The following is a 72,089-nucleotide window of genomic DNA, read 5'->3' as shown; positions in this document are numbered from 1 at the left end:
CTACAGTATATGGCTGCCCTGAAACTGCTCTCTTTTTGAAGTGCTGAGGGCCACACATATCTGACTTGACAAGGACATTGCATGTATGCTACAAACATCCATTATTACTCTATTGGTTTATGTTTAACACTTTTTAAACACATAGGCTATCATAAAAAGATTCAGTTTTTATAATCCCACTTCACTTTTCCTCCCAGAGCATCAATTGATGAAACAATCGATTGTCTCAGTGATGTTGTATCCTATTGTTTGGATGGAGATTGTCCGACAATATTTGATGACTTATTGAACAACATCCCTCAAGCAAGGTCTATTCTTCGGGTAAGACAGACGACTGGAATGTCCATTTTTGAAATTCCAACATTGATTTAGTATCTTTTCAAATGTTGTTTTTCACAATCTGGTGATAAGTTGGAAAGCTTTAATATAAATGTTGCCAAGTTGCTAATAGCAAACAAAAGGTCTTGAACAATTCGAAGTTATTGAATGATTTTAAACGAATTCGTCTTAGGTTGGTGTGATGGAAGCCTGTGGTTTGAAAACTTGAAACTAATTAAACAATTTCAATCGTTTCTGATGATAAGTTGAAACATTTTTCAGATGATTCAAAATTATGCCGGACGAGTAAATGACGTGGAATCATTCTTGGAGTTAATTCAAATCAGAAACCCAGAAACAGTGAAAGAAATAGCTTACGGTTTCATCTGTCCAAATCCTGGTTCTCCCTTACCCCCAGAACTGATGAGTTTTTTCGATCAAATTCCCTCATTCAATTATTTCTCCAATCCCGTGTGCGACAATTACGTCATTGATGACCTCATCAGTGTTGGCAAGGACGCCATTAAAACGTTTTTCGCTGCACGCTCCCACAGAGACATCTGCAGGTTTGATTGTTAAAGACAGTGCAGTTAACAAATGGAATCGATATGGTCATTTCGTCATATTTACGATAAACAGTTATAATGAGAATAATTTACAGTAACATTTCAAGGCAAAAGCATTTCTTGTTCCTGCATTGAAAAGTTACATGACATTGAAACAATTTTAAACTAATGTAAAATTTCAATAAATAAGTCTTTTCCATATGTAATACTGTTCTTCGGTGGAATTCTAGACCAGGGCTTTGACAAATTAAATGATTTTCTTCAATATTAAAAGAAGAGTTTAACATTTTAACATGCACAGATACTGATAATGGATATGATTTTATATTTAACTTTATAATTTTCAGTTTGTTCACTGACGTCACTTCTAAATTGCTTTACACTTGGAAGAATCGTTGCAACGTCACAGTATTGTTGGATGTTCTTAGTTCTGTAATACCTCGCGAGTTTAACAAATTCATCCCAAAATTAAGCTCAGCAATTGACATTGTAATTGACTTTGCTGTTGATCTGGAAGTGCCTAATTGTGTCATTGGTAAGTTAAGGTCAAAGCTTCTGAGATCTGGTATTGTAGCAATCACTGATGATTAAAATATACAAAAAGTTTTCAATATTAGCAATAAAATAAACTTCTAGAAAAGCAAATAAACAGCTGATTAAAGATTGTAAAAGTGACAAGGGAATTAACGAGTGAAGATTTGATTTTGTTCGCTTTCGATTAGAATTGGTCGAAGGGAGAAAGTATTATTGTGAAGTTGGAACAAGAAAGTTTGATGTGAGCAGAGTTTATGCCATTTCGAATGACGTCACGACAGTGTCATGTGACGTCGGAGACATATGTGGAATATATCGTTACGATGCCGTAACTAAAGATGGATTACAAAGTGAGTGCGAATGACATTTAATGTTGAGTGAAAGGTTTTACAGACAAACTTGTTAGCTTTGGGCTAACGTTAATGTTTAATGAAACAATCAGTTTCAATCAAGGATTGAATAATCTTGTATGTACTGTACACTATATGTGATTACAAGGTGATGGTAATAACTTCATGTCATGGACAAGATATAACGACATCAAGTACAACGACATGACTTTGTAGATAATGATGCTGATATGAACCACCAGATATCTTCATAATTATTTCTAGAAATTATAAACCACCTTGCATTTGTGTGTGATTCCTATATCTCCCTACAACACGACAATCGCAGCATTAAATTAGGAGCCCTAATATTAATAGAGTAGGTGGGTAACCTTTTGTTTTTCAGTTTACGTTGAGCATGGATTCTGTCTTGCATTTGATGACATATCTAATACCACGTGCAAGTATGCTCCACAGTCGTCTCCATTAGACAGTGTTTCCAATTGCATATTTGATTATTGCCAAGGTGACACATGCACTGAGTTCACTTATTATCCTGAGGATTGTGACTTTATCCCTGCTGGTGGTGAGTGACGTCATATTGTGTTACGAGTGTCGTCGAATTCTAATTCAATTGAAACTTGCAATGAATTCGACATCGTTTAAACGTAACTTGATGATTATTGTTCGTTCAGATCTGGCTGTCCTACCAAGTTGTACCCTTCGATCCAGCATAGACAAAGCGTTTGAATGCATCCAGCCTCATCTTGGAAGCATTCCTTTCTACGACAGATACCAGTGCAGGTAGTTTATCCATCTTACTTCTCTTGCACCAGATAACCACGTGATTGTTAGAGTGCACGTCATTGCGTTAAGACACTGAGGTTCAATTCTTTTAATGCTGTGCAAGTAACTATGTTGCTTAAAAAAGATTCTGTGAACAATGGCTACCTGATGTTTTGTTTCGGAATGGCATGCCACCTTAAGATCCAGATGTTGATATTTATTAAACTGCATTCCAATGTGATAACATTGCACCACTTATTGTCTAAAAAATGCTTCTAAAAAATTCTTTAAACAATATTAAAAGATGTTTGGAAATGCAAAATTTATATTTCACTCTTGATCTTTCTTCCCAGAGCATCAATTGATGAAACAATCGATTGTCTCAGTGATGTTGCATCCTATTGTTTGGATGGAGATTGTCCGACAATATTTGATGACTTATTGAACAACATCCCTCAAGCAAGGTCTATTCTTCGGGTAAGACAGACGACTGGAATGTCCATTTTTGAAATTCTAACATTGATTTAGTATCTTTTCAAATGTTGTTTTTCACAATCTGGTGATAAGTTGGAAAGCTTTAATATACATATTGCCAAGTTGCTAATAGCAAACAAAAGGTCTTGAACAATTCGAAGTTATTGAATGATTTTAAACGAGTTCGTCTTAGGTTGGTGTGATGGAAGCCTGTGGTTTGAAAACTTGAAAGTAATTAAAAAATTTCAATCGTTTCTGATGATAAGTTGAAACATTTTTCAGATGATTCGAAATCATGCCAGACGAGTAAATGATGTGGAATCATTCTTGGAGTTAATTCAAATCAGGAACCCAGAAACAGTGAAAGAAATAGCTTACAGTTTCATCTGTCCAAATCCTGGCTCTCCCTTACCCTCACAACTGATGAGTTTTTTCGATCAAATTCCCTCATTCAATTATTTCTCCAATCCCGTGTGCGACGATGACGTCATTGATAACCTCATCAGTGTTGGCAAGGACGCCATTAAAACGTTTTTCGCTGCACGCTCCCATAGAGACATCTGCAGGTTTGATTGTTAAAGACAATGCAGTTAACAAATAGAATGGATTTGGTTATTTCATCATAATTACCAGAAACGTTTACATTGAGAATAACCTAAAGTAACGTTTCAAGGCAAAGACATTTCTTGTTCCTGCATTGAAAAGTTACATTACTTGGATACGACATCAAACTATTGTAAAATTTTAGTGGAAAAGTGATTTACATGCGTCAATACCACATATAAGTGAAGTGTTAGATCAAGACATTTTCAAATGATTATCAATTGTCATATGAAACAAGCTCAACAGACAGATGTTGAACATGGATCCCACATTTCAATGTATATTTTTCAGTTTGTTCACTGACGTCACTTTTGAATTGCTTTACACTTGGAAGAATCGTTGCAACGTCACAGTATTATTGGATGTTCTTGGTTCTGTAATACCTCGCGAGTTTAACAAATTTATCCCAAAATTAAGCTCAGCAATTGGCATTGTGGTTGACTTTGCTGTTGATCTGGAAGTGCCTAATTGTGTCATTGGTAAGTTGAGGTATAAGCATCTGAGATCTGGTATTGTAGCAAACACTGATGATTAAAATATACAGAAATATTTCAGTGTAATGATAAAACCAACTTAACAAAATCTTGATAGCAGCTTAGTAGCCTGGTTTTCATAGTCGATTGGTGAGAGCCCCTTGAAGGTACTCAAAAGGGCGCTGGTTTGACACCGCTCAAGAGCATGCGGTTGTATCGTTAGCAGGACACTTAAAAGGCGTGCCTGAAGATGGTCACGAAGACTGGCTTTCTCGCATTCCTGTCGACTTCATCCAAACATTCAACCACCAGGCGCTCGCCTGTATGCGACTGCAAAGTTAACGATATGTCGATGACACTTTTCGTTTTTGAAGTTTTCGAAAACTGTTGTATATGCTGCAATCAGCTATGATATTTAAAATTCACACGCAAAAATGAAGATCCGAAATTTTTTGCATGAAGTGTAGCAACTGGAAACGACCAATTGGTAATCCAGCCTCTGTCATGAAAGCTAGCATCTAGTTACATATAAACTTTGGTCATGACACATGTACGCGTACGGTTCCTCTTCCTCACAAGCTTGGAATGCTATCTCGAAGATTGTACTCTAAGTTTTGTTAAAATAGATGAATAATCCTCTCAATCTCTGGATTACAATCCAGTTGATAACAATATTTGGGCCTGTTTGCAGAGAAAATTTACAGTGGACGAGTTACTGCTTTAAGAAAAAAAAAAACGAATAGATACAATGAACTCACACAATAAACTCGCAAAGAAGGAGAGAATATCTCAAGATGTTCACTTCACAGTTTTTTTAAAAAAAAGCGCATATTTACGAACAGTTTGCAGAGAACTCTGCGTTCACATCGATCATGTCTTCAATTAAATTTTTATAGACAACTTCCAATATTCAATATGACCTTGTTTACTCATTTTGTCTCCTAAAACATTTGAATTTCCAAAAAAGGTAGTTAAATAATCTGGTCACCACGTGTACCAACTTTCAAAACCACAGCTTTGATAGCTAAATGCATTATCCAAGAATCAAAAATGTTTATCATTTTTTGCATCACCCGATAAAAGCGACAACTGAATTGTCGAATACAGTACAAATCGTAACTTTTTTTTTACTTTCAATTAGAATTGATCGAAGGAAGAAATTATTCTTGCAAAGTTGGAACGAGAAAGTTTGACGTGAGTAAAGCTTATGCCATATCGGATGACGTCACGACAACGTCGTGTGATGTTGGTGACATATGTGGAATATACCGTTACGATGATGTAACTAAAGATGGATTACAGAGTAAGTAAAAATACAAAGAAAATGAAGGGGTGTACCAGCAAACATCTATAACAGGGATGCACAACCTTTTGCTATTGCCGGCCGCATTCAGATTAATTCTACAAAGTACGGCCGCTAGGGAGTTTTAAATGATTTTTTTTTAAATTTGCATTATTTAAGAAAATAATTTATTCGTTGATATCTACTAAACTTATCATAGGTCTACTTATACAGTACCTAATAGTGCCATGAAATATCGAACACTTCTGGAAATGAATTTATTCCGTCTGCGACATTGCAACTACAGCGACTCCCTTGATTTTGCATACGAGCAGATAAAATTGCTAAGTTGGTAACCTCGCGAGATACAGTCGTAGTTGAGACTCCAGGTTTGAGTCCAACAATCGCGTTTGGTAGGCTACTCGTTTTTCAGGTACTTCATTTGTGAAAAGGCAGCCTCGCACACGTAAGTGCTTTCGAAAAGAACAAGAGTGTTTCTCTTGCCAATTCTCGCAACATTGGATAATCAAGTGCACTTTTCCATATTTTCGACACAGATTTTCCTCGACTCACCTAATTTTGCGTAATTGTGTAACATATGACGACGAAAATGCTGCTTTGCTTTATCTCTTTTATCAGTTTTAATTACTTGACTGCATATTATACACATCATCAGTGACGATCGGTGAGGGAAAGCAAGGAAAGCAGTGCTTACCTGAGCGAAAACTATGCAAAATATAATGACTGAATTCTAGGTTTAACTTCTTATTATTTTTATCACGTCTATTTTAACTTGAAAATTACTGTATTCGTGACTAGAATTACTCGTAACGCTTATGAGTAGTCTAAGTCCTCACCAAACCGCATGTCTTGCCTATAAATGCCAATTAACGCAAACGCTTCTGTCAGAAACAACCACTGAAGCTCCAGGGAAGCAACTATCAAAGTTGCTTTCCCAGGTTCAAACATGTCAAAAAACGCCTTCGTTTTATCCAATCCTCACTCGTTTTGCAAAACGTCACCAGCTGCTTAGCCAATCAGATGTGTTATGGTTATGGTATGGGGAGACTTGCTTTCCCAGTGACGTCAATGCGTACATTCGCTAGAGCGGCTAGACTAACTCGTGAGAATGGTCTCTCGTCACGGTACACAGCATAGCATCATAATGCCAAAAAGCTTGTTGCTGTTTTTTGATGTCTCCTCGCCATGTACTTTAGCCTACTAGCTTTCATAGTCATGCCTTTGCCTTTTTTACAGCGTTGATATAACGTTACTTCTCCAATGAACGTTCAGGTGCGGATGCAATATTTAGTTCGTTAAGCTTCTATACGCAGGAGGCAAACTTATCCAGCTTTTTGTACAAATTGCTTGCGGTTGTAATGTTTAGGCCTAAGTGTTAGTTTTTGTAGTGTAGGCCTAACTGAATATCTGAGAATGAACATTCATGACGAATTAAACACTTAGACAACTATTATTCCATGTCTAACACAGGATTTTGGTCCTGCAACGTGAAAATTAAGATTGTTCATGACTTCTAAACATTAAATGGATGTATGATCACGACATAGGCGAAGCAAATTTTGACAGATTTTTATTCTTGATTTGTTTTGGAAATGCTCTCAGAGCGCACCAAATTGGAAGTGTTTTTAAAAAATTTCTGGGGGAGGTCCCCCAGACCCCCCGCTGGAAGTGTTGCATTCGGCAACACGCCTTCGGGCTTCGCCCGACGGTTACGCCCTTCGTGCCTACTACCTTGCTGCAGCATATTTCCAAGTTGCTTTCCAAACGGTTTAAGCCACCGAACGTCACTGCCCATCATAGTATACGCTGACGTCTCGATCACGAAATAATCCAACTCCCATTTGGAATTGAATACCCTTTTCTCCTCTGCTACTGTTTTTTTTTCGGACATAATGCAATGTAGGCTAATGTTACAATGAAATTGGGTTGAGGAAAAAGTTTTGTCTTTAAACGATTTTAATAATACAGCCTAGCCTACAAAAACTTACGATTAAAATGTTTTTTAAGCTCTAAAATTTGAAATATCATATAGGCCTATAATTACAAGGGTATCCAGTGGTTCCAGATATCCTTGTAGCCTATAATGTTAAAAAAGACATATTTAAAAGACATTATCTAAAAAGACACATTCTTTTGAACAATAATGTCTTTTTAGACATTACTTTTAAAGAAATAAAAAATAGTCAAAAGTCATGTAAATTTTAGTTTGTGTGAAGCTACATGTACTTGAGAGGTTACTGTTATTTTTTATTCACTAAGTAAAAATACACTGTAATATTTAGTGAAAGCTTTCACAGACAAACTTGCTAGTCTAGGATTAACAAAAACATCATTTCGTGGTAACTTTCTGCACACACGACATTCTACAATACTAACAGTAAATGTATGGGTTGGGAAACAATCGGCGTCGTCTCCTTGTATTGCCCGGGCAATGTACGCCATATGCATGAATCGTGGGTTTGCTTGTCGAGGTTTGCTGTCTTGCTTTGCGAATTATTTGTAGGTGTAGTATGAGAGTTCTGTTGCTATGTAATGGCATAGTTGATAGAAAGGCGATGTTTGAAGTAACTGTATGTTGTGCTGAGGCAATGATTCACCCTGAAATAGGACACAAGTTGTTTCTAAAACAGTAAGTAAGCTCTCAGTAAAAAAGCTGGTATGGTATACACGAGTTGGTGCAGCCTATGGTTGGGAATAAAAGTTGGACTTTTCCCAAAGAAATCCACAAAAAAATAAATGCTTGTCAACTTTGGTGTTACAAAAAAGTATTTCTACAAATATTCATGCAAATAACACTACGAAGAAATTAGAAACAGACTTAGAGTAACGACAGAGGGGCACATAATTTAACGAAACAAAGGATGAAATTTGCGGCCCTTTTGAGACAATTGCCACCGACTTTCGGCTAGAGCCGCTAGAAGATGGCGCGGCGTGTGAAAATGATGAAGAAGATAGTATATAAATACGTAAATAGGTACTGTATTCCCAAGTTAATAATCTTTGATTTTTCAGTTTACGTTGAGCATGGATTCTGTCTTGCTATTTATGATATATCCAACACCACGTGCGAATATACTCCACAGCCTTCTCCATTAGACGGTGTTTCCAATTGTATATTTGATTTTTGCCAAGGGGACAACTGCATTGGCTTCACGTATTATCCTAAAGCATGTGGCTTGATCCCTGTTGGTGGTGAGTAGAATTTTGATCTTCTGCAATGAACAATGTCATTGTAAGAACTTTTCTACCATGCTTTTGAACCTCATGACAATTATCCTTTGTTAACATTATATACAATCTTTAAAACCTGGGTTCAATTGTATGTCGTTTTCATCATATTTTTTTTCTATTTGTATCGGCTTATTGATCTGTTTCACATTGCAATCGGTAGTTGATATGTAGGCTATGCATTGTGATAACGACAAAATCAACTAAATGAAGAAAATGGTATCGCGAGCTCCAGTTTAATATCCTCAGGCCTAACGTAACTTCACAAACACACCTTTTAATTCGAAAGGATCCCATCTTGGAACGGTCATCCTCAAATAAGTTCTTGAAAAGTTTCATGTTTTTTTCAAAATGGGTTCATCGTCGCGGACGTGTGCTCGTGAATTAATATGATTTTTAAATAGCAAATCACAATCACTGTGAGTGTGAAACATGTCTTTTTCAGCTGATATAAAGAAAGCATCACAAAGTAGGATGAATAGTTGGAGTTGGAGTATTTATGAAAAGAGAGAGAGGAAGAGAGAGAAAGAGAAAGAAAGAGAGAGAAAGAGAGAAAAAGTGAGAAAAAGAGAGAAAGAGAGAGAAAGAGAGAAAGAAAGTGAAAGAGAGAGAGAGTGTAAGAGAGAGAAAGAGGACATGTAACCAAGTGCCCATCCCCCTAGAATCTTGTTGCATAAATTATGCAATCACCAAAACCATACTTTCAGCTTGCACACTTATCCGTCTTTTGTTTCAATCAGATATTCTGTTCCTTCCCAGCTGCACTTTACAGGAATCGTTAAACAAAGGACTAACCTGCATTGCCGGCTTCTTGGACAACTACCCTTACAGAGGATTTGGGCTGTGCAGGTTAGCTTAAGAGTATTTGTTTACAGCTATCCCCACAAGGCATGGTTGGAATAAAAGAAATATACTAGTCTACTAATTTTTACAGGAAGATTTTCCAATGTTTGCTTGGTACTGGACCCAACTTGTTTTCTTAACAGCTCTGGATAAGTGCAAAAGTTTAGATTGAGAAATAAACTATTAAATAATAACATCATGTAGCCTACTGAACAATAACATTGGTCTACAAAAAAAAAAAAAAATTCTGCGGTTTGGACTTTGACAACGGATTTCAAGTACTTTTGGGGTGTTGAGTCCGAATCTGAACTCGGATTTTTACTGTCACATCAAAGTTTTGAGATATGACAACACAAATATTTCTTTTGCCAAAAGTGAAAGATTTGGCGTTGCGTTTACTACCAACATATGCAGTGCTATAGCAAAAGGTTAGTGTTAGACAGGCCAAACCAGCTTAAACAAGGTTACTGGACAAGCATTGCCATAGGCCTGCTTAAATCTGTGTGGTTTCATGCAAAACATTGACGGGGGAAGGAGTCAGTTATACTTTTAGCCTCCCTTTTAGCTTGTTATTACAGCATGGTTAATAATGTTGCTTAGAAAACAAATTGGTATCAAAATTGTAGTTTCTGGGTGTATTTCAGCTACTTATGCACCACATGGCCTGGATTCCTGGATATAGCACAATGTGTATGTGTGATAAACGCAACATCAAATTGTTCACTTTTGACAAAAGTAACAATTTGTTGTTATCATATATCACAAACCTGACGTGATAGGATAAATCTGAGATCAGATTCGGATTCAGCACTCTAAAATTACTCTAAATCAGTTTTCAAAATTCATACGCAAAAATCGTGTAGATCAGTGTAATCTATGATAAAATTTAATCTGTTTAGAAACGGACTTGACAAAGCAGTAGCGTGCCTAGCTGAAGCTGTGGGTGATTGCGTCATAGGAAGATGTCCATCACTCTTCGACAATCCTCAAATAAAAGATTTGTACCAGGTAGTGACCTACGACTAACATGTCAATATTAATAGCTGCACTCCAACTTACAACGTCATGTTCTCCCGACTTAAATTATGTTTGATTGTTTCTTAGAAATCCTCTGAGGTGTCAGGCAGAATCAAGAGTTTTGGGGATTTTCTACGACTTCTAAAAACTCCTCCTCAATTCATACGATCCATGTATGATCTCTTCTGTCCAGTCTCTGCAAGACCATTACTCCAAAGAAGAAGAGAATTCGCGTCGACCTTAACCACATTGATCTCGACTGCAAACCCGACAAACACCTGCCTGGACAGCCTTATCGCAAGTCTAGCGCGCTATGGCCTGCCATTCATCATAGGATTTAGTGACGTCATTACCCACGATGACGTTTGCACGTAAGTGTGCTTTTGACTAAATTTTTTTTATTTTTATCATCTTTAAAGAGTGCAACTAGTGGAATTTTACTGGAACCTTATTATTGAAGTAGATTTTCTTGAAGAAGTTCTTTCAAGAGACCTTTGTAAAGAGTGTACCCTACTTTACTTTTTTCAGATCGTTTAATGGATTGAGGCCTCTTCTTGCAAATGCGGTAGAAAATAATTGCGGAAGCAGAGGCTTTGGGAATGCATTGGCGTCTCTTCTCCCTGGGAAATACAACACTTTTGTGTCAAGAATAACTTACGGCATATCACTTGTCGTGGATAGGATCAACACCTTTGAAATTGGGGATTGCTTCCAAGGTGGGTTTCAGTGTGGTAAACAAAAAAAACACAAGTGCTGCTAATGCGTTGTAATTAGTTTTCATAATCACAATTTGGTCTTTGACAAATTCTTCTATTGACAACAGCATACTAAGCAAACGTAATGTGTTCTACAGTTAGATAGTAGCTTGCTCAAATGGCACTGCGGTGCGCTACACTCTGATATCGAACTGTCAACCCTTGGTTGCTACATGTGACATATGGACAATTTGGACATCTTAGTTTGGTAAAGCTACCATTAAGACTTCTGTTCTCGTACGTATTGATCAGAGTGACGACATGCGTGGTAATGTGGTTGGTTCCTTCCAAGTCATGTTTATTTTAGTCGAAATAGATTACGACTTTGTTGCTAAGTGAGAAAGTGGTGTTGAAAAGATGGTATAAAATGGGAGTATGTTGCGATCGGCTGCATAGTGCATAGCCGAGTGGTGAGAGCCCTGGAACGGCAATCGAAAGGGCGCCGGTACGACACCGCTCAAGAGCATGCGGCTGTGTCTTTGGCAGGACACTTAACCCTACCTGTAGCGACACGGGGCTTTATGAGGACGCCCCACTCTAGTAGTGAAATATTTCACAGAAGGAAGTATGGTAGAAATGTGAAATTTCTTGACTTTTAGTTTTTGTTCTTTGCAAATTTTCTAAACCTTCACTGATAATTTTTCTACCTTCCTGTCCTTCACAATAAGCATTTTGTCTCAGGTGGCTAGACATTTTCGTGCAATGCTAGATTTATATAATTTAATGTAATTGCGATATACATGTTAGTGCAATTACTTTGAAATGTAAAAACGCCCAAAAATGCCTTATATTTATGAGCAAAAGTATTTTTTTGTTTAGGTTAGCATTAGTTTATGTTATAATTCAAAACTTTCAATTTTGAAGCTATTTTTGAGAACGTAGAATAAAAACCGACTTTCTGACGTCTTTTCATCTCAAACACTTTATTCCAATAAGTTTGATGAGTAAAAATTTAAATTCTATTTGCACAATACACATGGCTATTATCTTGTAAAGTATTTTAGCTTTGTGATTTTCATAGCTCCGGTTATTAACGATAAATTAACACGGGGCTAAGATAACCCGTGACTTGCTTTCTGCGTACAAAAACAGCTCGTATTAAGTTGGGTTAAAGGCATGCTTGAAGGTGGACATGAAGATTGCTTCCTTGCCTTCACGTCCACTTAATCTAAATCTTCAACCACCAGGTGTAAGCCTGGATATGACAAACAAAAAATAGCTGAAATCAACCGTTGTGTTGTGCTATCCCTCCACTCTGCCAACCTTCTGTGGAAACATTCATTTCAACGGGACAGTCGCCAAATGAAGATCTTTGTTTCATACTATAACGTGAATTGTTTTTTTATTGCGACTGCATACAGTAACTGTATCAACAATATATCAATGTATCAACAATCAATATTTCAGGAAAATGCGGTTTGAGACCATGTGGAAGCGGAGGAATATGCTTCGCTATTCAGAAGGAACCATTTTATGAATGCAGCTGCTTTTCGGGTTTCCAAGGACTCAATTGTAGCTGTAAGTGACTTAGCTTCAAGGGTCTGGAAAGATTGAAGTCCAGAACAAGTTAAACACATAAACTAAGCAACACAACCTATTTTAACATAATATTAATAACAATAACAATAATATCAAGCAGATAATAAAAATAAATCACTTAAAGATAAGATGGTTTCTCTGGATAGATTAGCTCACTGGCAGCAACGCTCTAACTACGGAACTGTTTGCGGAATGAAAGTTGCATCACAGTAAGATTGATCTATAGCATGATGGGTGTACTTAAAAAGTTGCTTTTTAAAATTGATGAAAATCCGGTTTTAATTAAGAAAATTGTTTCTCAGTCCAAACATAAACTGCCTCACAGCACGTCGGCTTATGTGAGTTTGTTATCTTGTGCGGTGATAGCAAAAGCCTCACAAAACGGGCGCTTAATTTCGTTCCTGATTAACACTCAACATCTTAGGATGCGACAATGCACTCGACTGAGCCTCTGCGCTGGCACGATCTGCCTGGTTATCCGTCAGAAACAACATATATTTCCCACGTGCTAGAGTTAGCGCTATACTGTGCTCATTTATGATGTCAGTGTGGTTTATATGGAGGAAAAAACCATTGACTTATTTATCATAGAACTGAGAAGAACTTAAAAGTAAAAACAATTGCTTTGGTTCCCAGCTGCAGCAACATGATCTTAGACCAAACCGATCGGCCGGATAGACCAGCCACTACAAACTAGGAATTAAAAAAACTTATTAATCAAATTCTTATCTTTTTCTAGTAACACCACTTCTGCAACCTGTCGTTGTGGCAGTGAGCCATACTTCCATTGCGCTTGTAATCGACCCCACCTACTCCTTCATTGAATATAAGGTAGGTTGATGAATCCAGCACTTTGAATAACGTGAAAGAAAAATAAAAGTATGTTATCTTCGAGAAAGAAAGTGAGCCTCATGTAGCGGACGGAGCATCCGCCCACCTAGCTGTAACTGCTACAGCAACATCCCGAGTACAGGCACGTAGTGGGGATGATCTGAGAATGATACCTTGTTTTTTTGCGAGTATGAGTTTATTGCAAAGAAATAAACAAACTTCCAGATTGGAAACGTTGCAGCTAAATAATGCCTAACTTGATTACAAACAGAATGAAATGAACTGAATCGAAATCATGATTCAGAACATAAAACTAAACTACGACCATAACTGAACTGATACCGTGACTTTCAAGAAAAGAATCCGTGGTGAACTGAATGAAAATAACGCGCCACCCAATGACTGAGAAAAACTATACTGATTTTTGTTTCACTCTAGATGGTTGATTTAAAGGAAACTCAGTGTGATTTAGCAAACACAGGTTTCACAACGGCATTAACCCTTTGAAGCACAATATAACATATATGTTACATGACTTCATCTTCAAATAAGAAAAGCCGCGGGCACTAAACGCCAAAATAAGGGGAGCACCTGACTCGAAGACTATATGTCACTTCGCTGCTTCCTGTCGTCTGTTGTATCGCTTCTGTGATCGCAGTGTACTCTATGTTATCGCAATGGGCGCAAATAAAAGCATGATGATGATGATAAACCTCACTTTTATGGCCACCGTCAACACAAAAAAAGTTACTTTTTTGGCCATCGGCATTTGTGTCATCAATCTGTTAACGGATTGTGTTTCAAAAAAAGTTTTGTTCAACAATTCATGTCGTCTCTTTCTATCAGCTTCAAAATGTTTTTTTTTTTTTCAGTAATCAGTATGGAGTAGCTTAAATACGAACCAAGCGTTGTTTTGCATATCTGTATTATAGCATTTCTCTCTACCAGGTGGAGATAGTCGGAGAAGGAGATAGATACCAGGAGACCACCCGCAATCGACGAGTAAGCATTTTCGATGGTCTTCAGCCCGGTACCAACTACACATTTCGGGCACTACCCCTTCAAACTAGCCGAAGAGATGCAATTATTAACGCAACGTTTGGTCCCTCAGTGACTGTGACCACAGGTAATGTTCAATGTGACTTTTATGTTTTAGTAATTTATTATTCTACCCGAAACCCAGAAACTTTTCCAGTTGGCCGCTTGGTAGTGGTGCGATCAAGTTATAGTTGGTCTAATGTCGTATATATGTGATGAGAGACTGACACATATGCAAACTGTAACCGCCTAAAAGAAATAAAGGCCTCTGTTTACGTTGTTAAAAATTCTGATTTAACAAAAGTGGGGTCTTTTTATTTCCAAATTTCCGGTTTCATTCATTCTGCTAATGTGCCTTCACCCTTTCCGATTATCTCTGGTAGGTCTTGGTTCAATTCCAGGTTGGGATATAGCAAAGACTTTGAAATTGGTGTCAATCTTGTTTTTTCGAGTAATATTATAAAAAGCAGTGAACGCAAGGCCGCTATTGTCACAGTAAGGATAAAACTAATAACCAAAAACAGCCATAAAAAAATTCAACCATGGAAATGTTCTAAAAAAAAATTATTTGTTTCTGTAGCCTTTGTACCGGTGTCATTCAGCGTCCAAGTGGGTGGGATACAATTCTCCGTCGAGTTGACCGATCCCTTCTCTGCTGCTTTTGCGCGCGCCGCTCGAATCTATGCACAGGCTCTGAGCCAATTAGCGGAGAATCGAACTTCCGGTTTCAACTTCCTCAACCTCCGCATCATCGCCTTCAGGTGGGTGGTCGCCTTTTCACATTGCCAAGCTCTCTCTCTGTTTCGTCACACTTGAATATAAAAGAGTGCTGTTGATAAATTAATATTTCTATTGATTGATATTATTGTTATTATTATACCAACCAGTGGTATTTAACATTGTATTTAGATCAGTTGGTTAGCGCGTGACTTCGTGAACGAAGAAACACCAATATCAAGCACCGCTGGTTTGACTCTCGGGGTGTGCGTTTGAGCAACACACGTTATGGACTGCTCTCCATTCAGTGGCACCTAATGGATGGAATAATTCCCGGCAACAACACTTCAACAATTAGAAAACTTGACTCTATATCCATCTGAGTGACCAGCCCCGCGTCTGTGGTTTAAAGCCTCTACAAGTATGCGAAACTGCCAGGATTAAGCTCTGCAAGAAGCTTTCCCAGTCCGAGGAAAAAGATTCAATCAAATGAAATCGAAAAATTGCATAAAACGACTGCATTGTAACTAAGAATATTGATATCTAACAGCAAACCAACAAGGCAAAAATACTTGCAAACGTGATGGTAATAAATATTTTCATTTGAAAGTTTTAGTAATTCCAGTTGCTCTTTTGCTACACATGGCCACCTGGAGATGCGGCCTAATTTGCCACATTTCAATGGACTTTGATTACCACTACTGCTAATGTTTGACTAACATTTTCTGAGATGTTTTTACTTTTTGCTGTCTCTTGAAGATATAAAAGCTTTTTGTTGGCTTGTTGAAGCAGTAGCAAATAAGAAAAAATAAGTTGAAAAACGTTCAATCATACTGTTATTGAAAAATTAACAGTCTGACTAAAATCTTCGAAATCAAATTGTCTTTGTTTTACAACATCTGATGATGTTAAAACCTATTTTGTCGCCTGGGGAAAACAATAAAGAAGGTGAAAAAATATAAGTTTTAGAAAAATTCATTTAAAAAGTCGCCCAAAGTTGGCATAATCTGGACATTTCTGCAAAATGTCAAAAATCAGGCCGTATCTTTAGGTAGCCATGTGCTACATTAAATTTCATGTTAAGATTTGGGAATCGTGAAAGTTAATTTTTGTATTTTAATTGCTTATCAAATAAATTAACCCTTTTCAGACGGGGGAGTGTCATCGCCTCGATGAGTGGAGAGACCACAGAAGAGGTCACTGACCAGGATTTACAAGGGGTGGTTGAAAATTCCCCTATGTTTGAAAACATCGCCATAAGTAATTGTTTTTGTTTTCTCTTACACAGCCTTGTTGTTTCCTGATTTTGGAATGTTTTTCTGTAACTGCAAAATTATGTCAGAAAGCATTAAAATTTAACGTTTTTTTTTCCAGCTTAGATTAACTCGTTGCGTGACGAAGCTTATGACGAACAACAGCATAACTTATGACGCAACATACAAAATGTATGTTTCTCGGCAGCCGATTTGTAGCAAGAATTGACAGCGATAGACACGTGTTTCGCCCATGAGGCTGGGCTCATCAGTATCGCACCGTATTCTGCCACAAATTTATTCGACCACCGCTTTACCAGTCAGTTTAACTCTTATCTTTGTGGAAACAAAGAAAGAGCCAACAAAACCAGCAGGCGCCAGGGCAGAGGACATTGTGAAGAAAGGGGCGTTCTTCCCGGCTATCAGCACAAGGCTGAACACTCACTAGTACAGCGAGCAACTGCGATTCGCCAACCATAACGGTGTAGCTTCCACGCTAGCCATTCAGACTTTCCAATCAACAATATGTTTCTCGGCAGCCGATTTGTAGCAAGAATTGACAGCGATAGACACGTGTTTCGCCCATGAGGCTGGGCTCATCAGTATCGCACCGTATTCTGCCACAAATTTATTCGACCACCGCTTTACCAGTCAGTTTAACTCTTATCTTTGTGGAAACAAAGAAAGAGCCAACAAAACCAGCAGGCGCCAGGGCAGAGGACATTGTGAAGAAAGGGGCGTTCTTCCCGGCTATCAGCACAAGGCTGAACACTCACTAGTACAGCGAGCAACTGCGATTCGCCAACCATAACGGTGTAGCTTCCACGCTAGCCATTCAGACTTTCCAATCAACAATATGTTTCTCGGCAGCCGATTTGTAGCAAGAATTGACAGCGATAGACACGTGTTTCGCCCATGAGGCTGGGCTCATCAGTATCGCACCGTATTCTGCCACAAATTTATTCGACCACCGCTTTACCAGTCAGTTTAACTCTTATCTTTGTGGAAACAAAGAAAGAGCCAACAAAACCAGCAGGCGCCAGGGCAGAGGACATTGTGAAGAAAGGGGCGTTCTTCCCGGCTATCAGCACAAGGCTGAACACTCACTAGTACAGCGAGCAACTGCGATTCGCCAACCATAACGGTGTAGCTTCCACGCTAGCCATTCAGACTTTCCAATCAACAATATGTTTCTCGGCAGCCGATTTGTAGCAAGAATTGACAGCGATAGACACGTGTTTCGCCCATGAGGCTGGGCTCATCAGTATCGCACCGTATTCTGCCACAAATTTATTCGACCACCGCTTTACCAGTCAGTTTAACTCTTATCTTTGTGGAAACAAAGAAAGAGCCAACAAAACCAGCAGGCGCCAGGGCAGATGACATTGTGAAGAAAGGGGCGTTCTTCCCGGCTATCAGCACAAGGCTGAACACTCACTAGTACAGCGAGCAACTGCGATTCGCCAACCATAACGGTGTAGCTTCCACGCTAGCCATTCAGACTTTCCAATCAACAATATGTTTCTCGGCAGCCGATTTGTAGCAAGAATTGACAGCGATAGACACGTGTTTCGCCCATGAGGCTGGGCTCATCAGTATCGCACCGTATTCTGCCACAAATTTATTCGACCACCGCTTTACCAGTCAGTTTAACTCTTATCTTTGTGGAAACAAAGAAAGAGCCAACAAAACCAGCAGGCGCCAGGGCAGAGGACATTGTGAAGAAAGGGGCGTTCTTCCCGGCTATCAGCACAAGGCTGAACACTCACTAGTACAGCGAGCAACTGCGATTCGCCAACCATAACGGTGTAGCTTCCACGCTAGCCATTCAGACTTTCCAATCAACAATATGTTTCTCGGCAGCCGATTTGTAGCAAGAATTGACAGCGATAGACACGTGTTTCGCCCATGAGGCTGGGCTCATCAGTATCGCACCGTATTCTGCCACAAATTTATTCGACCACCGCTTTACCAGTCAGTTTAACTCTTATCTTTGTGGAAACAAAGAAAGAGCCAACAAAACCAGCAGGCGCCAGGGCAGAGGACATTGTGAAGAAAGGGGCGTTCTTCCCGGCTATCAGCACAAGGCTGAACACTCACTAGTACAGCGAGCAACTGCGATTCGCCAACCATAACGGTGTAGCTTCCACGCTAGCCATTCAGACTTTCCAATCAACAATATGTTTCTCGGCAGCCGATTTGTAGCAAGAATTGACAGCGATAGACACGTGTTTCGCCCATGAGGCTGGGCTCATCAGTATCGCACCGTATTCTGCCACAAATTTATTCGACCACCGCTTTACCAGTCAGTTTAACTCTTATCTTTGTGGAAACAAAGAAAGAGCCAACAAAACCAGCAGGCGCCAGGGCAGAGGACATTGTGAAGAAAGGGGCGTTCTTCCCGGCTATCAGCACAAGGCTGAACACTCACTAGTACAGCGAGCAACTGCGATTCGCCAACCATAACGGTGTAGCTTCCACGCTAGCCATTCAGACTTTCCAATCAACAATATGTTTCTCGGCAGCCGATTTGTAGCAAGAATTGACAGCGATAGACACGTGTTTCGCCCATGAGGCTGGGCTCATCAGTATCGCACCGTATTCTGCCACAAATTTATTCGACCACCGCTTTACCAGTCAGTTTAACTCTTATCTTTGTGGAAACAAAGAAAGAGCCAACAAAACCAGCAGGCGCCAGGGCAGAGGACATTGTGAAGAAAGGGGCGTTCTTCCCGGCTATCAGCACAAGGCTGAACACTCACTAGTACAGCGAGCAACTGCGATTCGCCAACCATAACGGTGTAGCTTCCACGCTAGCCATTCAGACTTTCCAATCAACAATATGTTTCTCGGCAGCCGATTTGTAGCAAGAATTGACAGCGATAGACACGTGTTTCGCCCATGAGGCTGGGCTCATCAGTATCGCACCGTATTCTGCCACAAATTTATTCGACCACCGCTTTACCAGTCAGTTTAACTCTTATCTTTGTGGAAACAAAGAAAGAGCCAACAAAACCAGCAGGCGCCAGGGCAGAGGACATTGTGAAGAAAGGGGCGTTCTTCCCGGCTATCAGCACAAGGCTGAACACTCACTAGTACAGCGAGCAACTGCGATTCGCCAACCATAACGGTGTAGCTTCCACGCTAGCCATTCAGACTTTCCAATCAACAATATGTTTCTCGGCAGCCGATTTGTAGCAAGAATTGACAGCGATAGACACGTGTTTCGCCCATGAGGCTGGGCTCATCAGTATCGCACCGTATTCTGCCACAAATTTATTCGACCACCGCTTTACCAGTCAGTTTAACTCTTATCTTTGTGGAAACAAAGAAAGAGCCAACAAAACCAGCAGGCGCCAGGGCAGATGACATTGTGAAGAAAGGGGCGTTCTTCCCGGCTATCAGCACAAGGCTGAACACTCACTAGTACAGCGAGCAACTGCGATTCGCCAACCATAACGGTGTAGCTTCCACGCTAGCCATTCAGACTTTCCAATCAACAATATGTTTCTCGGCAGCCGATTTGTAGCAAGAATTGACAGCGATAGACACGTGTTTCGCCCATGAGGCTGGGCTCATCAGTATCGCACCGTATTCTGCCACAAATTTATTCGACCACCGCTTTACCAGTCAGTTTAACTCTTATCTTTGTGGAAACAAAGAAAGAGCCAACAAAACCAGCAGGCGCCAGGGCAGAGGACATTGTGAAGAAAGGGGCGTTCTTCCCGGCTATCAGCACAAGGCTGAACACTCACTAGTACAGCGAGCAACTGCGATTCGCCAACCATAACGGTGTAGCTTCCACGCTAGCCATTCAGACTTTCCAATCAACAATATGTTTCTCGGCAGCCGATTTGTAGCAAGAATTGACAGCGATAGACACGTGTTTCGCCCATGAGGCTGGGCTCATCAGTATCGCACCGTATTCTGCCACAAATTTATTCGACCACCGCTTTACCAGTCAGTTTAACTCTTATCTTTGTGGAAACAAAGAAAGAGCCAACAAAACCAGCAGGCGCCAGGGCAGAGGACATTGTGAAGAAAGGGGCGTTCTTCCCGGCTATCAGCACAAGGCTGAACACTCACTAGTACAGCGAGCAACTGCGATTCGCCAACCATAACGGTGTAGCTTCCACGCTAGCCATTCAGACTTTCCAATCAACAATATGTTTCTCGGCAGCCGATTTGTAGCAAGAATTGACAGCGATAGACACGTGTTTCGCCCATGAGGCTGGGCTCATCAGTATCGCACCGTATTCTGCCACAAATTTATTCGACCACCGCTTTACCAGTCAGTTTAACTCTTATCTTTGTGGAAACAAAGAAAGAGCCAACAAAACCAGCAGGCGCCAGGGCAGAGGACATTGTGAAGAAAGGGGCGTTCTTCCCGGCTATCAGCACAAGGCTGAACACTCACTAGTACAGCGAGCAACTGCGATTCGCCAACCATAACGGTGTAGCTTCCACGCTAGCCATTCAGACTTTCCAATCAACAATATGTTTCTCGGCAGCCGATTTGTAGCAAGAATTGACAGCGATAGACACGTGTTTCGCCCATGAGGCTGGGCTCATCAGTATCGCACCGTATTCTGCCACAAATTTATTCGACCACCGCTTTACCAGTCAGTTTAACTCTTATCTTTGTGGAAACAAAGAAAGAGCCAACAAAACCAGCAGGCGCCAGGGCAGAGGACATTGTGAAGAAAGGGGCGTTCTTCCCGGCTATCAGCACAAGGCTGAACACTCACTAGTACAGCGAGCAACTGCGATTCGCCAACCATAACGGTGTAGCTTCCACGCTAGCCATTCAGACTTTCCAATCAACAATATGTTTCTCGGCAGCCGATTTGTAGCAAGAATTGACAGCGATAGACACGTGTTTCGCCCATGAGGCTGGGCTTATCAGTATCGCACCGTATTCTGCCACAAATTTATTCGACCACCGCTTTACCAGTCAGTTTAACTCTTATCTTTGTGGAAACAAAGAAAGAGCCAACAAAACCAGCAGGCGCCAGGGCAGAGGACATTGTGAAGAAAGGGGCGTTCTTCCCGGCTATCAGCACAAGGCTGAACACCCACTAGTACAGCGAGCAACTGCGATTCGCCAACCATAACGGTGTAGCTTCCACGCTAGCCATTCAGACTTTCCAATCAACAATATGTTTCTCGGCAGCCGATTTGTAGCAAGAATTGACAGCGATAGACACGTGTTTCGCCCATGAGGCTGGGCTCATCAGTATCGCACCGTATTCTGCCACAAATTTATTCGACCACCGCTTTACCAGTCAGTTTAACTCTTATCTTTGTGGAAACAAAGAAAGAGCCAACAAAACCAGCAGGCGCCAGGGCAGAGGACATTGTGAAGAAAGGGGCGTTCTTCCCGGCTATCAGCACAAGGCTGAACACTCACTAGTACAGCGAGCAACTGCGATTCGCCAACCATAACGGTGTAGCTTCCACGCTAGCCATTCAGACTTTCCAATCAACAATATGTTTCTCGGCAGCCGATTTGTAGCAAGAATTGACAGCGATAGACACGTGTTTCGCCCATGAGGCTGGGCTCATCAGTATCGCACCGTATTCTGCCACAAATTTATTCGACCACCGCTTTACCAGTCAGTTTAACTCTTATCTTTGTGGAAACAAAGAAAGAGCCAACAAAACCAGCAGGCGCCAGGGCAGAGGACATTGTGAAGAAAGGGGCGTTCTTCCCGGCTATCAGCACAAGGCTGAACACTCACTAGTACAGCGAGCAACTGCGATTCGCCAACCATAACGGTGTAGCTTCCACGCTAGCCATTCAGACTTTCCAATCAACAATATGTTTCTCGGCAGCCGATTTGTAGCAAGAATTGACAGCGATAGACACGTGTTTCGCCCATGAGGCTGGGCTCATCAGTATCGCACCGTATTCTGCCACAAATTTATTCGACCACCGCTTTACCAGTCAGTTTAACTCTTATCTTTGTGGAAACAAAGAAAGAGCCAACAAAACCAGCAGGCGCCAGGGCAGAGGACATTGTGAAGAAAGGGGCGTTCTTCCCGGCTATCAGCACAAGGCTGAATACTCACTAGTACAGCGAGCAACTGCGATTCGCCAACCATAACGGTGTAGCTTCCACGCTAGCCATTCAGACTTTCCAATCAACAATATGTTTCTCGGCAGCCGATTTGTAGCAAGAATTGACAGCGATAGACACGTGTTTCGCCCATGAGTTTTTTCGATCATAATGCACAGAAAGCACAACGATAATGATAAAAACAACTTTGAAAAAGTCCATTTGTCATAACTTCATTATAACTAATAAGCGAATAGTCAATGATAGCTTGTAACTAAAGTTTAAACAAGTAGGCTAAAACTAGTGGGCTTAACGTAACAAGTCTAGAGTTCAGTACTACTACTGTATACAGTGGTAGAGCAAAATGCATATGCCTTAAATAGGGCTCTGCTGATTCTCCATGCAATTTTAATAAATAATACTGAACTCTGAACTGATACTTGGTGGAGAATCGCCCTGCTGCTTCGTAGTCAGGAGATTCCCTATCCTTAATGGATCTGAATAAACGTAACAAGTCTAGGTTTACTAACGCTGCAACCATTATTTATTCAGTCATGAACATACCCGCTCCTCCCAATGTGACGATCGTTGACGTCACAGGCGACTCAGTGACCTTTAACCTCACGGAAGTTGAAGGGGCAATTGACTACAGAGCAACAGGTAAGACAAATTTAGAGTTAATTGGTTTTGATAAAATCTTACTTACTGTTATATGTTTGAAAGAAATATCAGAACATGAGATAGCCTATTGAATAGGCTATATGTTATATCTTGTACAACAAAATTTTACTTTTTTAGCAATCTAGCAGTAGCTGTAGTATTTATCAGACAAATCAGAAAAACAAAACAGTTAAACACAAACTATTTTAATGTTGCACTATGTTTTGAGCCCAATTGCTGCTTTAATCTGTATTTTTTTCGTTACTATTGAGAGCATATTTTCGAAAATTTATAACGCTAACATTCGCTTTATAATTTATAACCCTGCAACATTCGCTCTGATGTTAAGCACTGACGTGGTCCGTTAAACCTCAATGAGCCCTTAAAACATGATTTCATATGTTTTTACTATTCTACTTCATCAAAAGAACACTGCAGCCACTGTTGAAATACATAGTCTTGATAATCACTCAACCGTTTCAGAAGCCAACCAACCTTTGAATTGTGAACACAATTGGTTGAGTTGGCAACTCACTATGTTTCCTTGTGTATGAATGTTACATCTTACATAGCAATTTGATCAAATATAGTTATTAGTCTCCAAACCCTTAACAGCTTGTTTCACCTAAAAGGAGGATCATCGGATGGTCCTTATACAAATAGAATAACAATAAGGACCTGATGATCCTCCTTTAGGTGAAACAGGCTGTCAAGGATTTAGAGACTAATAAGTATATTTGATTTAATTCGCTCTGCTTAGCTTTTTGCTTGGCATTGAGCACTTTTTGTAGTATTAATAGTATTTATAGTTTAGCAATTTGATGCATACGTTGTGAAGTTGGAACAAATACTAGCGAAATATTGAATGGCTTAGTTAAAACTTCCCTTGAAGTCTACCTCGCCATTCTTGTATCTCGGGATTATGATGAAAAGAAGCTGACACGATGGTCGCCATCGTAATTTGAATAGCCAATCACGTCGTCGCTCTGATATCTGCTTTTACATCATAACATCTGCTTGACCGATTCACTTCACTCTCTTATTTACAGTTTTCTTAATGCTCAAATCAGATATGCAAAACATGCTGTATGCCTATTTGAATTTCAGTGAGCTGTACATCTGGAGCAGTCGAAGTAATGAACGTAGATCTTTCTGACACGATTGGCAATCTCACATCCAGTGACTTGTGTCTGCTGCAAGTCCAAGCTCTCGTACAAGTGAACATGACTCAGGTCACCTACACGGAAAAAAGTTTGGCATTGGAATTTTCGACAGGTAATGCTCAGCGTATTGCAGCCTCTAAAAGAGTGAAGGTGACACCATGCTGGATACCAAGCATCGGGGGATAAGTTTCTGGGCCCTAACGAGAGTAAGATGGCTAGTTTCTTTCATTCGGTCACCTTTCCTTTAACAACTACGTTTACCTGTCACTTATTATACCTTGGGTAGAGATGAGCGGTCCTTTTTTCGACATCAGCTACTATGTACCATATCTTTCATAGTATCAATGATTTTCAAGCTTTTCTTTGCTTTATGCACCTCGCTAATGCTGCTGTTGTTTTTCAACATTACCTATATGCTTTCACTGTGGGAACTATACTTTACACCTAGCAGTAATTATAACCACTGCTAATAAACAAGCCGTCAACTCAACAGGACTTCAAAAATTTAACGGAGCGCTTTGCAGAACATGGGCCTAAATTGGTCGTTCTAAACACGACACGTATTGAACACTTCCAGGAATAAATTGCCAGCGAGGCTTTTTCAATCTGGGAATAAAATATCCACAATCTATTTTTAGTAGTTAATGCTGAGGCAGGTAATTAGTTAAGAGGACGAATGCCTAAGTTTTCCAAGTTTTTTATAGCATAAGCTGACTATAAAATAATTATTTGGCATGGAGACTTTATTAGAAACGGCATAGCTATTTGCAATCGTTTCTGGGTAATCAATTCCAACGTCTGTACCAGAAAACGCTGAATGTGATTATGCAGTGAGGCTGGTCACAAGTTACATAGTATCAACGTAAATTAAATGGCAACTACAACAGTTTCTGTTCTGTTTTTCAGCTCCGATGGTGCAAAGCTTCTCTGTGGTGGCGGTTAGCATTACCGAGGCTGAAGTTCGCATCTCAATTGTGGAGCAAGGCGCGTTTTACATAATCAAGGAATCTGTCACAAACCAATCATTTGAGCTCGCCCAGGCGAACGCATTGGATGGCTACGTCACACAGAGGGTGTTCGGTTTGGTTTCTGACGTCACATATCAATTTTCTGTTACCATTGAGGCGGAACCAACCAACGGAATGATATTGACGAGTGCAACGGTTTACAAAGAATTGGTAACAGGTAGGCTGTTTTGCTAAAGGTCTTGATTTTCCATTCAACAAATCAGTCTTTTTAACGTTGATTCAACGTCTGCATTGTCTGGTGGGGCCGTTGAGAAAATACTTTGAGCTCTGTACCAATAAGAGGCCAGGAGTCCCACAAACTTAAAAAAAACAAGGCGCTACCCAAGGAGGGGCAATTTTAGGGAGTTTGTCAAAGAAAAGCGGCTCTTTTTCACTGAAAGAAAATTTTTCAACAAATGAGACCGTGATGAATTATGACGACGCATTATACCTCAATAGGACGCAAAACAATGCGTTGTGTTTTCTCCCGTTTTCTGGGATCTTTGGAAAGGATTCAAGCCCTTCAATCCAGATCCAGATCCAAACTACTCTCTACATCCCTGTTAACCCTGCTGTTGGCTGGGTTGAGTTTAGGTATATTGTGGCCAAACACTTGAATTTAACGCATAGTGTTTGGAATATTCACCTTCTACCTACCGATTGTAGGCTATAGCAATTTGTTTACCTATACATACTCCACGTTTCCTGCGTTGTTTATTTCCATGTGGTGCGAGCGCTTACACAACGATCGAAAGGACGCCTGTTTGACTACCACCAAGAGCAGGCGGCTGTGACATGGCAAGATGGTCTGCTGAATTGGGAGCAGCTCTTAGTCATTTGCTGTTTCTGGCTGTAGTGTTGCATCTCTAATCCAATTGCAAGTTGTCACAATATATATAAAAATGTTATTACTTTTTTATTATAAATGTTTTGCAGATATTAATGAATGTCTTGGACGGTTAGACGATTGCCCTAACCTCACGACCAGCTGCGTTAATTCGTTTGGTTCATTTGAATGTGTTTGCAATGGTGGCTTTACAGGGGATGGAGGGAATTGCACGGGTGAGAGCAATTAGAGTGTATTTGAAACAGAAATTAGTTTCTTTTAAAACAAAATTTTTACGTGTTGTGAGTAGATTTGAACACTTAGATCGTGCTGAAATTTGCAAAAACATTTAGGTGGCTACCAAAAGCTTTTTTTTCAAATCGAGCAAAATTTCTCAAATTGAGCAAAATGTGACTTGTGCCTGTGACATGCCTGCGATGGCTCAAATGGGATTGTCAGCAATGTATCCCTTTGTCACTTGTGATTAGTTTGGTGTAAGAAATATTGCATAGGAATTTTTTTTCTTTCTTTGTTTTCAAAATAGTTAATAAAGTGGGTTTTGTTGTCAAAGCAATAATTGAAAATTGTAATGTTTTTTAATGGATTGCAAGGAATTGAAATCGTTCCACGATTAACCGAGTTGGTAAATATGCCACTTTTTGTTGAAAATTTGTTTGGACTAAATTATATCGGCATACTAAATCTATTATTAAAATGTTATGTTAGGTCTTAAAGGTTTGAAAGCACAACTCGATCAATAAAGTCATCGGCATGTTCAGAAAGTTATAAAACATGATCACACATTAATTAAAACCCTTGTCTCTTAAAAGTAATTGCTTTATTTCCAAGTTTTATATTGACATTTTAGCGTGGCTTTAGCTTCAACAAATTTGCACAAGAATCGACGCTTTGAAAACGAAAACAAGCTTGTCCACTAAGATGGGCGTCTTCTAAGGTTTTTTTTAAAACCATAGACAGATAAAAAAAATTATTTGTTTATGGTTAAAGAAAGTTACCTCTCTACCAAAATTATATTTTTTAAAACCATTTGATATTAAATTAATGTGAGAAAATGGAAGTTCTGTGTTGTAAATCGACAATTTTTACTTTTTATAGTCACATAAGAATATTAACCTGTGCTTGAGTGATGACGTCAACAATCTTCTTTTTTGCAGACATCGACGAATGCACGTCACTGAGTCACAACTGCAACATCACGACGTCATACTGTCGTAACAATCCTGGCTCGTTTTCGTGTGCGTGCAAACCGGGATACGTTAAGAATGGATTCGAATGTGTTGGTTGGTTCCTTGTTTTTTTTGTTTTTTTAATCGGTTTTAGAAAAACGCTTTTTTTTGGACTTACGTCACTAACACGTCATCAAAAAAGACTCCATATTGAAAAGCTGAATATGGAAGGTCACGTGACGGGTGGAATCCTATATTGCTTCTAGTCCAAGTATCGAAATGTCGTTTAATATTTGCATGGAAATAGGGGCTCAAAATCACATAAAATATACACTAAAAACTCTAATTAGCATCTACTGCTGCTCAAGGTTCTGTTGCTGAGTTCTGTACTAAAATATGCGTTCAGTGGTTTAAAGTTATAGCTTACCGTTTCTTACACTTAAATAGATATTTAATTGAATTATGATAATGTTGTAAGCTGTTCTTGTAAGACTTCACGGGAAGAACTTTATGATTAGATCAGACAAAAGTATTTTCAAATGAAACCAAAACTTTCTTTCTTTGCAGACGTAGACGAGTGTATGAACTCTCAATTGCATAATTGTGATTTGACTTATGGAAGGTGCAATAATGTGATTGGATCGTTTACATGCCTGTGCAATGAAGGGTTTACAAGGAACGGAAGTGTTTGTGTTGGTAACTACTCAACAAAATAAAATTAGATTCATTTTGGTTTTTAATTTATAATAAAGCTCTTGTAAAAGTTTTTCAGTTAAGTTTCTTTATGACTGAGAGGGCTGTGGAATCGGGCGAAAAATATACGACTCCGACTTCTTAGTTTAAAACAGTCCGACTCCAACTTCGACTTCAGTGTTGCCAGATTTATGAGAGTTGCCAGATTTTTTTTTGAATTGTTGTATTTTTAATTTTTTTTAAATATTAAATTGACTTAAGGTGAGATCAAAGTTGAAACTGTAAGTTTTACAAAAACTAACAAGAACCAACACTTCTGTTTACGGGTAACGAATTAGAGCGAAATACGAAATACAAGAAATAATATTTGAAAAAAGATTCCAAAGCATCATAATCGTTGCTTACGTCACAATGTAGATATTAACGACCTGTTTTAGCTTGATACTGCGAGTTCGCTGAACAGGAGCATCAGGTTAAAACAATCAGGCATCAGCAAAGTCGCAGCATCAGGCTAAAACAGGTCGTTAATATCTACATTGTGAAGTAAAATTTCTATTGTTTGTCGTTTTGTACCGAGCCGCAGTCAGAGTCGGCTTTTTTGACGACGGGACTCTCCAACACCCACCCTACCGTGACCTCCGTGATAACATTCGTGTTATGTCGGAGGTGACGTTCCTACTCCCTCTTTACAGCCCTGATTAATAACACTGTGGCTGTACAATAACCACCTAAGATAAAGATTGTGCAGAGGTTTTTATTTTAAAGTTTGTCACTGAGAAAAAGTTTTTGAAAAGTGAACTTATATTTTTGTGAGGTCATCTGGTTGGCTAAATAAATAAGCAAAGTAAAATCCCATTAGGTTCTCCAGACATTCTTACAAGGATATCAAGATTAAAATATTTTGAAGACATTATGCACTGAAGTAGCCTATATCAAAATCAGTTACTACTCATTAAAAACCTTAATAACCTAATTATTTAATTAATTAAGCTTAAAGTTCCCTCTGCTTAGGTTTTTTGCTTGGCATCGAGCACTTTTTGTAGTATTAATAGCATGTATGGTTTGAAGACATTATGCTGGGTGTTAAAAAGCAATAACATATGAGCTTTTTCCAGATTATGATGAATGTGAGAGCAATTCTAACAACTGTGACGCATATGCGGTGTGTACAAACATAGTGGGAAGTTACATCTGCGTCTGCAACGCAGGATTTTCTGGAGATGGGAGGGCTTGCTCGGGTAAGTGCTTTGTTTAAAACTAATTTCACAAATCCGATGTAGTTACGTTACCGGAAAAATAACCCTTTAACAAAATCTCTAATGTAACGGATCAGTCAAAAGGAGTTGTCATTTAACATGGTCCTCATCATCATCATCATCATCATCATCGTCATCGTCATCGTCATCGTCATCGTCATCGTCATCGTCATCGTCATCATCATCATCATCAGCATCTTCATCATCATCATCATCATCATCATCATCATCATCATCATCATCATCATCATCATCATCATCATCATCATCATCATCATCATCATCATCATCATCATCATCATCATCATCATCATCATCATCATCATCATCATCATCATCATCATCATCATCATCATCACCATCACCATCACCATCACCATCACCATCACCATCACCATCACCATCACCATCACCATCACCATCACCATCACCATCACCATCACCATCACCATCACCATCACCATCACCATCACCATCACCATCACCATCACCATCACCATCACCATCACCATCACCATCACCATCACCATCACCATCACCATCACCATCACCATCACCATCACCATCACCATCACCATCACCATCACCATCACCATCACCATCACCATCACCATCACCATCACCATCACCATCACCATCACCATCACCATCATATTGTCCTCATTATCATCATCGTATTGTATCATCATAATGTTCCTTTCTCATTTGGAGGGTTGGATACGGTACCGGGACATTTTGCCGAAAGACATTTTGCCGACAGACATTTTGCCGAAACCCATTTTGCCGAAAGACATTTTGCCGAATGGACATTTTGCCGAAAGGACTAATTGCCGAAAGGACTAAATGCCGAATGGACAAATTGCCGAAATTATACAAATGCATTATAATGTATTATCATAAACTAATAACACATAAATGTCATTCACAAACAGATTTCACTCACAAATTATGTGCGACAGCGCGTAAGTATCCGACAGAAGTGTTATATAAGCAAAAGTCTAATACTGATATCCAAAACCTGTGGAGACTGCATATATACTTATAGATGGGACTTGGTGTCACTTAAACTAATACTGATTTCCAAAACTGTGGGGACTGTATATAAAGCAATTTTTAGGCAAACAACAGTAGCAAAGTAATTACTACTTCAAAGCCACTGCTTGCATGGTAACGAGACTTGGTGTCACTTCAAAATAATTACCAGTTCAAAGGCATTGCTTGCATAGCAATGAGACTTGCGACTTGGTGTCACTTCAAAATAATTACCAGCTCAAAGGCACTGCTTGCATAGTAACGAGACTTGGTGTTGCTTCAAAGTAATTTTTAAGCAAACAACAGTAGCAAAATAATTCTATTTCAAAAGCACTGCTTGCATAGTAACGAGACTTTGTGTCACTTCAAAGTAATTTTTTTCCAGATTGTTTCGGCAATTTGTCCATTCGGCAATTAGTCCTTTCGGCAATTAGTCCATTCGGCAATTAGTCCTTTCGGCAATTTGTCCATTCGGCAAAATGTCTTTCGGCATAATGTCCTTTCGGCAAAATGTCTTTCGGCAAAATGGGTTTCGGCAAAATGTCTTTCGGCAAAATGTCCGCGCACGTTGGTACAATGCGTCATTGTTCACTGTCATGAGCTGTTCGTACTGCACTCACTTTCATAATTCAATTTTGTCCATTTAGAGATGTTGGTCGTCAAAATCATTCTTGGTCTGTCTTTTTTTTATCCTTTATCTTCTCTTCTGTTACTGATCTTTGTAACGAGTTTTGCCTTATTGTGTGTCCGAAATATTTCAATTTTCCTTGTTTCACTTTTGTAAGAATTTTGTTTGAATTGAGTTTGGATAATATTTCATCGTTAATGATTTTTTGTTTCCATAATATTTCTCTACTGCAGTACTTATCTAAAACAATTCAATGATAAAACAGAAATGATAATAAATTTCTAAGTTGTTGATTTTGAATCATTATTTTCGGACTGACAAAGCCTTGAATGGTTATTCCTGGTAGTTTCTCATACTTGTAGAGGCTTTTGACGCTAAGGTATTTTGGATTTTGACCAGGGGCACCGGAAGCGAGAGGGCAGGGAGCAGGCGGATGTCCCCTGCCTTCACTTTTTCTGTATATGGGAGTAGGGGGGTAATGGTGACCTTTTAAGTTCATGTAAGCTACTGCACATTTGGCATTATAACAACTTCTGCTATTCGCTTTTAGCCTAATTATAATCTTTTATTTTTGCTGCAAAATAGTATTCACCACACAAAATGCTGTATCACAGTAGGTTACATCGTTATAACATAGCATGATGTCCTTCCGTGCCATTGTTCTTTGTATACCGGACACTTGTATCATTACTCGATAATGAGCTGATAGATGAGCGTTATCGATATATCTTATCTTAAAACTTCTTAAAAAAATTGGCTTTTCAGCAACAAAAGTGCCTTTTTTCATAATCCTGCTCCTCCCAGTCAAAAATTGTTCCGGCGCCCCTGCTTTTGACGCAGGTCCGGTTGCAGAGATTGACACAATGAAGTTTTCTGATTGTTCATATGTTGTTGCCGGGGAATTACTCCATTCATTATGTGCCGCTGAATGGAAAGCAGTCCTTAAAATGCGTTGCTCAAGCGCACACCCCAAGAGTCGAACCAGCGCCGCTTGATCTTGAGTTGAGCGCGTATCCACTGGATTAAAGGGGCAGACATAATTTGTATAAAAGAACCACTCGGGCCACACATACTTATGAGGCTGCTAATAAATGGCTCAAAACAAGAAAACTGAAGATGAAGACGAAGAACAATGCCGTCAAATACTCACACGTATCCAATGACTGTCTTACTTTTTCATCCCAGATGTTAAGTAATTCAAAAAATTCTTTTTCAGATATCGACGAATGTACAAATGACACTATAAGGAACAGTTGCCCAGCCAACGCAAGGTGTGTCAACACTGTTGGTAGGTTTAAATGCACGTGTAACAAGGGATACACTGGAAACAGTACACTATGCAATCCTATTGATGAATGCACGGAAAACGAATTTAATCCACAAACTTGCGATGTCAACGCAGTTTGTATGAATACAAATGGTAGTTTTGTGTGTGTTTGCAAGAGTGGATACACTGGAAATGGAACACACTGCATTGACATTGACGAGTGCACAAGTAACAACAACAACAACTATAAACACAACTGTGATGTGAATGCAATGTGCATGAATACAAATGGAAGTTTTGTATGCACTTGCAAGATTGGATACACAGGAAATGGAAGATATTGTATCGATATCGACGAGTGCACAAATTACAACTATACACACAACTGTGATGTGAATGCAATGTGTATGAACACCAATGGAAGTTTCGCATGCACTTGCAAGAGTGGATACACTGGAAATGGAACAAATTGTAACGACAACAACGAGTGCATAAGTAACAATACACACAACTGTGATGTGAATGCAATGTGCAAGAACACAAATGGAAGTTTTGTATGCACTTGCAAGAGTGGATACACTGGAAATGGAAGATATTGTATCGACATCGACGAGTGCACAAGCAACAATACACACAACTGTGATGTGAATGCAATGTGTATGAATACAATTGGAAGTTTTGTATGCACTTGCAAGAGTGGATACACTGGAAATGGAACGTATTGCAAGTACTTGGTGAATTGTCCTGGTGAAGTAAATCCACGATATTGTGATGCGAATGCAATGTGTATCAGCATAAATGGAAGTTTGGAATGTGTTTGCAATAATGGATACATTGGGAACGGAACACATTGCAGTGACTATAATGAATGCAGGAATGAAACTTATCTGGAAACCTGCCATGACAACGCAACGTGTGTTAACACAGCAGGTTCTTTTGTGTGTAATTGCAACAGAGGATACACTGGAGATGGAATATATTGCAATGACGTCGACGAGTGTACAAGCAACATGTATCCACACAACTGTGATGGGAATGCAATGTGTATGAATACAATTGGAAGTTTTGTATGCACTTGCAACAGTGCATACACAGGAAATGGAACATATTGCAAGGACATTGACGAATGCATTAGCCTGATGTATCCTCATAACTGCCACTCTAATGCAACGTGTGTAAATCAAAATGGAGGTTTCAATTGCGTTTGCAATTCCGGGTGGACAGGAAATGGCACCTATTGTGGAGGTAAGTGTTCTAACGTCTACAAGAACATAATCTAAAACAGCATGTGACTGATCAAATGCTTTACATAATTGACATTTTTAAAGCATCAAGCTTTACTTGTACCACTACAGTAGTTTTACGCTGTAAATTTAAATTTAAAAGCAAGCATGTCGATCTACGAAGTGTTGCTAGTATCCGATATTTTGTCGAGTTGGCTTGATTTGCGAGAATACAACTTGAATATAACTTTAATGAGTAGAATAAACCTACTGGTTTTGTACGTAGAAAGTAGGGCAAACTCCTTTGTAATATTTTTATGCAACCTTGACATTTTGCAGAGGATTTTTATTTGCAGATGTGAATGAATGTCAACAATCTGAGAACATCTGCGGCGGTCTGAGTTGTGCTAATTTAGTTGGATATTACGTTTGTGTTTGTTCAGGGCAGACGACATCTAGCAGTTGCTCAAGTAAGTAAAAGTCTTATAACTCTAGATAGTTGTAACCGCATACCTGGATTTTATTTTGCGCGCAACAAAAATAAGTTGTGAAAAGTCTCAAAAGAAGCATTGAAATTACTTTATACTGCCTACCAGTGGTGGCCTTTGGGGTGGGCATGGGCAAACTGGGCGACCGCCCAGGGCCCGCAAGTTTATGGGGCCCGCGCTTATCCAAAATATGCACAAATAAAATTTACATTAAGCACTAACAGAAAGCAGTAGGCTAACTTAAAATTTTCCACCATAGTTTATAGTTTGCATCTCTATTTTTTTGAAGTCGGTTTTGCATCTTTTTTCAACCAGCACTTGGCAACCTTGTTTGAAGGTGTTTCGTTTTTTTACTCTTATAGGTCTTTTTTTCTTCATGATAGTCAGTTCGGTGATCCTAAAGACCGACAAGTAAAGTCAAGGACCATTAAACTACAACAATTAATTATTATTAAACTGCTAAAAATTACTGACAAGTAAGATCAAAATTATGTTTAATGTTTGTAATGTGTTTACTACTAACTTAAACATTTAAATGTTTAGTAGTAAATTATATCTAGAACACATGAAGATGTCACAGCATGAAATACACCTTTATCGCTTACCATCGCTGTTTGTTGTTGTATCATGTAATCATTCTTTATTACAAAATACATGGAAAATCAGCAGAGCGCTATTGGCATATGCATTTCGCTCTAACTTTAGAGCATCTTTAGTGCCTAAAAAGCAAACATAAGAAAGCAAAACCTAAAAACTGTCACTAAATAAATAAATAAATGAATCTGCAGTAGCCTAAGATACTGACCAAGTAACATTTGTTTCACAGTAACATTTGTTGAAAAGCCACCCGTTGCAGATTTGGACATGTGCGAAGATAAATGGGCATCAGTCATCACTAATCAAATCTTCGATTAACATTAAGAGAATGATTTTGCTTCTTGTTAAGTAGAGGTTTCGGTTCGCTGGTCCTGCTTTTCCAGCTTCATTTTATTGTGAATTTATCGCTGCGCTATCTTATTGATTTGCACTTAACACTTAGGTCATGGACCCATTGATTTTGCTATGTTCTGTCACTTAGTTTTATTTTGACATGCTATCTTCACACAGTTTCATTTTGTACGTATTGCTTTAGCCATTCGACTCTCATCAACCTTGGTTTGTTTTTGCGCATTGTCATCATTATTTTGTCATAGTAGTTAGGTTCGTGTAGTTTAGTTTCGGGAGAGAGTTTGCTTTTTTATACCAAAGACAGGCAAGACACAACAATAACACAGGGTTGAGCATTACAACAGTATATTACATATTTACAAATAGTTCAACATATCAAACGTTTTCGACTTAACTTAAGTCCTCATCAGGAATCTGTAAATAATTATAAACTACAATAAATTTCACTTCTTGACAGTGACTACCGTAACTAACTAAAAGCATCGAGAAACACGCACGATTGAAAGCACTGGAGTGGAAAACATACAGACAGACGAAAAATTACATTAAGAAAAGGCAACTGCATGATTAAGTTACAAACGAATTTGCACCACGGAGTACGTGATACAACTAGGCTAATAAATATTGAGGAGAATGGAAATCTAAACAAACAATTATTTGCCAGTGGCGTCTCCATTCTCCTCAATATTTATTAGCCTAGTTGTATCACGTACTCCGTGGTGCAAATTCGTTTGTAACTTAATCATACAGTTGCCTTTTCTTAATGTAATTTTTCGTCTGTCTGTATGTTTTCCACTCCAGTGCTTTCAATCGTGCGTGTTTCTCGATGCTTTTAGTTAGTTACGGTAGTCACTGTCAAGAAGTGAAATTTATTGTAGTTTATAATTATTTACAGATTCCTGATGAGGACTTAAGTTAAGTCGAAAACGTTTGATATGTTGAACTATTTGTAAATATGTAATATACTGTTGTAATGCTCAACCCTGTGTTATTGTTGTGTCTTGCCTGTCTTTCGTGTAGTTTAGTTTAAATATAATTTAAATTTGCCTATAAATATTTTACGCAGCCAGTTAATATTTACGCAGTATTCTACCAGTTATTTTTGGCAGTTAGTCTTGGTCAGTATCTTAGGCTACTGCAGATTCATTTATTTATTTATTTAGTGACAGTTTTTAGGTTTTGCTTTCTTATGTTTGCTTTTTAGGCACTAAAGATGCTCTAAAGTTAGAGCGAAATGCATATGCCAATAGGGCTCTGCTGATTTTCCATGTATTTTGTAATAAAGAATGATTAATTGATACTTGATGGAGAATCGCTGGCCCGCTACTTCTTAGTCAGGAGATCCCCTAGCATATCCTTAATGGAAATCAACATATGTATTGTTGTATCATGTTAATTCCTTTTTGTGTTATTGTGATTTATGGCAGGCATGGGGGATGGCAGGCTGGCATTTTAAAAGTAGGTGGGCTCAAAGGCACAGCAGTCAAAGTCAACTTCCCAATAACCTTGTTGCATTCTTCATACTTGAATCGTTAATAGCTTACATTGTTCTTCACTATTGCTTTTCGTGCCAATATGCAAAAATTTTTCATTTTTGGGCCTGATTTCACCAAACAATTTACAAAATTGTTAAATTGCTCACAGTTATAAACACACACACAGTTATAACATTGATGACTTAATAAATCATCTATGGTTATGGTAAGTCATCTATAGTTATAATGCCACCTGGGAGTACAACCACACCTACACGTGCTGCCCATCAATAGTGAGCTCAACAGAAAAATTTGAAGATTGGATTTCATCATTGAGCTATCAAAGATAATCCTCTGCTGTAGTTTGTATCAAATGAACGAAGACCTTTTTTTGGAACTCCCTCTCTGATTTGCCGTTTTCGCTATCTTTTCAAAGAAATTTTGCTTTCAAAAGTGAGTGGGCCAGGCCCACCCAGAAAATACAGTAGGTGGGCCCAGACCCACGACTCCATGCCTGATTTATGGTTATTTGAGTTTACGTACTTTAATTTGTCGATACCGGGCTGTAGGGAGCCCTCATATTACTTCTTGCCCAGGGCCCACAAAACCTTAAGATCACCACTGCTGCCTACTTTTATGTTAGATTGCATAAGCACATTGTGGTGTTCTACTGACATAGACTAGCACAAACTTAGTATGAGACAGGTCTTTGCTTCTTTACTAAAAGTCAGGTTATTTAGTTTGTGACCAAAGCAACAAAACAGTATAATACAAAATACTTTACAAATTTGTGCTGTACATATTACTTCAACTATTCTTTTATTGCCCATGTTTATGAGATATTGATTCTAAATACTTAACAAATTGGGATGTTGTAAAAAGACAAATATTGCGTTTTCGAGCAAACTTATCCATTCGCATCAGTAGACCTAGCACTACTGGTACTGATAATTTTAAACGCAATGCCGACTCCGCAACCTAACGTTTATTTCTCCACCACATTCAATATACTTTTGGTAAAGAGGTGACTTTCTTCAACCATAGACAGATAAAACCAAGCAACCGCACGACATTTAACATAATACATTAAACTGAACATAAACTATAAAATATCAAGAAAATGAAATATCTTCTGACAGGTGTCAAACCCACAACAATGCTTGATATGAACGACTCGGTTACATGTCTTGTAATGCAAAAGAATTTATTCTCACATGAGTCAGTTCAATCATAAATAGCTAAAAATCGCTATTTATGATTGAACTGACTCATGTGAGAATAAATTCCTTTGTAAACTGCCTAAACTACGAACGTTTTCGGCCATACACAATTACACATGTTAGTCCTTTTCAAGTAACGAAAAATGACTGATTCTGATAACTGATGGCATTCAGTACAATATGAAGAAAAATATTCTTTTCACATATTTAAGAGTTCTATTGATGTTTTACAGCTGGATTTCAATTTCGGCAAACTCTTTCGGGGCAAACCTACAGAAGTGAATATTCTGATCTGAACTCAGCCGCGTCAATGGAACTCAAGATGAGAGTTGTACCACAGTTGACAAACGCTTACAGCGAAGACGTCGTTGTGACAGCTGTTCTAGAAGGAAGTGTAGTTGTCGTGTAAGTCTGGGAACTTATTGCAGTAAAGTTGTAACTTATATTATTTCATCTGTTTACTATCGATCAAAAGTTTAAACCATGATAAACATTATATTTTTGTACATTATATTTTGCATTTTATACATTATATTATACTGTAGGAAACAATATTATATAGCAATATTCTGTTGGGCTTTATAGCAATGCACACGTGTGCTAATACTTTCAGTAATCACTTAGATATCTTGTCTATACTGACGAAGGAATTTTAATGGAAGAACTACTTACTCGCTACACTGAATGGGCAGAAAACAACACAGTGGAAGCTGCGATCTTTGCTAATCCCCCAAGGATGTGTAAGCCGTCTATTGTCTATTTTTATTGTGACGTCATGTGAAACGTACCGTGTTTGGTGAAAAATTTCTCACTTTGTTTTTCAACACTAGATATGTAACAAAATCGATGCCACCACAAGCATGAGGAACTTCCAAGATGACCTTTCAAAAAGGTTTCATAACTTGGATGGTTAACATTCCTGCAAGCAGTATTTAATACAACCTGCCCTGCTATAGCTGTGGACTGCTTTCTAATTACTCAATCCTGATTCGACTCCCAGCTTAAGTTGATTGTTAAAAAACACCGCTCACCTCTACCTAAGGTGTAATAAATTGTGTGGGCGTAGTAGCTGATGGAAAAACTGCAGTGAGAAAGGAACTGATCACTCTACTCTTGTTATTGCAAAGGCTTAGTAGCCTATAATGCAAATCTTACCATCTCATTCCTGATGCTTGAATTCAATTATGGAACTCACTGTTTACCTTTTTTATCAACAAGATTTAATACAGCATGTCCCTGCTATAAAGTTACTTTGTGATTGTTTGAAATTTCTGGAACTGAGCTGAAGAACAAATGCCATCATAATGTGTTGACTCGGGGTTGGAAGTCGTTAGTCAAAATGCAAGGACTATTTCACTATTCGATAGTGCCCAAAAAAGCAATGACTTTCCGCTATCGATACTTAAAAAAAGCAATGAATAATAATTACTAAAAATTGACTGGCTAAAAAACAAGCCCAAAAACAAGCAACCCGCAAACTCAAAATAAAAAATAAAATACAAAAACTCGAAAAAATCAAGCCCAAACTTGCGGGAAAACCGCAAGGTTGGCAACATTGTTAACGAATCTCACTGGCATGGTTTTTCTGAACTGCGTTGCCGAAAAATTTTCCTTATCCTTTAAAGTTGGAAAACCGGAAGGGGACTAGGTCGAATAGTAATCCGAAAACTAAATCTCGTAAATTCGTTTTGACGACGAAGTAAGTGAACAACAAAAAATGATTCAGCAGTTCTCCTAAATATCGATTAGTAAAAAACGAATAATGATTTCGTTGCTTCCATAAAAAAGCAGTGAATAACGAGCATTCGATATTTATTTTTAAAAGGAATGGGTTTAAGCATTCGATATTCAGAAAGCAACGAATAGCGCTATCGAATAGTGACAACTAGTCGTTACTTCCAACCCTGTGTGTTGTGTAGTCAACAGCAACCATAAAACATGTCATAATGAAATGGTGTTTATTAGGTAGCCTACAGTAAATAGTTAAAGCTAACAATTTACGTAAAAAAGTAAAAAAAACATGACTTTGAGACCCATAAAAACATTAGTTTGATAAACATTTTACTATTTTCATTTCTAGTTATTGACAACGAGTGCACTAGTTCTCCCTGCCTAAATGGAGGAAGTTGCACGCGTACACCAACAAGCTATATTTGCACCTGCCAAACTGGATTTGTTGGTGATCGTTGTGAAATAGGTAAGGACCGTATCTTATCAAATTAGATTTAACTTTTACACGTAACGCATGGAAAAAGTCGGTGGCCAAAAAGTTCATTTTTTTTACGTGCATGGGAATAATCCTTGAAAAAGTTTACAGAAGTGTTGGCTAGACAACATCTCGGAGGATTTGCAATGAGAAGATTTCGTCTCCATCGACCCTTAGAACTAGGCGGCATGGGGAAATGCCATCAGACAGAGTAGACATTTGTAATAGCTCAACCCTTGCAATATTGGTAGGCTACTAGGATGCGTTAATACGTGGAGTGAGTGGGCTTTTACTTGGAGGTGGCCACTCTAGATTATATGCATAACCAGACCGCTGAAAGGGTAGGCTAGTTTGGGCGCGATACCAACAGTTGGCCTGGAAAGTTTTGTTCCTGGCCCATTAGAAAAAGTTCCGGCCCCTAAAGTGATTGATTTCAGGTTCATTGGTCCTTCCAAGGTCAATGCTACTGTATGTAACAAACACAGACACACATGCTGACCAACCTACCGCATCTAAATAGCGACGTTTGCTTAACACTGAACGTAAGTTACAACTGTTTGGTTCCCTTTGGAGGGTGAAGATAGTGATTGTTTTGTTAATCAAGCTGTGCGCTTGCAGTGGATTCTTGCCGTGATGTCACATGCGCCCCTAACGCCGAATGCCGCAATCTGGAATCATCAGGAACCTGTCAGTGCGACTCCCGACACAGTGGCGATCCGGATGTCCGTTGCGAACGTGGGTAACCGTAAGAACAATGAACGCTATTGTTACCAATGTAACAATATTGTCGCTGTATGCGCAAAACATAATTGTCTTTAGTTGAATAAGAATTTTAATCAATATGCCATAGCACTGAAGATGAAAACAGTTTAGTTTTTGCAACGTTTGCTAAACATAAGCATCTTCACTTTGGGTTCTTTTTTTTTGATTAGATTGAACATTGAACAGACGTCCCAACCGATTTGCTCCTATTTTTCTATTAACTTAGCACACATATTATTGTTCCAGCATTCTGTGTCACGCAAGTGATCGAGACTAGCAACGGCTTTTCATACACATTCCCCGACACTTGGGAGGGAAGATATTCCTACTCCTCTGAGTCATGCACTAGAACTGGTATGATGCTGTTGTGTAGGCTTTTGGGCATCTGTTTACAAATAGTGTTTGAAGAACTACTTCTTTTTTTTACATTGTGCTTTTCTAACACAACACCATAGTGTTAGCCGTGATGCTACAACATATTTGTTTTACTGATACGCGCAAAATATGCAATGGAAAACAATACAGGGGCAAACAATTATTATTGCCGGAGGACAAACTGGGATACCTCACTAAGTCCGTCACAACAACGGAAGGTTCTTTGTTTTGCTGTGTTTTGATTGCTTGTGAGAATCTTTATTCTCGGACTGACAAAGCTTCTTTGAGAGCTTAGTCCTGGCAGTTTCGCATACTTAAAGAGGCATTGAACCATTGACACAGGCCCGGTCACCGAGTTTGACAGAGTAAAGTTTCCGATTGTTAAAGTGCTGTTGTCTGTGAATTATTTTATCCAATTATTCTACAATTACAGTATTCTTAGCTTTCATTGTTGAAAGAAGCCCTTGTACAATGTACATGTGTAACACATTGAGTCGCTCAAAAGCGATGTAACTACAAGGTAAACCAATAAAAAAGCTACGATTCATCTTCAGGTCGCCCAATGGCGTCAGTATTCTGTTTAAACTTTACTTTTGCTTTGGAAACCCTGATTGAAGTGGATTGCGATGCTTGCATTGAACAGGAATATCTGGCAGTCCAAAATGCTCAGGTAAACTACATTTTTGTCTCGAAGTCTTCTGCTTTAGGAATGATTCTTAAAAATTTCAGCTCATAACACCAAAGTTCAAGGTATCTTGAGAAAGTTGTTGACCCATGAAACAACCTTTCAGAGGTTTAAGAATGCAATATTTTAAGTTTCTTATCCGATCCATCTTTTCTTTTTTGAGAATCGATTGCGATTTCGAGATATCTCAGATCCAGATCCGAAAGAGATCTGAATTAATTTTACATTGGTTCAAATTTTTATCCGAGTTCGGAAATGTTGCCAGAAATTTATTGTATTGAAAATTTACGCTTTTGTGTTAAAACCATGCAAGTTTAGGATTTGGCTTCTATACTAGCATAAGATCCGGGTTTGTTGGAAATCAATAGGATCCGTACAGATTGTAGTTTTGTACACCTCTACAACGATGCACTGTTGCCAGACGTCCACTAGTGAATTAGTGATTCCTCTGTTACAGCTTTAAAATTCCACCCATTTTTCCTAACCTCATACTCAAACTATTGATTCAGAAACCAATTATATTTTACCTAACGATAGGCTATGCGTGATTCTAAAAAATAATAAAGACCTTTCAAAATTAAAAAAAAATTGTTTGCTATTCAAATGGTAAAAAAATACAATTTTGCGTGTTGAAGTTACGATCTTTGTAAAGAGGAAAAATGCTCTTTACCTCTCTCTGTTGGGCGAAGAAAATTTCTGAATTGTGAATGAGCCACATAAAGATTGTTATTTAACAAATAATTGAAACGAACCACGTTCCAGAGTCTAATCAGATGAATTCAGTAGCAACGAGAGAAGTAAAGTGTAATCGAAACATGCTTTGACATATTGTGTTGAATTAAATTGACTTACTGTAACTTTTACGCATCCTTGCTCTTTAATTTACAGAACTTTTCTTCAGTTGTATTTGAAACGTTTTTGACCAATTCTCGATTGTTGCTTTCTGGAGATGTATTTCCATTGAGTTTTACTCAGACAGAAGCTGTTCTTTCGGTTTTGCAGAAAGCTGTTGATGAAAATTTACCGGTGAGTTTGTGACGTGTTATGACGTGTTGTGAATAGGGAGCGTGGCTCGTAGGGAAATACCCCCTCGAATGGCAACAAGACTTCAACAATCGGAAGCTTCACTCTGTCAATCTCGGTGACCGGGCCTGCGTCAGTGATTCAAAGCCTCTACAAGTATGCGAAACTGCCAGGATTAAGCTCTGCAAGAAGCTTTCCCAGTCCGAGGATAAAGATTCAATCAATCAATGCAAAATGTAAAAGCTGGGATATTTTGTTTTAAAAATGTGATGTGAGCTCTTCAGATAATTTTTTTCGTGACGCAGTCGCTTTTTTGACTGAACAAAATCCTTTGCTTGCTGTTCAAACGTGAGTGAATAGTTTTGTGCTGACGCCAGGAAAAAGACTCCTTCCAAACAAATCCTTTAATTAATTCTCTACTGTAAGCTAGTGGTTGACTTCACATATAGCAACAGAATTTGCATCTCAGCAGAATGTGCTCGATTTCAGATAACTTCGAACGTCTGGAGGAACGCTATAGCAGTGGTTGGTGGGATTAAAAAATCAATTTCTCAAAACTCCGACTTGTCAGATAGGGTGCAAGTAAATAGAATTCAATCAAATCTGCTGAGCGTGGCGGAAGCTTTGTCTGGCAACCTTGTAGTACCACAAGGCTCCGGATATGTTCACATTGAAACCGACAACTTGTTTGGGGCTGTAAGTAATTTCTTCAAAAAAAAACTTTTATGAAATGATAAATTAAAGGAACTTTTTCGAATGCTGATGTAGTAGTCAAAACTGCAGATGCTGACCCTGCAACGTAAGCTGGCACTTTGAAGTGCCTGTTTGTGGAGCGATTGTTTCTCATTATTCCTCCCGCCAAGTGTTGCTGAGTGTTACCTATCGCTTATTGTGATAAAGCGCACCGCGAGAGTTACATTGTAATATTGCTTGATTTCTGCTTTTAAAATTGTCACTAGCAAGAACTAGTGGCCAACAATTTTGCTCCATGTCTGTCGTAGTTTGCTAGCGAGATGCCCGAAAGGATGTCGTTACGACACCTATCTATAGCACGTTGTTGCATTGTATATTGGCAAGATACTGGGCTCTCTACAGCATTCCTAAGGGGGAATAGCTGAAGTGATCAGTGATCACTGTAGGCTATGAGTGCTATAAGGTATTTGTAGCAAAATCTGTCTTTGCTTTCTGCTGTCTATTGTGTTGTAACTGACCTGCATATTGTCACAATAGACAACTTTTTACGAAATTTAACGTGGAAAGTAACCGCTCACACATCATTGGCCAATTTTTAAAATATTGCGTGTTTTATTTTTTCTTGCCTTCAATCGCACTGCAGTATATAACCTGGTGAAATTTTATTTTGTATGTTATTCGCTCTGAGGATGCGCATTGTCATGGTGCGCGAAACGTCAGTGAAGCAATAAACCATCTTGTTTGTTGTTAATTTTACTTTCAATTTCATCAGATGAACGTAGCAACTAGTGCTAGAAACGACAAAATAAAATGATAGTCGTGCCATATAATGAAGGTTTACAACACCGCGAACTACGTACAAACCCGGACACGACGACAAACTTCCAGCGACTATTCGCCCTTTGCTGATGACATCATAACTCATCGCGCCGGATCAATTCTGACGGAAAAAGTGCTGTCATACGTCATACCGGCCGATGCATTCCGGCAAGCTGTAGCTTTGGGCGGGATGGTTGGGCGTCAGTTCTCGTTGTTCTATTTCAAAGATGCGGCTCCCCTCTCTTCGGAAGTCAATGTAGTCCAGGTATTAGAACGTCTGACCGTCTCTAGTTGATGGACATGTGATGATGCAATCGTGTAGGCTTGTTGCATGGCCTGCGGTCTTTTCTTTGTTGAATATGATGCTGTGGTGTGTGATCTGTTCCTCAGCACCACACTCGCAGGAAGTGAAAGATGCTTTCCTCCATTGATGCATGATTAAGCGGAATATATATATTTAACTGAATGTAGGTTGCAATGCTTGCCTACAAAAGATTGATATAATATAGAATCAGCTAAGCCTAAACTACTTTTTTATTGCTGTATTGTACTATATTTACCTACAACGAAATAAATCAATCAATCAATCAATACTATTCATTTTTTGTTGTTGCAGTCTTTATCCATCAGCGTTGGAGATAACGCTTCGGTAACTAACTTGCCAATACCATTCCGCATTGAACACACTAATCAACCCTACCGACATATTAAGGAACTCACAAGCAACCCGTTCATGGCAAGAACATCACTTTGTTGTTGGTGCAGATGCTAAAATTGCGTTTGTTAGAGTTAGTAAAAGTAAACAAGAATTGTCATTCAGGATAATTTATTAAAGTGCCAATTTTGAATTAGAAAAAAAAGTTTGTTAGAGTCCAGGGTTAGAGTCGTTTGAAATTGTTCGTAAATAAGCTTTTGATTTTGACGTAAAAATGCGCCAAACGTTGAATATTAAACTTTGTGACTCAAGGCTCATAGGGATAGGGCAGTTGAATGCCAACGGGGTTTGTTTGTTGAACGAGTGTTTTCATCCGTTTTGTAAAGTAATTTAGTTTTTAGCATTGCTTACTTGAAAATACAGTAATTCAATTTTAAGATGCTTGACAAGGGCTAGTACGGCCGAAAACGTTTGTTTTTTCTGTGTCGTTTTTGTTGTTTTTCTTACTTTGTCTCCATGTGATGTAACAAAGCAACTTTCCAACTGAATTTATGTGTGAATAATATTGCATTCAACTTGTTTCTTTTTATCGCAGCTTCAACGGAATCAATTGAGTTGTCAATTTTGGGACTTTAGTTTAAATAGCTGGTCCACGGAAGGATGCTGTATAAACCACACAGAATTCCCACCAGTCTGCCAATGCAATCATTTAACTACTTTTGGTCTTGTTCTGGTAAGAGTAAAGCTAAAAAGCACAAACAAAAATATTTCATCAAGATCTAGAAAAAAACTAAGGCTGCAATTGATTTACAGTATATTTCATTTGCTGATAATAATTATTTTAAAAGTATTTTTTGTAGGCTTGAAAAGGGTTGTATGATTATCCGAAAACGTTAACTTATTGTTTTCGTTTTTATTATGTTAAATGTAGTGTTGTTGCTTGGTTACGTCTGTTTATGGTTTAAAAAGTTACCTCTCTACCCAAATTGTATGATAATTAATATCAAACATTGCTAGAAAAAGATGTGAAAAAACTGCTTCCTTTTGACCTACGGTTGTCTTCCAATGAGACCATAGTCATCAACTGTTTGTATATTATTGGTTTGCATCAAAGATCTTAGCTTCTTCAGACATGTCATATATATTTTGATGTTTTACATCAAATATAGTTACTATTTACTAAAAACCTCTACAGGGGAAATCATCAGAAGGTCCTTATTCAAATAGAATCTTTTTGATGTTTTAATTCTTGATGATTTTTTTGATGTTTTATGTTTGTGTTTTTGTTGTTTCTGGGCTTCAGTAGAAAATTAGAATTAAGTAGTTAAAAGAGAAGTACGTTAAACCTCTTCAGCTAGAACTCGCTGCAATGCGTAGATAGTTACTCTATCTTCAACAATCAAGTTCATGGTTGTATTTCATTGTTTTTAGCTCCAAGACCTAGTACCGAGCGATGTCTCTCTTGAAGTAGTTTCCTACGTCGGGTGTGGCCTGGCCATTTTTGGTCTTCTTGTTACCTTTATACTCAATGTGATATTGAAGTAAGTTCACTCTGTTCAAAAAAATGGCTTGAACATGTGAAATTTGGTTTAATTGTTTGACGTTGACTATACCGTGATAGGCTATACCATCTTATTGGTTGTTGGTTGTTTCTTAGACCGAGCAATGACGGCTTCGGCAATGTTGGCACTGATGTAACCTTGATTAATGAGCTATTTTGTTCTTCAGTCACAAAAATAATGTATTTTATTCTATGCCAAACGATTGATTAGTTGCTTTTAAAAATACAACCAACAATATGAATCTCACACAAAATGGCGTTTGTGCATCCTTTTTAAAATAGTGAAGAATAGATTGGTGTATCAATATAATGTCTTATATGTTTCAGAAATCGAAGAAAGCAAAACTTGACACAGGTTCTGTTAAACGTTTGCGCTAACTTAATTATCGTCTACATAATATTCATGGCTGGCATAGGACAAACTGAAGATGAACTAACCTGTGTAGTCATCACCGCTTTGCTCCAGTTCTTCTTCTTATCAACTTGGTGCTGGATCAGTGTGTACGGCTATCATTTGTACTCAGGAGCGACGAAGGTAATTCACAAAAACACCAAGTAACCGATGTCTGAGGGGACACTCTTCGTTATGTAAACTCGAAAGCGTCATAGCTACGTCATCGTATGACTCCTAAAACTCGTAGGCGACGTACCTATGTCATCATACGCTGTGGAATATGTGAGAGTAAAGAGCGGACATAGCGTCATGCTGGAGTTGAACAGCCTCTAATGTAGGCTCTAGTTTTTCTGTTGCTGGTCTGCTACACGGCGGCAGCATTCTCCATCACAAAATATCATGTTCCTGTTTCACAGAGTATACGTCCTCGCCTTCTCATTCAGACAGCGAATCAGTCGTTTTTTACATTGATTCAACGTCTCCAAACGTTGAATCAATGTAAAAAAAACGATTGATTTGCTGTCTGCTGGGCCATTCACTGTTCGTAATGATCGCTTGTAATTCTCACAACCACCTTGTTATAGAACAATCGAGAAACCAAGAAGGCACTGGTGCTCTCATATGTGTTCGCGTACTGCACCCCACTGCTGATCGTCATAATCAACGCTTCGGTGGCTGTTGCGGGCTACGACGCCCAAGCCGATTCCGTCATTTGTGATGGAGGTCAGTTAATGATCAACTTTAACCGAGATGTGTAGTATTGAAGTCAAGTGACCATGTGATTCAATGCCACAAGGAACGATATGTTATTGTGGTGACAAACACATTTGAGACGTTAGGGTTTGCAAAACTGTTCGAATCTACAAATCTGGGCGACCTTGCCAGGGTAGAAGTGAATTTGCTTTGCTTTACTTTTTTAGTTGCTCGGTAACACTTATCAAAACAACAACCAAGTTAAAAAGCGAAAAACTATATTGATCACAGTGATTAAATATATTATTAGACATACGTTTGTACGTTTAAACTTTCATCAACATGAGTTTTTTTCTTCTAGTAATACATCACAAAATACCAATATTATAAGACACAAATCGACTACCGTCCCGCAAAAGTGTCGTCGCCACAGGAAAGAAAATTTTGCAATAAAGTTTTATTGACTTTGAGATGTGACTTGATCATATTCGTTGTGTTTTGTAGATGACCCGCTAGCCCCATCCGCATACAAAGCTGACAACATGTGCTGGCTAGAAGGAAACTCCTTCTACTTCGGATACTTGCTTCCCATTTGTATCTTGCTGCTAATAGATATCGTTTTCTTTGCCTTGATGATCAGGATTATTGCTTGGAAGAAAATAGAGGTCAGCCTGTAGACATGTTAATGCCGTAATCAAATATTACAATGCTTTTGAGCAGTAAGCTACAACAATGGTATCTTCCGCCTTGCAAGCAATCTCGAAATTTGTAACTACACTCAAGTTAGATCTAAGCCTTTCCCTTGGACTCGTTCTATGAATTGTGAAAATCTTATAAATCTACTAGCAAGCAATTTATAGAATATACCGTACTGTAGATCATCTCTCATTGCGAAGCTATGGAAGCTTTAACACATCTTAGCGTAGCCTACCGTAGGTGAAAAAATCAAAATTTTCAAAAGTAACTCAAGCGTGATATGTGATAATTTTTAAAGAACGCCTCCGATGAAGTGAAAAGCAGAGCCGGTAAAGGACTTTACGTCCACCTGACGCTCTTCATCAGTATGGGAATCGTCTGGGTATTTGGCTACATCATGCTCTTGTCAAGTGACGCAGGCACTCTCACCGCGTTGAGCTGGATTTTTGCTGTTACTGCAACGCTTCAGGTATTCCATGACAAATCGGAGAACATCTTTTAATAGAATAGAATCAGGAGAAGATTAAAGGGATTTCCCTAAAACAATAACTAGTGTAGTAACCTTTCATGGCATGTTTTAAAGAAAGCTATATCAATTTTTTTGCTGTTTTCCTCTTAACCGCTGTTGTATAGTTTATGCGGTATAGCCTACTATGCACATTTTAGTAAGCCTCAGCTCCAAATAATAATTTCTGCTAAGGTTACTGAACATTGCATTGGTGGTTGCATTGCCGAGTGGTGGGAGCCCTGGAACGACGTTCGAAAGGGCGCCGGTTCGACACCGCTCAAGAGCATGCAGCTGTGTTTCTGGCAGGACACTAGGCATGCCTGAAGGTGGACACGAAGATTGGCTTCCCTGCCTCCCGTCCACTTAATCTAAATCTTCAATCACTGGGCGTCAGCCTAAATACGACAAAAAAGCATTGCTGAGTTAATTTCGTTATCACGAAAAGGGCTAGCACGGTTTAGCTGGACAAAATTAACTTATGAAAGTGCAGTACGCACAGCTCATGGTCGAGAACAATGGCGCATTGTATCCAACCCTCAATACGAGGAAGGAACAAAATGATGATGATGATGTTGTTACCGTGGATGATCTGAATTCGATTAATTTCTCTGGCAGTGTAGCCTACAGTAGACCAGCCTATGTCTAATGAACAAGCTAATACTATTATAAATAATAGGCTACTTTTCTCAAAATAATAAAGTTTATTTATGCCCGTCTTAGATTATTTCTTTCTTCAGGGTTTATTGATATTCATAATGTCATGTGTGCGAAAGACAGACATGATGGAAGAATGGGGAGGGAGATCCGGGAGTGCTGACATCACATTGCGCAGTAGATTTGGAGTCTCGGAGATTTCAATGGCCAACATAGACTCAGATTAATTTTACAATTAGTTCATTACCCAACAATCTCGACTTCAAACTTTATGTTTTTTCTAATGGACTGCACACTGCACAAGTGCACAGTGCACAAGCGATGCGCTATAATGGTATTGTCATATGTTCAAACAATCTGCTCACTAGTGGCCGACGGTGCCTATCTTGTTGCGAGCTCACTTGTTTCTCTATGCTTCAGCCTCACTTGGTTTGCACAATAAGCTTTCTTACCATATTAAATTATTTTGATATGATCTAGAAAGCCATCCACAAATCAAGCAAGTTTTGAGGTTGGTGAAGTGAACAAATTAAAAATTGATGACCGTTACCAGCTGATGCCTTTCTTGCCTTCGTTTTGCTCAGCGCTTGAGATTTTATCCTTTTCACTACTTTTGACACAAAATATGTTGTAGGCAATAAGTAGGCTAGTTGGGTTATCTGACTTCAAAGTTTTGCGGAATGTTTCTGCTTTAGTGATAACATAATAAAACGCTTGCTCGTAAAAGCTGTATTTTAAGATTTATTTTTCCCCAGAAGGGGGGTGTATCAACTGACCTACCCTTCACTTACAGTATAATCAATTAAGTTGAGACATAAATTAGAACCAGCGTCGCTCTTCGCTCGTTCGAATAACACTTTGTACAACATTTTTTTATTATTTGCGAACAGCAACCAACCCAAAGTCTTGCAAATTTTGATTTGAGTTTTTGATAAGTTAGTTTTTTCTTTTAATTATAGCCTACGCATGATCAAGTTGTTTATTGATATATTCAATCTCTTTAGCCTACTCTTGGCTTAAACTAAATACAGTAGAACTCGGTTAATCCGGATCTTCGCCTAATCCGGATAAAAATGGAAGTACAAATGATTTGTAATCTTTTTCTTGAGAAACAGCTTCGGATTATCCGGATTATTTAATCCGGATCTTCGCCTATTCCGGACAAAAGTTGCGCTTTCTCTATCGCTTTATCCGGATTTGCCCCACAGTTTTGCCTTTTTATGCTAAAACGTAACGTGGCTTATTGCGAGAAATTTCTTATCTATTGTTCCGTTAATGTGACGCAATAAATTATTACGGATTTCTTCCGTTCATGAACAGTATTCCTACTAACGCAAAATTCGTGCGCAAATGCCCAAACTCGTATTGTAACTTGAAAAGATGTCAGAGGAATTTTCGGTCGTAATGTAGGTGACGTTTTTCCAATAGAAGATTGTTTGACCTTTGTTTGACCGTGATTTTTTGTAAGTTTTTGATAGAAACTCGTCTTCCGTAACTGTTTTCAAAAGTTTTGCGTGACTACAGATTATTCCGATACGCATGTCTGAAGATATAACTTTTGCTAGTATGTTCTTGCGTTAGACGCAGAGTCTACAAATACATTCGTTTTACATGCATACTGCATTTCAAAAGAACTCTATCGCTAATGTGGTGATCGCGCGTCTCGGAATTGGCAGATGACCACACTAATGCGTTCAATTTCGGTGCTTTTTACCGATACCCTTCTATCTAGGTAACGTCAGGCTTGATAGAACCGTCATCGGTTAATCCGGATCTTCGCCTAATCCGGATGGAATCGCCGGTCAAATCGAATCCGGATTAACCGAGTTCTACTGTATGGCGATATCACCTATGAAAAGGCAACCTTCAATATTTTTCATGTCAGTAGTTTGTTCATTTGTAACGCGAGTTGTTTATCCACAAAGTTAACTTATAACAGAAAGGTCTTGAAGCCTATAGCCTATCTTCCGATATTGTAGATTCCATTGTATAGCCTACTTTGCTGACGAGACCTACTTGGCAACAACCAAGACATTTGTAATGATTTGTGTAAATAAATTACTTTTTTTACCCAGCAATAAGAAAGTCTACTGTCTTGATTATATTTGTGGCTGATATCTGAAAACAAAATACAAAGAATGAAAGTTTACAACCTCACATTAACGCAAGTAAGTGTGTGTAGTTTTGATGAATACGATCAGAGCAAAGTAAGCTATAGGGATAAATGGGGTGGTAGCCTAGGTCAGGAGAAAAATAAGGTTTGTTTTTAAAAACTATGCTACCTGCACTACTTTTAACTTGGTAGCCTAACATATGGTAGTCAGCTTGGACATGAGTCAATCTGACAGTTTAGTTTTAACAAATTAGAGCAATATTTTCTGAGATACTTTAATTAGATCCAAGCTGGAGCCTGCTTGGGTCCACTTCGATAGCTCAATGAGATTTGTGAACGAAAAAGCGAGAAGCTTCAGCAACGCTGGTTCAACTCTTGTGGTGTCCGCATGAGTTATAGGCTAATGTACTTCAAGAGCAGTGTTTCAGAGCAAGCATGTCCCTGCATACACTGTTCTCAAATAGAGATTCATTTCCTGCTTCAGATCAGCTTATTCAAGGAGCTTTCCACACGTTAGGCTACCACAATGTTAGGACCCTAAAAAGCACTTTAAAAGTAGGTTACCGTACCGGTACTCTAAAAAAATCATTCACATTATGCAACCTAGACACATTGGACGAATCTTAAGATAAGGAATTATGGAGACTCACTCTTTATGAGGTCGTTTACAACTGGTGGCCTACTATTTTTTATTTTTTGTCATTAACGCGTCCATGACAAAAAGATACTATAGCCTACTAAAAATAAGTTACAAAAGTTAGCACGGTCACAAAACCCAAAAGACAAACAGCAAAACATAAAACAAAATCAAAGAGAAGTATAGCCTACATAGGCTATGCAGGGCCGGATTAAGGCGGGGGCTGATGGGGCTGCAGCCCCAGGCCCACCAAAAAAATAGGCCCACCGATAACAACTTACTAAGAGCAACTGACATGCTTATTATCAGGATTGAAAGAATAAAGGACGAAAATCATAGAACGAATGCTAACTGTGTGAACCAGTGGTTCTTAACTCATTAGCCAACAATTAAGCCTTCGTCTGATACAAGTTGGGAGGCACACAATATGGCGTTATACGTGCGCTGAGAAAAAGCTATCAAGCAGTTCTTCAAGTCTTGAAAGCAATGTCTGATGACAATGACGAACAATCACAGACTAAAGAAACAGCCAAGGGGTTTATCTTGTCAATGGAAAAGCTTGAAACCGTTATTTTAATTGAGTTATGGTCTTGCATAATGGAACGGTTTCATAAAACTAGTCGGGCGCTACAAGATAGCAAAATTACTTTGAATAAGGCAACAAATCTGCTTCAGGGTTTACATAACTTTGTTCAAACATTTAGATCCCAATTTCAAGAACTCAAAGAAAATGGTAGAGCAGGGCTACTCAACTGGCGGACCGTGGTTCGAATCCGGACCTTCTGGGGGTTGATGGTGGACCTTGATTTTTTGGAAGAATACCCTCTTTGCCACGTTTGAGGGCTTTTTTAAACATATTTCTACTGGGAGGAAGCAATTTCTACTGTGATTATCTTAGTTGCTGGGGGTCTTCGACTCCCAAACTCTCCAATACTTTCTCAGAAATCTAATTCGGGTTACATTTTACCTAAGAAAGTGGTTTGATAAAATAGTTTAGCTTTCGTGGTTGCGTGTGAAATAATTTGTTCACCGGACCGCTAAAAATATACAACTTGTCAAACTGGACCTTTGTTAAGATTAGTTGAGTAACCCTGGGGTAGAGTATTAAGTGGCTGTCATCATTATATTGAATGAAGAAATTTCAAGAAGGAAGAGAAGAAAAGTATGCTTGGATAGCGAAGGTGGATCTGAAGACACATCACTTGATCCATCGAGCAGATTCAAAGTAGACTCATATTTACCAATCATTGACCAAATTATTTTGTGTCTGAAATTCCGAATTGCAGCATACCATCGTCTTCAAATAATATTTTCGTTTCCGGCGGAATTAAACACCATGTCTAACTGTAAATTTGAAGAGAGTGCTGAAACATTGCTTCACTATTATCCAGATGATCTAGATTCTAGAAGAATCACTGCCTGAAGAGATGATTCATTTTTCTGCACTGCTTAAACAACACCATTTTAACAGCAAATGCAGCAAAGAAACTTGAATGTTTAGATTCATCAATGAAAATGAGTTGATGTCCTATGCATTTCCTAACGTATTTGTTGTATCTTTGTTACTAAGAATGTATCTCATTTACTAAGAATGTATCTTTGTCTGATGGTTTCTAATTGTTCAGACGAGCGCTCATTTTCAGTGCTTAAAAGAGTAAAGAATCAACTGCGTTCATCCATGGGCCAGAAAAGATTGCATTCCTTAGCTCTACTCTGCATTGAAAACAAAGTTTTGGAAAAAATAGACCCCGATGATGTTATTAACAGCTTTGCTTTGTTTAAATCCAGAAAACATGTCATTTGAATGCGTTTAATAAGTAAATACTGTACTTCGGGTATAATTTTTATTATTTCATTTTAATTCTGATTGGTACAATGAGGGGAATGAAATATAGGCCTCAGATTACCAATAGCCCCAGGTCCATGAAAACCTTAATCCGGCCCTGAGGCTATGCAGTATTAAATAACAGTTTGATGAGAAGTGTTGTGAATTAAAATTTTCCAATATTGATGTGGATGAGCAGGCATCATAATATTAAGACAAAGAAAGAAAACCGAATATACAGTATCGTTCTCAGGAAAAAGTCAGTTTCGATGTGCTCCATGAGAGCATGGTTTTGACTTTTGAGCTCTTTCTATGATCAGATTGCACATCACACAGTGGCTTATGACGCTTGGGGTTCGAGATGCAGTTTAAGTAATTGTTTCTTCTCCTAGTGAGTGGTGGAATGGATGAATTAGTAGATAAAATGATGATGTTCTGACAGTGCTTATACTCGTATTATCAACAGGAAGAAAAGCGTCAAAATTAACAGGTTGTCGAAGTTTTCTATCATCACCCTGACGACTTTACATATTAGCGTTGCGGCCGCGCCTGCTAGTCACGTATCAGTCTTTCTAGTCATAGGGGAGGCTGAAAATGACATGATTCCGAACTGGACTACACCCTAATCTTTGTTTTGAAGTAGGCCAACTTTCAATTAAGCTAATTAGCCTAGTTGAAAACCTCAATCATTCACTCTTAAGCTCACTCACTTAATTATTCTCTCGATCTCTGTAAAAAATTATTAAAATGGTGGCTGGTTAATTTTACAGAATTACAGAAATCTTTTTGTCATTCCTATAGGCCTAACCATTAGCCTACTACTTTCCACCAGCTCTAAAACGATCACTTGTTTTAGTTAAAATAACCTGCCTCTGCACACTATTGTGTATGAATGTGTAGTTAGATTTACTGTGACGGGGTGGTGGCTGACTAGATGACTGCTTATGGTCTTTCGCTACCATCCTGATTGCGCCATAATCTAACCAACAGTTGTACAATGCATTGTTTTGACAACTACATTTTACTCTGATTGTTTGTTAATATATGGCGCTGTTAAAACAAAATAAATTGACTTGACTTGACTTGACTATAAAGTGATTATTATATAAAGGGGCGATTACTTTAAACCCGTGTCAACGTAAAGTCAATCGGGGATCAGCGTAAAGCAGATTATTAAAGTGTTAAGATATTCCTGCAAATGATACCGGATTGCTACACAGTGGTTATAGCCCACTTATTTCATAGCTATTGATGTCGTGTTGCCCATCTTTTAAAAAAATTGGAATGTTGCGGTAGGAAGATTGAAATTTGTTCGTTGAGTGTGTAGCGGCAATATTTAAGGGTGCACCGCCCATACACAGCTGTAGTTGCTTCAACAACATTTCGAGCGCAGTAGTGCGGTGGGAATGACCAGAAAATAACGTCTATATCCACATGTGATTCGTTTTTTATAAACTTGATTCAACTGAGTGGCGTCGAGGGACAGAGTTCAACCAGAACACCAAATGAAAGCACCAGAACAACTAACGCGATTCCACCACTTGAGCTCAGTAGGCTACAGTACGGTGTCGTTCTACATTGTTAATTTAACTTTTTTATAAATTAAGAATGAGAGTTAGAAGAGAGTTTAAACTTTAAAGGAAAACACCACCGCAATAACATTGCAAACGCTGCACACGACCATATAACGCAACACAACGGCAGATCTAGGTGTCGATGAAGTATTGTTCGGAATACGGTTAGGCATCTTACAAAAATTGAATGCTAAATTGAATTCCGAGACGCGGGACCGCGCCAGCCAGCATAAGTAAAGTAGACAACCGGAAACAGACATTGCCGTCGGCTGCAGCGTGGGTCAGGTGTACGTCGGAAGGCGTACACCGATGCATAGCGCTCAAGTCCGCTTTCCCGCAATGCAGGATAAAGATAAACAAACAAACAAACAAACCTATTGTTCAAATCAAGAATATTCCAGAATCCGACGCGACGCCAGTGGAGCGAAGCGCATGACGTCGGAGAGAAAGCTTTCAGGCGCTACAAGTGCATTTTAGCTTTAGTAGTAAAAGCTGTCACTTTTAATGGAAAAAGTGCAAACTCTCTGGTTAGCATTTCCTGATATTTAGGCTACTGCAAATTATAGTCATAAACGCAGTAACAATCCATTTGTAGGCTTCAATCTGTGTCAAAACGTGTGTTTTTGTATTTATTTTCTTTAGTTTTGTGTGTTAATAGCTACTATATTTGTATTTTTAGACAAGATTGCTTTACGTAGTGCGTTTTAAAAATATGGTAAAATTGTGTGCAATCTGGTGAAATGATGTGCAATCTGGTGAAATTCTGGATACTTTTTGGTGACAAACAGCTTCCAGCATCTGGCACCACTGCTACGAAGAATAGCGCCTGTTGACATATTTCATTATTTGCACTTGCCAGCCAGAGCCCAGAGCCAGATAGCAACTTGAGATATATTACCCACTCGGGATTTCCCTGTTAAATTTTTTTCGTTTGTCACGGAAGTAGCCCAGTTGCCAGTTCATGATTCAAGTTGGGCTTTATTTGCAGAAAAAATAGCGTTAAATATTATAGACTAATTCATTGCGTTCTTCTGGTGACTGTCTAGAACGGCTATCACAAGATGTGATTCATACACTTTACAATTCACTTCAAGCTGATGATTGCACCATGCACATTCATATAAAATCTCTACCATGCTAGTGCAGTACACTAAGTACAGTGATACCATTTACTAAACATGTCAACACATTATTTATTTATTGGTAACTTTGTAAGCATAGGGTAATGCAGACAATAATAAAAAAACACACATTCACTGTCTTGCTGGTTCTTGTGTTTGTTTACAGAAATCTCCTCATCCAAGTGTGACAAATTGCCATAACACAAGGCTGATCAATGTACCAGCTGTTTATTTTTCATATTTTTTACTTGTGTCTATAAATTTTCAAAATTTACCTTCTATTCTTTTATCTAAATTTACAATACTACGTAATGTGTTGTGACTGCCAAATTCTAAACTGATTATAATATTCTGTTTTGGTCTTGAGCGTGTTATCGTTACCACCCTCACATTTTGTCGTTTCCATCTTTTCTAAACCTGTGTTATGTTTGGCTCATATTGTTTCTGTTGTGATGATCAGAAATAAAAACATCGAATTGAACTAGACTTGCTTTATAATGAACACAAGCATACATAATGGTAGCACACTTTCATTTTTTATTCTAGGCTTTTGTGAATACAATTCCAAGCAATTTACTTATTTTAAATGTCTTCCAATATTTCGCATAACCTTACAAATGTTTTTTCTTCCCTATTTCTAACTACATAACTGAAAAAAGCTAAAATAGTAATACAAAGCACACTCAGAAACCATGCTGGTGCTTTGTAAATATTTGACCAGTGCAATGATATCTTGCAACCAGCCAAGTTGACACCAAATGTTTGGGTGGCAACTCGCTTGGGGACCTTTGATTTTTCACTGCCATCTTTGTTGTACGAATTACTTGTGTTTTGTATATAATATTATATTTTCTTTTATTTGCCTGGATACAACATCCAGTTTGAGACCCTTTCATCCAGGCTTAAAATAAGAGACATTGATCAAGTCCACTGTCTGGGCAAAATGAGATGGCTTGGGCATGTTGAGCGGAGCGCTGCACCAACCGGATCTATGATGCGTCATTGTTGCAACACAGAGGGGTCAAGGTAGACCAAAGCTTTCTTGGGAGGAATTTGTTGAATGTGACCTTTTAGCCCTGAACTAGAGATTGTAGATTATGGGAATGCAACACTACATCCGCTTTTGGCTTATTTGTAACACAAGAAGGGTTATAATATGTTTTTCCTGCTTTAAAAAAAAATGTATGGTGCTTTTATCGATTATACTGAAGGAGTAAAGTTGGTTTAAGTAAATTAAGGTTTTTAGTTGAAAGCATGCCAATAGGTAAATGTGGTCCCATGCTTGATTCAAGTGTTGGGTATGAGAAGATAAGGTTTTCATTGTACTAAGCCTTCGGTACTAAGGAGAGTAGGGTGGCCATTTTCTTTCTCTTGACCACCTTTCTTGCAGCAATTATGCTCACCCAATTTTGTTACACCCTGGGTAGAGGTGAGTGGTGTTTTCAACAACCATCTGAAGCCGGGAGTCAAACCATGTTTGCATAGTTGGAAATCCAACGCCCTTATTCGTTGCGCCATCTCAAAGCCACTAGCAAAGTGTAAAAAATTGTCCAATTTGCAATTTACCCTTCTAATATTGCTAGAACAGCTGAGTTGCACATTCTGTAATGTATGTACTGTCCATAGTCCTCAACATGGACTCTGTCAACCTAACACAGGGTTGGAAGTCGTTAGTCAAAAAGCAATGACTATTTCACTATTTGATAGTGCCCAAAAAGGCAATGACTCTCCGCTATCGATATGGTACCTAAAAAAAGCAATGACTAAAAATAATTAAAATAATAAATAATTACTAACAGCACAGATGAAACAAAACTAGGTTAACTTTATTAAGAACAGAAATAATAAAACTATTACTTATTGGTTAATTCTTACTCATTTCCATATTTCCTAAAAAGTTACAACAGCATTGAATAAAGCCGAAAACCTCATGAGTAAAATGACCTATCAGACGATAAGATCAACAGTATTATGCAGTGGCTTGCAGTGCACTAATCATGAGACGCAAAAATCGAAAGCTATCAAAAGTTTTATCAAGTTTACGGCAAATTAGAAATGTTTTTTGCTCAAACTTAGCGAACACAAGATTTGAATAGCAAATATATATGAAGATTGTGGAAATTATTATTCATTTCAAACACTACAAACTCAAAAAACCCAACAAACTAACCCGCAAACTAAAAAAAATAATACGCCAACTCAAAAAAACAAAACAAGCCCAAACTTGCGGGAAAATTGTAAGGTTGGCAACACTGTTAACGATTCTCACTGGCATGGTTTTTTCAGAACTGTGTTGCCGCAAAGTTTTCCTTATCCATTTATTTGGGTACTTATATACATTTTTTAGAAAGTCTCAAACACCCACTTAATTTGCTCAGTAACTCTATATCATATCACATCAGTTTATTCTGCTATGATCTGAAAAGTTTTGGTAGAGAGTTTGCTTTGTTGTACCACAGACATACAAAACAAAGTACCTTCAATAGATTTAGTATTTTTTTTATTACACAAACAAATACAACATCATTAAAAATAAATCAACTCAATGTTTTCGACACAATCTGAAAAGCTATTGAGCAAACTGCAAACCTAGTGTGTGTTAACAGTCTGCTGAAAAAAAGTAAACACCTAAAAATGGTCTTTGCATGCCACTGCACACAACAATATGTTTGAGTGGTTGTAGTGAAAACCATATGCTTGAATGCATGTTGTGCATAAACATTATGCTCAAGTAACCCTAAAACCGTATGATATCGCTACCTTTCATGGTAACTATAGCCAATGCCTATTATTAGATGCATTTATACTTGAAAAATCCCGAATGGAGGCTTGAGGCAGTATTTTAACTTGTGTTTATTAACTATATATATATCATTTATAATTTTTATACGATTATCACATGCTTAGCTTAAGAAAGTATCATAAATTGTATTTGCAAGTTGCAAGTGAATCTGAAGATGCATTTTGTTTTTTACATCTGTAACTTTCTCAGAAGGACCCCATGAGTTTTGTTGGCTTTGGAGCAATGTTGCTATTTCGAGGAATGTGTTAATATCATGAGTTGTGATTCTGATTGTGAAGAGATATCAGTAGCATTCAGGTCACTCATAATAAAGATTGTTCATTTGAAATTGGACATGGACACCCTTGAAGAATTTAAGTATATGTGCCGAGACCGTATTGGACCAGGATCTTTAGAAAATATTAAGACCTTTCTTGATTTATTTTTAATTATGGAGGAACGAGATATCATCTCTCCAGCAAACCCAAATTTCTTGCTTCACTGCTTGTCCGTGTTGCATCATAAAGTGGCTGCACAACTTGTATATGATTATATTGAAGAGTGGATTGCTTCAAAAACAATAACGGAAGATAAATACAAACGATTTTGTAATGATGGAAGCAAGTGCAAAACTGAGATGGTTCAAGATAGCTTCCAGCAGCATACTAGTGAACAAACTCCCATTACTGCTTTCAATGAAGAAGGAGAAAGGCAAGACAAAGCTGTCCCGTTTGTAGAAGATGATTCATCATCTTCATACTATACATCTAACACTCCACTCACCCGATCACAAGACAATTTTGTATCATATATGGCTACGAAGCTTGCTTCCAATAACTGGCAAGCAACAATGCGTTACCTTGGCATTGACGAAGACATAATCAATGCAGCAAATTATACTTGGCCGCATGATTTACGAAGGAAAATCCGAGAAACCTTGGAGTACTGGATAAGGTGAGACTAAAGTGTAAATATAAGAAGTATCAAACAAATAAACATAGGCACATAGCACATGTCGAAGTTGCATGATTTGTTTTGTGGTGATACAGTGATGCTTTTCAGGAATAGATTATATGCCATTTAAATTTGTTGTTTCTCAATTTTCCACTATTCCTTGACGTACAGGGTCATCAATAATTAACGTTGCAAGAGATCCAATTCAAAAACTGGCAAAGGAGGCAAAAGTGGCTTATGGAGCCATGTTAACAGTTCTCAAGATAGATTTGAAGATGAGCCCATTCAAACACATGAAGAAACAGTTGCTAAATGCCAATGCCATTGAGAAATGTCTCTCTAGAGCCAAAATTCTGCTCACACATTGAAGGAGGAGGCATGCTGCCAAACCTTGTGCTCAGTAATGAGAAGAAATTCTATGTCCAGCATCATTTTAACAGTTAAAATGATTGTGTTGTCAAGAGATGGTGACATGAAACCCCGGGTAGTGACTCGGAGACAAGGGGCGGCATCAGTGATGGTGTGGGTCGCAGTCAACGAATCAGGAAGGAGTCCATTGATTTTTGTGATATTCTAGAGGGTTCATTGTTGCCTTGGGCAAACAAACAATTCAAAAAACGTAATTGGTCATTCCAACAAGATTCTGCCCCTTCACGTGGAGTTAGAGAACGCAAAACTGGCTTAATGCCAATGTGCTGTTCCTAATCTACCAAGGAAGAATGGCCTCCTTCATCCCCAGACCTGAACCGTGAACCCCCTAGATTTTGGCATCCGGTCTTATCTGGAGAGCAAGGTTTCGACGAAACACCGCCAATGTTTGGAAGCGCTGAAGGCTAATCTGAAAAAAGAATGGACCAAAATACCTCAAAAAGTTATTCATGACTCTTGCAGGCCCTTGTCAAAGCGTCTCCGACTTGTTATCGATGCAAATGGCGGACACATTGCATAAAGCTTGTTTTTCCTAAATATTTTTTTTATTTGACAATAATATTATATGTTTATTACTCAAAAATTGTCTACCATTTGTTAAATACAGTTGTTTGAAGTTATAACGTCTAGTTATTGATGACCCTACACAGTGTTGGGCGCGATAACTCATTTTTCAGTTAAACGATAACGATAATCGATAAACGAAAAATGCCTAAAGCGATAACGATAAATCAAAAAAAAGTTAAGCGATAACGATAAACGATAAATTATCGCCGATAATGTCCGATAACGATAATTTTTTTTTTCTTGATTAGCGCTGCCCCACCCCATGCAGCACGAACTGTTTTCATCAACATGACGAAAAATCGAACATAATGTACTGTAAAGGGACAAAACTTTTTGTAAGTTGTGCATGAATAGAATCGCAACAGCGGCAGTAGGTATCGAATCTTCAACCTCTTGATCCAGAATCAAACCACTGAGGTAACCGCCGTGCTTATAATTATACCTTCAGATACTAGTTGGATGCTTTTATCAATTGAGTTACAGTGCCGCTTACGTGCAGTAGGCAAAATAATTAAAGCAAATGAAAATACCATAAAAAATTCTAAACTTTGTATTTTGCTTTCTACGGGCTGTTTCCAGTAAAGTCAGCAATAATTGAAAAAATTCCAAAAAACGCAAAATGCTTGAAAATATATCAGTAATCTTAAGCGTTATTGGTAGTAAAAATGTGCATAGGCCTACCGGTACTGTGAAATCCATCAAGCTTGTCAAATTAGGCGTGTTTGTTCAAGAACAATAACATAATTATCGTAATTTACTGATAATTTCAGATAATTTTTGTTGTTTTCTTTGTGAACACTATCATTAAAGCAATGGCAGAACGCTGAGTTGTTGAGATAAGAATTACAATATAGGCACTGTATTATTAGCGGGAATAAAAATATTTGATTAAGCGTTGGCTATGTCGCATAGGTAAATCGTCGTCGTATCCAAGCTTACGCCCGGTGGTTGAAGATTTAGATTAAGTGGACGGAAGGCAAGGAAGCCAATCTTCATGTCCACCTTCAGGCATGCCTTTAAGTGTCCTGCGAAAAACAGTGTCCTGCCCTTTCGATTGCCGTTCCAGCGCTCTCACCACTCGGCTATGCAGCATAGGTAAATGAGAAAGGTTATACTGTATTTAGCATAATTTTACCAGGCAACTCGATGCGCCTATTGTCATGCAAAAACTACTACAAGATGCAAAAAGTGTGATGTCGGTCTGCATATCAAATGCTTCAAGCAATATCATATTCCGCAATGACTTGTTTCAGTGATGGTGGCGCGAAAGACCATGTTTCCAATGTAAAAGCGGCCTCGTATTGCGACACTTTCATAAACCACTTGCCAATTTCTTTCGCTTCGCTTCAAAGGAATCTGCGATTGGCTTCCTTGCCTTCCCGTCCACTTAATCTAAATCTTCAACCACCGGGTGTTAGCCTGGATACGACGAACGAAAGGAATCTGTACCGCCTGTGCGCTTACATTTTAATTGTAAAATTCACTCGCGATTGCCGATTGCAGCAAAACAACAAGAGACTTGTTGCATGCATTTCATTGCATTGCAATTTGCAACTCTAAAAATTATTATGTTGTCAGGGCCGTCGCTGCAGGGGGCGTGCCCCTCCCATGACAACGACCTGTGCACACACACTTCAGGCACTGAAGAAGAACTGGTTTTAATTTTAGTTTCATGAACTAGGTGGACTAGTTTCATGAACATGAACTAATTTCATGAAAATTGAAGTATTTCGGACACACAATAAGGCAAAATTCATTACAAAGATCATTAATAGTAGGGAAGATAAACGGTAAAAGAAGTAAAGGCAGACCAAGAATGATTTGGACAACAAACATCACAAAATGGACAAAATTAACTTATGAATGTGCAGTACGCACAGCTCATGGTCGAAAACAATGGCGCATTGTATCCAACCCTCCATACGAGGAAGGAACAAAATGATGATGATGATGAACTAGGTGGCTAGTAAAAATATTACTTTTCATGTTCTTTACGCTTGTGTGTTGATCGGAAATAAAATTTATCGGCGATTAATTATCGGCGATAATCAAATATTGCCTTTGGCGATAACGATAAACGATAACTGAAAAAATAATTAAGCGATAACGATAAGCGATAAAAATTTATCGCCGATAATTATCGCCGATAAATTATCGCCGATAATGCCCATCACTGACCCTACAATAATGATTTTGTGACCACATACGTATCTAATCCCTGTGCACGATCTTATGCTGCCATCCCTATGCAGCAAGACTCAAATGACTAAATAACCCACATCATTTAGAAGTTTAATTTGCTGCACTAGCATTGCAAGCAATACCTCTAACCAGCGCAGCCTCAATAACCAAGTCTTGAGGCATAAAGGACTTTCTTCGATATATACAGTAGTTGAAAAACTACTATAATCAATTGTGATATAATATATTAATGTAACAATTAATGGTAATTTAATCAATTTTTATCTTAATATTAAGTTGTAAATCCACCACATAAACAAGTTTTTCAATAGCAATAGAGGGTAATGTCTTTATTGGGTTGTTTCAGATCTGGTGGCGCAATCACAAAGGAAAGTGCAATGGCAGCTACGACTCTTGCTGGAAGAGAAGACCTAGCACAGGAGTTGAATGACAAGTTTCCTTACATCTGATGCAAATTCTGTTGGTTGGCATGTTCAATTCTTCAAGATGTTACTGGTGGCTGCACATATTACCACTTTGCACTGTTGATGTCAGTCGGAATATGTTGCAAGATGAATTTTACATGTCTGTCAAAAAAGAGATAATTTGATGGTTTGACATGATGCGTTGTCAGTACAGTGTTGGGCTGTTTCTGTTACTCTGAAAACCAAAAAGAGTATTGCGAGCCTCTTTTTTCCATGTGCTGTATACACATAGTGTAAGCCTAATACACTGTACTACAATTGACGAAAGACAATTCGCGGTCGACCTGTCGTAGCGATTCTCACCTTGACACTATCTCGAATTCTATTATGTCTTGCATTGTGCAGATATTTTTGCTTTCCAGTGTTGAATTCCCGTCACAGTTTTTTTCACTGGACGCTTGTTGTGAGGCAAAAGTTATTTAATTTTTTTAAATGTTGTAGCCTTTTTTGTGTGCGTGCACTGCGTAGCTTGTGTTTTTTTGTTTCAAATGTATGTTGGATAGCCTCCCTAGCTTTTGCGTCAAAGCAAGTCCCTAGTGAAAAAGTTGTAATGGGAATCAAACATTGGCAAACAAATGCATCGGCACAATGCAAAAAATGTTCTATGTGTGGAGTTCGCGTAAAATAGTCTCGTTGTGAGACCTCTCGTGTCAGAATGTCGTGTACACTATTAGTTTGCGAGAGAGCCTGCAAACGTGGCTACGCCAATAAATTGTACCTAAGTTCCTCAGCCCTATTTCTTTCAGGTACCCCAATAATTAGGCACTGCAAAAGTTTGCGGCAGTGTTCATAGTACCAATATTGTTATTACACTGAAGAAACGAAGGAATATAAAGGATAAATGTTCAGTCTAAATGGCTTTTTAAATGCTTTAAAAATGAACCTAAAACATTAATTAGTTGTATGTGGTTGCTATTTTATTTAGTTAATCAGTTCTTGTCAGTTTCAGTAAAACTTTTACAAGTGATTTTGCTGAGCTTACCTAATGTTGTTTATATTGTGTATTTGGTTTGTTAATGTCGTTTAATTTTTTGTTGTTCTAACCATAGAATACTACAACCAATAGCTTCTTTTGCAATTTTCTAACATCCAAAAACACACATGGAAAACTTGAGCGACACTTTGGTGCTAAGGAGCATAGGTTGAGAATCGCAGGCTTATTGTAAATGTGAAATATTTATGTATGAAGTATTTGTGTTAGAAGACTAATGTTGTGGAGCTAGCCAAAAATAGGCCAGCCTGCAATAGTAATGAAGCTCACTTGTGAAGCTCCAGACTCCTTGCTCCGCAAACGTGGAACAGGCACACTATCAGACGCCAAACTTAGTAGGAAGGGGTCAGTCAGTGAATGAAGATACTGTATTGTATTTTCTAATCCATTTTCGGACCAGTGATTAGACGCCTCATCACTGAAATTGATTTGAGAAATGAAGTATTTCGTTTAATGCAAGAGAGTGGTAAGTATATGTTGAAACCAATATTATACAAATCCGAGTTGTGTTTATTGCTTTCTGAAAAACGCATTTTGAAGAATTATTTTTTTACGCCTAAACAAACAACTGTTTAAACTTTTTTGACAGCAGCAGTGACTTGTTTTCAACCCATAACTTCGTCGTCTCTTTGATTGTAGTTTTTGCTGAATGTCCGAGTGCTTGGGTGGATCCGGTAACTAGCCTTAGGGGGGGTGGGGCGATCTCAACAAAACACAATGATGTGTGGCTCTACATTAATTCGACCTTGCAAATACACGGTGAATAAAGTTACTTTTCTGTGTTTTAGGAAAGCGATTGCCCCCCCCCCCCTGAATCTACCACTCTCTTAGTGGTGTGTTTATGTATATTTGTCTGTTGTACAGTCCATGTATGTCTCGTGCACAGTCCATGTATGTCTCGTGCACAGTCCATGTATGTCTCGTGCACAGGCCTTGCCAACGTGTGAACTTATAATAATGACTGGAGGCTATATATAAGGATGGTCTGTATATAAGCTTGTTAAAATGGTCTGTTCAAACTTTCAGGTTTAACTGTGTTTTAACGTGATTGGTCAATAGGGGTGTATCTAGAAAAATGCACAACGAGATCTTGTAAGCTAACCAAATTTCTGTCCCTTGTTGCTATGTATTGGTTTTATACCCAGCACCTGCACGTATGATAATTTTGTGTGTCTAACGTTTGTGTCCTTTTTGGGCAAGTGTTGAGCTGACATTGACGTGTTTCAATGATGCGAGTGATTATTACCAAACCCTTGCTATGCCTTCAGTATATGGTACGTGGTCTGTAAAAGTATTGGTATTAGATTTACCAATGTGGGATTGTTCAAACTCACTAGACCCAGTGTGGGTTGTTCAAACGTAGCTTCTGGACTACGAGTTATTGAAGGAAAGAGTACCGGTAACTCTCAAAATTGAGAGATGGCGCTTTTGCTTTGGGGTGGTAAAAGGATAAACCCTCGGCCCCAGGCAAATAAAACGTAAAGACGAAGTAATCTCTTCACCTTCAGTCAATATTTAGCTGACGAGAAACTTCTGAAAAATACTTGTTTTATGCGGGCTGTGTATCAAAAACTTATTGTGGTTTACACACTTTACTATCATTGCATACTGACTACTGTTTATGAGGGGCTGGTTTAACTGGCACCCCATCCTTAAGATTGAGGAGTTTGCTGGCTGCTATTTGTGAAGCCCCAGCTATGAATGAAGTTTCTGAGAATTCATTTGTTTTGCATTTGTCCTCTGTATCATGAAGGGACGAAACATTTGAACATGATTTGCGAAACTCTGAAAAATAATATTTGTATTTATGGGTCTGCTACTATTCGGTGAGTCCGATTCGCTGAGTTCCTAACCTCTGACCCCTAACCCTAAAACGGCAATGATAATTAGGCTACGGTACCCGATAATTTAAAAAAAAAAATTGAAAAATTCCCCGTTAAGGGATCGGACTCACCGAAACGGGCCATTCCGTGTATTTATAATTTAATAATAATTTTGAAAATTAAATGAGGCTGTTCACCAGGCATTTAGTTAAATAACATGAGTTAAATAAGTGACATGGTTCAGCTTAATTTTCACCAGTAGAAATCATCATGTTGTTTAATGATTTTGAAGTTAGTTTTTTTTTTAAATACACGGATGACATATTTCGTATCCAAGGCAAACTTTTCTGAGTTATAAAGTTTCACTGCTATTTCAGCAAATATGTATAGTCTTGCTCAATAATTATGCATTTGCTTTCAGATGTGGGCTGAGCTGTGAAATACTTTTAATGGAGAAGAAAACTCGTTTTTTTTTTCAATGAACCTCTCAATCGTTTTGTATACAGATAATTTGAAAGTAAGAACCGATCTATCAATATTTTTAAATTAATTCACTTTTGCGTTGTGCTGACGTTTCGCCTCCTCAGTCCTCACAATGCTTGCAACAGTGTCGTCACAGTGCTTGTCATTCCCGCCGGTCAGGATAGCATCGTGAGGTTGCTGACTGGTTGTGCTGTTTTACTAATTAAGTTTTTCTTCAAAATGTGTCGCCAAAGGCAACCAGGGGTGGGGAAGCCGTTGCGAAAATGGCCGCGTTTGTTTCTGCATTTACTTTTACACCAAGCTTTTTTACATTACCAATAAGTTTGTTTGAAAATGTAACAAGTAGATCATCAAGTGGTTATTATTTTGTTCTATCACAATGTATTACAGAAGTATCACGTTTAATTTATAAAATAATTTTGATCGGATCTTTCTGCGCGTTTCTGTGGTTTCGTCGCTAAATTTTTAAGCCGATACAAAAATGGGTTTCCTTTAAGAAAAGTAATATACCGTGTGTGCAAATGTCAGCCCCATTACTATGAAAGGTATTACTTTTGACATCCCTTACATCCCTGGGTGCAGCGCAATAATAAGTTTTTAATCAGAGCTGTGACATCGGCCAAAAATATACGACTCCGACCCGACTTCTAGAATTATAACTGGCCGACTCCGGACTCGCCAAAATCCTTCCGACTCCACAGCCCTGGTTTAAATACGTCTTAAAATCTAAAAACATTTGCCGTTTGTTTGAGCATGAATCGATTTTCACGTATCGTGTTTTTCATTGTCCCAACGGACAGTGAAAGATTCAGTGGGAAGGGGGTGTTGGGCCACACCTTTTCACCCCCCAAACAATCATAAAAGTAACTTTATTCGAATTTATATAAACCTATACATTATTGTGTTTTGTTGTTGTTGGATTCGCCTCTGCATCGTAGCTATCATAGCTCGTGATTAAGACCGGCCTTCGTGTTTGGCAATCTCCTTTCAAAACGTGTTGTGCACAAATGATATTACTTTGGAATTGATGTGTATTTAGTTGAAGTGGTCTTGAAATGTAGTTGATCTTTCGCATGTGCAAAATTGTGCATGTTATCAATCTCCAGAATATTTTCTACAACGTCAAGTAACCGCAATGAGCTATCTGCTTCCACCCAGACAGCAAATCAACCGTTTTTACATTAATGTAAAAAGCGGTTGATTTGCCGTCTGGGTGGGTATATACGGCATAGGAGTTGATAAGTTACGCACTATATTCATTGCATCGAAGCCACTTTCGTTTTCTCCATGATACTTTTGTGTACTATGATCTCTGATTAATGTTTTGGCTTCATTCATTGCACCTCTCGAAGGCTGGCTCCAAATTTTCAACAGCCCTCCAACCAACAAAAGTTGTTCGTAAATATGAGTTGATGTAAAAAGGTAGTCTTTGCTGGTTGGAACATATTTGGCAATAGCCGTCGTGCTTGAGTGGCCAGTTCATAAAAATATGCCTTGCCGTTTGTATTATCCCCAAGGCTGCGAATTTGTTGGTTTTTATTCAATTTGACAAACTATTTGTGGGTCCTAGTTTGTCAATTGAAAGTTTCAGGTTTTTCTTTTTTTGTTGTTCTTGCAAATTTGATATGCTGCCATAATACAGCAACTAATACTTAATGTCGTAACAAGATATTTTGCATTAGGCCTAATTCTCACCCCCTATTATTGCTGGTAACTTAATATTTTCCCCATTACATTCAAGACATTAATATTCTCTTGAAATTAGGAACTCAATCATTTCTCAACTTCCATCAAACCCCCAATTCGCCACCTTCATGACAACGTGTATTTCTTGATTATCGTCTTGTGGGCTGACTACCATCACAGAATCAATGATGTGACTGATTTAAATATTTTTTATACTTTTGTACCGTACTACATTTTCTAAATTATAATGATTGAAATGTTGAACATAAAATTCTTCTTCCTGTTGTAAATTGTCTTCTTGGTGATTCCTTAAGCTTGTCACGTCGGCGTCGCTTAACCAAACCAAATTGTGACTGTAAATTGACCTGTTTTGCTTACTATGTCCACTTTTCCTGCTGTCGTGGTGAAATAAATTTCAAATTCAAACAGATGGCTGTTGATTCACTAAAGTTGGAGTTTCGATAGATTGTAAAAAAGGTAAAGGTAAGTCCCATACTTGATCCAAGCATCGGGGGACAGCTTAAGCCGGGAGTCGAACCAGGATTAAATTATTGGAAAGCCAGCGCCATATCCGCTCCGCCATCCTACCGATAGTTGGTAGGCTAATTTAATGATACGTTTACCTTATAAACAATCTGCGGCATTGTTTGAATCCTGTTAAATATGCATTGTTCGTTCGTTTTTAACAAAATTCATTTTCGACAGTGTGCGGTGTTTCACGCGCTGTGAGACGTTTCATAATTGTAAAGTCCTTTAATTGTGTCTGACAGACTTTCCCATATCCCAAAAGGCCAAACAGAGTAAATTCCTTCTTGGTAATTTAAGCTCGAACGCTTCACTAGTTTTCCTGCACAATCCTGTAAAGCGCATCAACTTTTCGCTGTCAAGTGAAAAGAAAGTTATTATACCATGACCAGGGCCTCCGAGAGAAGTCAGCACTGGTCGGGAAACAATGCGAAAAATGGGCCCCATAATATTTTTTAGCAAATGTACAACTAATTTGTATCTTGCGTCGCATGTTCGTGTTAAGCTGAAATTAGCCTACTTTTCTCAGCATGAAAAGAACTTCGTTCAATGTAAAAATCAGGGATATCTAGAGAAGGGGATACGAAGGCTCACAGCGATTGCCTTATTCTGATGACACTACCAGGGCGGTAGTTTGCAGCACGTGAAACATGCGGTTCTTTTCAAAATTGCAGAAAGTTTTGTAGTGCAACTGGTACAGTGAGCTACAGAAGACAATTAGTAAATGTAACATAGAGCATATTTGAAGAATACTTCTTTGGAAAGAAAGTTGAAAAGTTACCAGAAAGCTGTTTTTCTTAACAAAGCCTTTGCGGTAGACTAAATGTACAGCAAGTATACGGGTAGTTGAATTAACAAGTAACCATAAGCATGCAGTGAGTATCCAGGCCTGATGCTGACAGCGCAATGCAGGTTAACATAACAAGATTTATTAAACTACTATCGATGCCAATTGTTATTTTACGATAAACAGAGATTGTTTACGATAAACAATAGCCCTTCTATTGTCATACGTAATAAAAGCCTTCATATCCCCTTCTTTAGATATCCCTGGTAAAAATCATCAAACTGGATTACACTTGCAGCAAAAATGCCATTTAGGCAAACTATTTTGTCTAGAAAGCTTTGTAAACACACAATAGGCCTACAGGCAACGAAAATAGTTCAACCAAGCATTTAATTCAGGAGTGTCCAAACTTTTTCCAACGCGTGCCAGATTTGATAATAAGAGTTCGCGGGCCAACAGCCACAATAATTTTTCTGAAAACTGCAAGTTGAATTTATATGATTTTTGTGTGTCTGCAGGCCAAAAATAACACATTGTACAACAACAGGCGCGGGCCATACAAAAACGTCTCGTGGGCCGGAGTTGGCCCACGGGCCGGACTTTGGACATCCCTGATTTAATTCAACCCTTTCTGGACTTTTTGCAATGCAAAGTTACGGATCACAGCATCAAATGATAAAATTTTGCGACGTCCGAATTGATGCACAACATGTATAGCTAGGCTTTTCAATCGGTTTTGAGTCATAAGCCTACTGGAGCGCAAACAATTCTTTACAAATTTCAGTAATTGCTAAAGTCACGTTCTCAAAGCGCAACCGTTGGAGGTAGCTACCGGAACACAAAAAAAAATCATAACAAAACTATTTGGAAAAACCTTTCGAAAGTTGCAATCAATGATTCCTTGTGTAGAGATTATGGGGTGGTTCGTTCTGGTTGGCAGCTGAAGTTTGCTGTGTGGCTTTCTGTCAAAAGTACCAACTCATCCAAAATGTGTTAAAAAATATCATTGTTGTAGCCTACAAATGGTTTAAATTTGTCCCAGGGGCGGCTCGCTAGTGTGTGCTGCGGTGCTGCAGCACTCCCATAAAAGTTTTCACAAAAAGTTTCTCAAATATCTTAGCGTTTTTTCTGCCCAAAATGTATTTTTTGTTCTCTGTTCACAGAATTGCTGACTGTTATAAGTGTAAATTATATTTGGAAACTCTGCGTGCTAGGAAATATGTGCTGTTTTGAAACAGCACACCAGCATAACGTCGTAGAGGCATCGACTGTGACGTCGTAGAGCCGCCTGTTTTCTTGAATTGGCTGTACAAGCGAATTGCAAAGCGATGTGCTGTCTTCGGAGCAGCACACCGGCAGAACGAGAAAAAAGGAAAAAAGGCACAGAGTGAAAAGTCGATCCACTTTGTCTGGCTTCGTGGTGACGTCAAAAGTGGTTTACAACGCAATAGGCAATAGTGACACCAGTTTGAATACACCTTCACGTTGTGAAATTACGCATTGTTAAATATTACGCAATAAACCAATTAGTAGTTTACATTTTCGCTGATTAGTATTACGGTAGTCTTAGTTAAAGAAGAACGCAAATACGGAGGCACTAGAAAAACTGATACTTTTTAGGATAAGTCTACTTCCCATCCTTGGCAAAAACTGTTTAAATTTA

The 72,089-nt window shown here is 38.5% G+C and overlaps 2 protein-coding genes and 1 pseudogene across 2 annotated transcripts; all 3 read left to right on the top strand.

Annotated features, from left to right (window-relative positions):
- The first annotated feature begins 38,017 nt into the window (after positions 1 to 38,017).
- Positions 38,018 to 51,601, top strand: LOC145781019 (adhesion G-protein coupled receptor G7-like). The gene is made up of 17 exons (XM_082592727.1): positions 38,018 to 38,144; positions 38,364 to 38,479; positions 39,820 to 39,936; positions 40,564 to 40,680; positions 40,954 to 41,061; positions 41,637 to 41,752; positions 42,656 to 42,793; positions 43,280 to 43,486; positions 44,319 to 44,567; positions 44,919 to 45,038; positions 45,553 to 45,690; positions 46,389 to 46,498; positions 46,846 to 47,053; positions 47,497 to 47,635; positions 48,110 to 48,270; positions 48,600 to 48,770; positions 49,547 to 51,601. The coding sequence occupies exons 1-17, from the start codon at positions 38,050 to 38,052 to the stop codon at positions 49,688 to 49,690; spliced, it is 2,454 nt and encodes an 817-aa protein (XP_082448853.1). The 5' UTR covers positions 38,018 to 38,049; the 3' UTR covers positions 49,691 to 51,601.
- Positions 51,602 to 52,699: 1,098 nt separating this feature from the next.
- On the top strand, positions 52,700 to 53,802 carry LOC145781280 (uncharacterized; annotated as a pseudogene).
- Positions 53,803 to 59,645: 5,843 nt separating this feature from the next.
- Positions 59,646 to 69,533, top strand: LOC145781133 (uncharacterized). The gene is made up of 2 exons (XM_082592895.1): positions 59,646 to 60,469; positions 64,014 to 69,533. Exons 1-2 carry the CDS (start codon positions 59,790 to 59,792, stop codon positions 64,114 to 64,116), a joined length of 783 nt encoding a protein of 260 aa, XP_082449021.1. The 5' UTR covers positions 59,646 to 59,789; the 3' UTR covers positions 64,117 to 69,533.
- The last annotated feature ends 2,556 nt before the right edge of the window (positions 69,534 to 72,089 follow it).

Source organism: Aplidium turbinatum, chromosome 12 (genome assembly GCF_918807975.1).
Source record: "Aplidium turbinatum chromosome 12, kaAplTurb1.1, whole genome shotgun sequence".
In the NCBI taxonomy this organism is placed as follows: Eukaryota; Metazoa; Chordata; class Ascidiacea; order Aplousobranchia; family Polyclinidae; genus Aplidium; species Aplidium turbinatum.
The sequence above is the reverse complement of the archived record's forward strand: the minus strand, read 5'-3'. Positions and strand labels throughout refer to the sequence as shown.

Coding starts and splice junctions, on each gene's coding strand:
- LOC145781133 (XM_082592895.1), top strand. CDS start 59,790: ATGAGTTGTGATTCTGATTGTGAAGAGATATCAGTAGCATTCAGGTCA. Junction 60,470..64,013: donor ACCTTGGAGTACTGGATAAG/GTGAGACTAAAG, acceptor GGGTTGTTTCAG/ATCTGGTGGCGCAATCACAA.
- LOC145781019 (XM_082592727.1), top strand. CDS start 38,050: ATGGAACTCAAGATGAGAGTTGTACCACAGTTGACAAACGCTTACAGC. Junction 41,753..42,655: donor TGGCAGTCCAAAATGCTCAG/GTAAACTACATT, acceptor TTTAATTTACAG/AACTTTTCTTCAGTTGTATT. Junction 47,054..47,496: donor TGTACTCAGGAGCGACGAAG/GTAATTCACAAA, acceptor ACCTTGTTATAG/AACAATCGAGAAACCAAGAA.